At 40.5% G+C, this 72,089-nt stretch overlaps 3 protein-coding genes and 2 long non-coding RNA genes across 10 annotated transcripts in view; 4 read left to right on the top strand and 1 right to left on the bottom strand.

Moving 5' to 3' along the window:
- The window catches only part of abhd17b (abhydrolase domain containing 17B, depalmitoylase), a 14,903-nt gene extending 2,487 nt beyond the window's left edge, over window positions 1-12,416 (top strand). Inside the window, exons 2-4 of the mRNA XM_083526442.1 lie at window positions 1,274-1,741; window positions 10,022-10,201; window positions 10,306-12,416. Of these exons, the coding sequence (XP_083382568.1) occupies window positions 1,275-1,741; window positions 10,022-10,201; window positions 10,306-10,525 (867 nt within the window). The 5' untranslated portion in view covers window position 1,274 and the 3' untranslated portion in view covers window positions 10,526-12,416. The remainder of the gene's footprint in view (window positions 1-1,273; window positions 1,742-10,021; window positions 10,202-10,305) is intronic.
- On the top strand, window positions 2,209-7,233 carry LOC310718002. The gene is made up of 2 exons (XR_014531024.1): window positions 2,209-5,816; window positions 5,861-7,233. It is a non-coding gene; the product is annotated as an uncharacterized lncRNA (long non-coding RNA).
- Window positions 12,417-18,553: 6,137 nt separating the features above from the next.
- On the top strand, window positions 18,554-44,629 carry cemip2 (cell migration inducing hyaluronidase 2). Its single transcript, XM_083526348.1, has 24 exons — window positions 18,554-18,820; window positions 21,043-21,370; window positions 22,661-22,801; window positions 22,945-23,515; window positions 28,701-28,870; window positions 30,232-30,420; window positions 32,474-32,643; window positions 32,731-32,928; window positions 33,024-33,229; window positions 33,611-33,680; window positions 34,431-34,559; window positions 35,312-35,400; window positions 36,108-36,239; window positions 36,329-36,364; window positions 36,610-36,765; window positions 37,010-37,187; window positions 38,190-38,405; window positions 38,705-38,916; window positions 39,009-39,191; window positions 40,186-40,402; window positions 40,541-40,642; window positions 40,742-40,887; window positions 41,391-41,497; window positions 41,939-44,629. The coding sequence occupies exons 2-24, from the start codon at window positions 21,064-21,066 to the stop codon at window positions 42,124-42,126; spliced, it is 4,113 nt and encodes a 1,370-aa protein (XP_083382474.1). The 5' UTR covers window positions 18,554-18,820; window positions 21,043-21,063; the 3' UTR covers window positions 42,127-44,629.
- LOC310718006 lies at window positions 36,200-51,146 on the bottom strand. 2 transcript variants are annotated; one of them, XR_014531029.1, is made up of 3 exons: window positions 51,105-51,146; window positions 50,368-50,490; window positions 36,200-36,284 (listed from the first exon to the last, which is right to left on the bottom strand). It is a non-coding gene; the product is annotated as an uncharacterized lncRNA (long non-coding RNA). The 2 variants fall into 2 exon arrangements; XR_014531030.1 differs by lacking the exon at window positions 36,200-36,284 and adding an exon at window positions 45,537-45,643.
- Window positions 51,147-59,119: 7,973 nt separating this feature from the next.
- trpm3 (transient receptor potential cation channel, subfamily M, member 3) overlaps window positions 59,120-72,089 on the top strand; it is a gene marked incomplete at its 3' end in the record, with an annotated part of 163,926 nt that continues 150,956 nt past the window's right edge. For all 5 annotated transcript variants that reach the window (XM_083526344.1, XM_083526341.1, XM_083526339.1 and 2 more), the window contains exon 1: window positions 59,120-59,798. In XM_083526344.1, coding sequence (XP_083382470.1) covers window positions 59,622-59,798 — 177 coding nt within the window. In that variant the 5' untranslated portion in view covers window positions 59,120-59,621. The remainder of the gene's footprint in view (window positions 59,799-72,089) is intronic.

Genomic DNA, 72,089 nt, shown 5'->3' with positions numbered 1-72,089 from the left:
CGTCGTTTGTGTCACACGGCGTGGCAGGAAAAACACATTTCTAATCCGTAGTTTCGAATAATGACATCTTTTATAGCATTTGCACGTCTTTGGTGTTTGGAATGCGACTACAGCTAGTTTGACGACTACAGCGTCTTGTGACTTATTTTACTTTAAAATGCATGACGCCGTCGTCGCATGTTTGTTTGACAGAAGACGTTAACGTTAGGGGACAAACCTTTAGCTTCGGCGCTTCAAGATTTTCCATTACTTGTGGTAGAGAGTGAATAGGAAGCCTTCTTAGATTCGAAAGGCACTTTGCAAATCCCAGCTTGTTAGGACGGCAGAAGTGTCCTGTGCACAAAGCCAGGTCCATGATGATACCATGGGGGAAATAATCATTTGAACCCCTGCTGAGTTTACCTCTTACACGTTTTTATGGTAGGGTTATTTTAACTGAGAGACAGAAAGGTTAGAAATTGAATTGCATTTGAAATACTAAATTAGTAAGAATTCTGCCTCCCACACACCCAAATTAGTCCTGTCCCTTTAAGAAAACTCCTAATATCAACTTGTGTGAATAAAAGTCACCCGTCACAGAATCAACCTCTCCACCACCATGGGCGAGACCAAAGAGCTGTCAAAGGACATCAGGGGCAAGTTTGTAGACCTGCACAAGGCTGGAATGGGTTAGAAGACCATCAGCAAGAAGCTTGGTGAGAAAGAGACCAGTGTTGGCGCAATAATTCGAAAACCTACCATAAAAATCCTAGACTTTATTCTTTGTAAGCGGGTAAATTTACAAAAGCAGCATGGAATCAAATAATTATTTCCCCCACTGTGTGAGTTAAACCTCTGACCTCAACATTTGACTGCACCCCAGGCCTCCTCACCTCACCTCACCTACATCAGTACCTGACTTTATGAGCACATATTTTCATAAGCCAAACACTCCAAAATCTAGTGGAACATCTTCCCAGATGAATGGAAGTTAATAAACAGCCAGGTTTGTGTTCGCCTGTAACATGAGCAAAAGCAGATGTTAAGCAGAACAGAACATGTAAGCTAACGAACTGACTGGGATCCTGCCTCAGGTGATGAGACAGTTGCAGTGTAGATGATTCACAGAATCAACATGAGAACTCGTTCGATTGTCGCGGTGTGGGCGTGATTTCTTTTCTACTCCCAATAAGTTTCCCAGTAAGCCGTGAAAGAATCACAAACGCATATCCTGGAAACAAGTGTGTTTAGTAATTAGCGAATCTTTGGTATGTTTATTTCTTCCTTTTATCAGAATGAATCACTTGTCGCTGAGTGAGCTGTGCTGCCTGTTCTGCTGCCCGCCGTGCCCGAGCAGGATCGCGTCTAAGCTGGCATTCCTGCCCCCAGAGCCGACGTACACGCTGCTGAGCGACGAGAGCGGCACGCGCTGGACGCTGCACCTGTCCGAGCGCGCCGACTGGCAATACTCCGCACGGGAGAAGGACTCGATCGAGTGCTTCATGACGCGTACAGTGCGCGGCAACCGCATTGCCTGCATGTTCGTGCGCTGCTCGCCGAGCGCCCGCTACACGCTGCTGTTCTCGCACGGCAACGCTGTCGACCTCGGCCAGATGAGCAGCTTCTATGTGGGCCTCGGCTCGCGCATCAACTGCAACGTCTTCTCCTACGACTACTCCGGCTATGGAGCCAGCTCGGGGAAACCGTCCGAGAAGAACCTGTACGCCGACGTCGAAGCAGCGTGGCACGCCCTCCGGACCAGGTGAGCTATTACACCCGCCCACATTCACCAAGCCCCGCCCCAGGATCTGCCCTGGCTCACAGCATCACGTATCTGAACACAGTATTCCAAATTGGAAGTTTGTATTCCAACAAGACCCTTAGAAAAAAAAAAAAGAGAGATGGTGTGTGTGTGTGTGTGTGTAATGTCAGTAAGCATAGCTGCGCCTCTCAGACCGTGTGTGTCCTTATTTCACAAAACATGTCCCAGAGGACCTGCGGACAAACACACAAACACGCACAAGCAATAAACAGTGAAACTGCTGATGGGTGTTGTGTACAGTTTCAGTTCATCCTGAATGAGGAAGTAAGAGTTTAAAACTCTACTTCTTTAAATGTGCTTAAAATCTATTTAATTAAATGTAGGTCCAGTAGGCGGAGCTTACTGGAAATGTAGGTCCAGTAGGCGGAGCTTAATGAACAATGCGTGGGCAATGACCATAAGACACCTGACCATAAGATCTGTATGTGTGCTTTTTGGAAATCCCGCATTTTATAAGATCTTTAACTGTTCTAGGAAGATGTTCCACTAGATTTTGTAGAGAGTTGGGCTCATTCGGCCACAAGAGTGTAAATAAAGTCAGGTACTGATGTGGGAGGAGGTGAAGAGGTCTGGGGGCAATCAGCGTTCACATTCATCTTCAGTATGACTGAGCTCTAGAGCCATTCAAGATCTTCTAACCCATGTAATGCATATTGTCATGGAGATGTATTCGGACACAGGGACAGTGTCCTGCTGGAACAAGTTTAGATCTCCTAGTTCAAGTAAAGAGAAAACTTCATGCTCCCACCTCCAAAGACGTCCTATACAATTGTGGGCTTCCAGCTTTGTGGTAATGGATTGTGGAAAATCCACACATGGCTGGAAAAGTCAGCTGTCCTAATAGTTTTCTCCAAAAAGTCCATTGTCCATTGCTGTATGACAAAGTAATAAAACACGTGTGGACATGTTGTTCCATAGAAATAATCAACAGCCCGAAAGCAAAGCGGAGAAACGATTCCTTCACGATTTCTATTCATCTTTAGTTACAGTTAACATTCTAGAAAGTCTGTGGGGGAAAAAAGACAAACATTTCTGTGGAGCATCTGTCATAGGAGGGAGAGAGAGCGAGGGATAATTTATCTGACAGCTGGAGGAACGGCATAAGCGTTCAACATAATGCCTGTGATGTAACGTCCCTCAAAAATCATCTCGTCACTGTCAGGAGAAAGAGAGAAGCAGAGAAGATGAACGTGCAGTGTATTCCGTGCTCCACATGAAAATATATAAAGCCAAGGCTTTCATCTGCCAGTTCTTCCAGATTATTGGAGTGATAGAGTGATCTCTAAAGCTCAATCAGGTTCTCAGACATCTCTCGCATCTCACTATCTATCTGTTTTGAGGGGCGGGGGGAGTCCTGGTTCCTCCAACGTCTGCTATTTAGGAATTATAGAGGCCATCATGCTCTTGGGAGCCTTCCGTGCGGCAGAATAATTATTTTGTAGCCTCTGTGCCTCGGAGACACAATCCTGTCTCCGAGCCCTGTACTCGGTTCCTTTACTGTGAGCAGCATTTGCACCCAATACAGACTGGTGCCTGCCTTTTCAAAAACCTGTCCAATTAATGAAGTAGCATGGAAAAGATAAGATAAATGAAGGTGTATCAAAAAGTATCAAGACTAGTAGTTCTAACTGGCCTTCTGACCACGTCTGCAATTTCATCATGATCAGGACGAGATCTTCAACGAGATCAGTCGCCGGGAAAACGTCAAAACCATTCAGCAACTTGTGCACGATGATTCATTTGGCGACTTCGCCCTCTTCCTGTAGAGGAAGATCCCGTTTAATGGTCACCATTTTGACACCATTGTGGAGATCCAGTGCCAATTGCAGAAGCTGCTGGACACGGCCCGAAAGCTTCCAGGACACATTCCGCTCTGTAAAGACACAAGACCATGAACTTTTATAATGGGTCATAAAATTACTTAATTCAAAAATCCAATTAAACAAACTGAAACTTGTAGCAAAACGCTGCAATAGAGACAATTGGTCGGTAAACAATTAATAGAAATGTATTACTTTTTGGGAAATAAGTCACTGCAAGGGCAGGGATTTTTAATTGCATGTTCAATTGGCATTAAACAGACTAAGTTGACAAAACTCAAAGAAAGTGGCAGGAATGCTGGGGGTGCTGTATTTCTGTGTGAGGGGACCCTTTTGAAGGTGAAGTGTAAATGTAGCTAAATAGAGTACTTTCTTGTAAACGGGGCTTGTCTCCAAAACATTTTTGATACCAACTCGTAAGATGCACATGAGCAAGGTTTAAAATTTTTTTTTTTTTTACTGGGTTTATCCACCAATTTTTTTCTTTTCCACAGTATTAATCCATCACCCTGACACCACAGGCCATAATCCGTATGAGAAAAGCTCCGGTACAAAAACGGGAGGCTTTAGGGAGAGCAGTTACGTCTGCAAATTGCCACCGGGTGACGACGTAATACGAATTGCACCGCGCTCAGCAAAACCCAAATGGTTACCTGTGAAGTTGCTCTATATAGAAATGACGACCCAGAACTGTTACGTTGTGAAATATGAAACGTCGCCGAGTCTTCTTTCAGCCGCGGCCCTTTATAATGTGCGCTGTAAAAACGTCTACTGCACGACTTTATTTTTGTGCCCTGGTGTTAAAAAAGCAGGAAACCCGCAAGCGACGTTCTCTAGATTGGCTTGCGGTGCGTTACATGCGATATACAAATAATCGAATGTAATGTAGCTGCCGAGAATTTAAACACATTTACACAGTGACAATGATGACTTCTGGAGAGAACAGCCGATAAACAACCCAGTGTTAAGACAGAAAGAAATTCTTTAGGGTTTACTGACGTTCATTAAACGTTTTCATAGAAAGTACACCTTTGAATATAACACTTTGGTAACGGGGTGTGCGGCTAACTCTGTTCCATCACATTCATTCGAGCTGCCCATCCTGAATCTTTCTTTTTTTTATTTTATGCTATTCCTATGCCAAAATTCTTGTCTTGTCCTTCTTGTAAGTGGTGTCTTTGCTTCCTCTGGGGCCTCCTCCACGAGGGCTGGGAGTTTAATGGGCGCAGCGCAGTGTTTTGCCGTTCCGAGGAATGTGCTGCTCTGAACCAAGATCAGTCGTTGTCATTCCTGGCGGCTGGCGGAGCCGCTGTTCCAGTTTAGGGGTTGCAGCCTCACTGGGACGTGTTTGGCTTTAACCTAGTTGTGCTTTGAATCCCTTATATTTCTCCCGCTTCTCATATTACTTCCTCTGGGATGGTTTCTGTGTCTGATCATCCTTTATCTAATGTAAAGTTCCCACTGGATCATAGCTTTGTACATGTGCTGCTCCCTGTGGTTTTGCGCTTTTGGCCCCGGGAGTGGTCAACAATCCATACACAATGCCTGCTATACAGGTCCTGGCCACATCTTTCAGTGTATAGCGTAATTGTCTCCACCCAGGTACACTATTTAATGGTCTCTCTGTCTGTTTCTTCTCTGATCCAGTCTGGTAGTGAACAGTGGAGACATCTGAGTCTAGCTGAGCAGTAGATTTGAGCTAGTGGACTGGAGGTTGTGGATAGGGACATGTTAATGTGAAGACTGTTAAGAATGCAAGGGATACCGAATGGTGGGGTTGGTGGATCTTGAGGGTGTAAAGCGGTTGGTGGTGGGTTGGATGGTGGGGTTGGTCGATCGTAAAGATATGAAGGGGTGGATGGTGGAGTTGATTGATCTTAATGGTATGGAGGAGTGGATGTTAGGAATAGTGGATTCTAAGGGTTTAAATGGGTAGATGGTAGATATGGTGTATATTGAGGGTGGGAAGAGGTGATGTGAATGCGTGGATGGTAGGGATAGTGGATCTTGAGCATTTGGGGTTGGTGGAGCTTCAGTGTGTTGATGGTAGGAATGGTGGATTGTGAACTGTGAAGGGGTAGATGGTAGGGTTGGTGGATCATAAAGTTGTGAAGGGATAAATGGAGGGGTTGGTGAAGCTTGAGGGTGTGGTTGGTGGGGTTGATGGATCTTGAGGATGTAACGGGATGGACGGTGTAGTTGGTTGATTTTGAGGGTGTGAAGGGGTGGTTGGTGGGAGTGATTAATCTTTATCTTGGATATTGTACTGATTGGGGGGCGGTGGTGTGTCTGGTTGATTCAGGGGTTGGTAGATGGGTACGATGTGGATGTGGATTAAATGATGCGGAAGGTGACAGTGCTGTGGACAGTAGATTTGGTATGGGGACATTGTGGATGGCTGAGGCACCGTGACTGGTTGAGTTAGTAGATGACTGAGTTGGGATGGATGTTGGATGTGATCTACATTAGACAGTTGTTGATTGAAGTTGTGATTATTAGACATTTCTTAATTGCCCCACAATTAAACAACGTGGAATCATATGTTTAAAGAGAAGACGTGTTAATAGGAATTCGATACTTCGCCCCGGGGCATTTTTGCGACTTCATCAAGTTTCGGCTCTCAAACTTCTAGTGATGCGTGATGTTTACGATACAAAGTGTCTCGTTTGTTTTCTGTCGTCTTTTTGTGCATGGTGTGCGTGGATGAGACTCGGACATCTGTGTGTGTGTGTGTGTGTGTGTGTGTGTGTGTGTGTGTGTTCATGTAGTCAGGGGCGTTGCCTCAGTGTACACAGGATGTTCATTGAGCGAGATAGATCCACCCTGCTGCCTGTCTGTACAGGTGAGTCAGCCATGAGTAAGCAGGCGTCAGTATAGACTGAGCATACACACACACACACAATTATAACATGCAGACACATTGTTGTGTGTATCTGGAGAACAGGTTCCTGTAAATGCAAGATGGTAGAGTTTAACCAGCAGATACGCTGGAGTAAGTCTCATCTTGGAGGAAGTGAGAGAGAGAGACGCAGAGAAAGGAAACAGCTGAGAGCGACAAAGTGAACAGAGAAAATGGGTAAAAAGTGAGTGAGAGATGGGGGGAAAAAAATAGAGAACAAACAAAAAGGATAATGATAGATTTTAGCATGGAGAAAAAAAGAGATACGGAAAAGGAGGTTTTTGTTCGAGATCGAATCAAATAAAAATGGGAAAAGAGAAGGGGTGGGCCAGGAATAAAGGTAAGCAAATAAAAAAAAACTGTATAAAAGTAGGACATAAAAGGGCAATAATGAATAAAAAAAAAGGGAAGAAGGAAATGACAAAGAAAAACGGAAATAAACAGAATTTGAATGGGGCAAAAATAAACAAAAAAGCATAAAGAGATTCTGAGACAGAAAACGAAGGAAAGAAAAAATGGAAGATTGAAGAACGACATAGGGATAGGGGAAGAAATAAAGTGACACACATGCATAGAAAATGACAAATAGATAGACAGAAGACATAGTTGGGGGATGGAGGGAACATCGAAGATAGAGGAATAGAGAGAGAATAGATAGGGCATGTTGAGTCAAATATTGATTGGTTGCCTGTCAACCGATTTCCCAATGAGAAAGTTTTAATGGGGGAGCAGGGGGGGGGGAATGGAGTGGAGGGGTCCTTTTCCAGGAAGTAGAGGGAGGAAAAAAAATCTTAATTGTACTGTTTCCCACAGCACACAGGGGGCAATTAAGTGTTCCTTTATATCTGAGACAGACATTCTGAATACATCAATTAGGAATTTGATGTTTCCTGGTGCTTCAAGCGAGTCTGTTCACTCAGGAACATTATGTAATCACTTGCAGATAAGAACTCACGCACACACTTGAGCGTAAAAAAATATATCCGAATGAGATGTTCAAAATATTAAAAAGTTCTGCCATAATTTTGGTCAAAATCTCCAACCAGGATGTCGAATCAGCCCCTGACCCACTGTATCTGCTGAGCAGTTTTCATATTATATACAGCATGAGCACTTGAGAAATTATCAACAGATCTGAATTTCTGATAAGCCCCAGTGATGCAATATAAATTGTAACATTTATTGGCTAATGACTGGATATTAACACATGACTCATTCCTGCTAACTGGCACATGGAAACTATTTTATCTAAAGATCTGTAAAGATCCTGCATCAGGATTACTTCCTTGTGTTCTCTTACAAGAAAGTGTAACTGATGATGATGATAATTATAAAGTAATAATAAAGAATAGCGAGCACTGGGGATGTTTGTAGATTTGATTGATACATGGTGGCCATGGTGTTTACGTTGTCAACAAGGCTTTGATCATTACTGACGTTTCAACCTCTTGCTTTGATTGGGTTTGGCTGGACTAATCATTTCCCCACACCCTACATGTAAATAAAATTATTTTCGATTGGAGTCCACTGGCTGCAGCTGAGGACGGTTCCACATGAACAGTCTAAAGACCCTCGAGCTACTACTCATACAAGTTTTCCAACAGTGAACACTTAATAACCTCAACACTGATGAAACCACAATAAATAGACATTCAATGTCAATCCATTTTGAGTCTGGTTCCTCTCAAGGTTTCTCCCTTGCCACTCTCTCCACTGGCTCATTAATAGGTATCTATCTATCTATCTATCTGTCTGTCTGTCTGTCTGTCTATCGTTCTGTCTGTCTGTCTATCTTAGTTCTGTCTATATAGTCAAGTCAAGTCAAGTTTATTTGTATAGCGCTTTTCACAACAGACATTGTCTCAAAGCAGCTTTACAGAAATCAACAGTCAAGGTGAATGGTGTGTATTTATCCATGATGAGCAGCCATTGCGACTGTGGCAAGGAAAAACTCCCTTAGATGTAATGAGGAAGAAACCTTGAGAGGAACCAGACTCGAAAGGGGAACCCATCCTCATATTGTATGTCTGTCTGTCTATATTCCGTCCGTCCATCCATCCATCCATCCATCCATTCATCCATCCATCTCTTAGCTCTGTCTGTCTGCCTATCTGTCTGTCTATATATTGTCTGTATGTCTGCCTATCTGTCTGTCTATATATTGTCTGTCTGTCTGTCTATCTTAGTTCTGTCTGTCTGTCTCTTGGCTCTGTCTGTCTGTCTCTTGGCTCTGTCTGTCTGTCTCTTGGCTCTGTCTGTCTGTCTCTTGGCTCTGTCTGTCTGTCTCTTGGCTCTGTCTGTCTGTCTCTTAGCTCTGTCTGTCTGTCTGTCTCTTAGCTCTGTCTGTCTGTCTGTCTATCTTAGCTCCGTCTGTCTGTCTCTTAGCTCTATCTATCTATCTATCTATCTATCTATCTATCTATCTATCTATCTATCTATCTATCTATCTATCTATCTATCTATCTATCTGTGCATACATGGAGACTTGGGCTAAAGAATTAACAAGAAAAACCATTTACTCACTAATTTATAGACCCTGTCATGCCAAATATCGACACATCTGGAAGGAAAAAAAAGTCAGTCTCTAAATTGCTCTGTAGAAAAATCCCAGCATGCGCAGTAGCAGGTCTAAGGAACTTCCTGTATTTCCTTGGAAGTGGCTGTTTAGACAAATCACTGAGATGTTCATTTTTTCCCATTGAATGCACATCATCAGGTCCTCGTTTATAAAACGCAAGGCCGCGTTTCTTGGTTCAGATTTGTTCGTGTCATAGCTGTTGGCATGGAAAAGTATGAAGCAGTAAGACTGGAATATAAATCTTTCTAAACACCACATTTGTCCTCATTTGCTGTTATTAGTAACGGCCACTCTTCTGGGAAGATGTTCCACCAGAGTTTGGATTGTATTTGTAGAGATTAGTTGAGGTTTTTATAAGACACAAGGCTGTTGGTAAAGTCTCAGGTACTGAGGTAGGTGAGGTGATGAGGCCTGGAGTCCAGTCAGGTTTTAGGCCAGAGCTCTATAACAGCAGATCTTCCACTCTAACCCATTTAAAGTAAAGGGAAATTTTGATGATGCTGCATCTAATACTACCTTAGTTCGAAAAAGAACCACATATGGCTAGAAAATCGGGTGGCTCGATACAATTGTCCATATTTTGGCTGATACTCAAGGGCGATCTTTCTGATTTAGCGCATACTTTCTGTAATGTCATCTCCTGATCGTTGTACATTAGCAGCTAATACGACTGGCTTTAAAACCGGACATGTGAGACGGAGTCTTTTTGCGTGACGTTTGGTCTGAAGGTTTACTTTTTATTTGCATGTCAAGGACAGTAACGTTTGCCTACTAGGCGTCAACCCATGCTCGTGATCAGTCAGTAATCCTCTGGCATTCAAGGGCTTATTCGCATTCAGGCATGCGATTGAGATGAACGTGGAAAACAATTTTTTTTTTTACTGGAATAAAAAATGTCTTATTGGGTGTGTTTTATTTCTCAGGTACGGTGTAAGGCCCGAGAACGTGATCGTGTACGGGCAGAGTATTGGGACGGTGCCGTCCGTGGATCTGGCGGCCCGGTACGAGAGCGCCGCCGTCATCCTTCACTCGCCGCTCACCTCGGGTATGCGGGTCGCCTTCCCGGATACCAAGAAGACCTACTGCTTCGACGCCTTCCCCAAGTACGTCCTTTATTTCTATTCCAAAAAGGGCAAGGAAACTAATAATTAGATTATTTTTATTTTTTAAAGTATTTATTTATTTATTTATTTTATCCGTTCCGTAGCATCGACAAGATTTCGAAGGTGACGTCACCGGTGCTGGTGATCCACGGCACCGAGGACGAGGTGATCGACTTCTCACATGGCCTGGCCCTGTACGAACGCTGTCAAAAGCCTGTGGAGCCGCTGTGGGTGGACGGTGCAGGACACAACGACGTCGAGCTCTACGGCCAGTACCTCGAGAGACTTAAGCGGTTCGTCAGCCACGAGCTCGTCAACTTGTAGGACCGAAACGGACAGAAAAACACACACACACACACACACACACACACACACACACACACACACACAGACACATACAGCTCCCGACTGCACCAACACTGACAACTCCACAGCAGCCTTTTTTTTTTTTTTTTTCTGTTCCTCCTCTCCATTATAGACATATAGAGGAGTGACCCAGACTGCCTATTCAAGTGTGTGAGAGACAAAGAGACAGGGGACGGGTGTAATAGTCGCCCATCCCAGTGAGGGTAACCATCTGTGTAAGAGCTCCGTGTGTGTGTGTGTGTGTGTGTGTGTGTGTGTGTGTGTGTGTGTGTGTGTGTGTGTGTGTGTGTGTGTGTGTGTGTGTGTGTGTGTGTGTGTGTGATATCATATTTCCAGTGATGTCTAACACAAAATCGCTACAGCAAACAGAACATGATTTCTACCTCTGTGGTTCAGTTGGGATGGGAAACAGCTTCAGGGGCTTCTTCTTTTTTGTTCCTGATGGGGGGAAAAATAACCCATAATTTCATTCTGCACACAATTTGGAGGAAACAGGTTGATAAAACAGTGACACTGATACAAGCTACTTTTTCTTTTTTTTTCTTTTTTGTTTTAAATGCAATATCATGTCAGTGTCATATACTGTGATGAAACTTGGTCCTGGTGCTGGCCTACACACTGTCCTGCACAAGATAATGTTCCTAACATGCTTCAGCTGATTAATAGCGTTTCCTGATTTGTGTGTAAGTGTATGTGAGAGCAGGGAGTGTGTGTGTGTGTGTGTGTGTGTGTGTGTGTGTGTGTGTGTATTTAAATATGTGTGTATATGAAGCAATTTGCATCAAAAATCCCCCATGTTTTAATACTGTATTTCCATTTGTGTGTAAAACTTGCTGTGTACTATAGCTTGTGTGTGTGTGTGTGTGTGTGTGTCTGTAGAAGTATTGCGAAAAAACTGAATGCACTCTCAGGTCGACTTTTTGAACCATAAAAAAGCTGCATGATTTGGTCGACGTTTCGAAATTTGAGCCGCACTGACTTGCAAAACAGCGACGTTTCAAAACTGTGGACTTCGCACGCCGAACACTACTCTGTTTTAACGTTTTAGTTTAGTAAACGCTGCTCGTTCAGTGAAATGTTTCGGATCAGTGAACACTGCACATTTAGGGTGAGATCAGTGTAACGTTTTGGACCGGCAAACGCTGCACGGTGTAACGTTTTGGATCGGCGAACCCTGCACGGTGTAACGTTTTGGACCAGCGAACCGTGCACATTCTCTGTAGGGTTTCGGATCGGTGAACCGTGCACATTCAGTGTAATGTTCTGAATCAGTAAACGCTACACATATCTAACATTTCAGATCAAAACTCTCATTAACGTGAGCAGACAAACGAGGCGTAGAAAGAGCAAGCCGAAGACTCTTTCACCTGCATTAACCTGATAATGATGGCTTCATTATGATCCCATTTTTTGGTGCATTTCATCAGTTTAAATGTGGTTCAAGAGTATTAGAGGCTTTATTTTTTAGAGACGCACCACACTGTCCGATTAAAACTCCTCGCCATTCGCAGCGAGGGTGCTGGAACTCTGAACACGTTCTTATGTAGCTACACCACTCTGGCTGATCCCATTTTGAGACGAAATACTGAAATACTGAACACGCTGATGACTGTTTGTACATAGCTTTGGTTTGTATGCTTTTCTTTTTTAAGTCTTAAAAAAAATTGTAACAATAAATTGACTAATATTAATAGAACTTGAAATGATTCGTGTTAATAATAATTACAGTGCAGTGATTTTGTTCCAGGTGGACTCGATTATTATTTTTGAATTCGAAGATACCTTTTAGTTTTGGACGCAACGTGTCCCGTAGGTGCTGACGCTCTTTACGATAGTTCTAATAAAAGATTTTTAAAAAATGGATGAAGGATGAAATTAAACCTTTTGTTCGCTCTCCTCTTTTGTTCAAGTCAAGTCAAGTCAAGTCAAGTTTATTTGTATAGCGCTTTTCACAACAGACATTGTCTCAAAGCAGCTTTACAGAAAACAACAGTGAAGGTGAATGGTGTGCGTTTGTCCCTGATGAGCAGCCGTGGCGACAGTGGCAAGGAAAAACTCCCTTAGATGATATGAGGAAGAAACCTTGAGAGGAACCAGACTCAAAGGGGAACCCATCCTCATATGGGTGACATCAAAAGTTTGGTCATAAATCTTTCAACAATACAGAACAATTTGTGATCATCATAGATCCAGCATCAGCTTCTCCATGCCAGGGCCTTTAAACACTCGGCATCTACTTCTCCATGATCATCCATAGGTCCATAATCTTCACGAGGTGGGACGTGACTGGAGCTGGCCAAACCTCAGGAAGCCTCGGGATGGGGAGAGAAAGAGAAGCAGTGGAGAGGAATTAGCGTAGCTGCTGTTCATGATATTAACAGCACAAGTTGATAATGTGCATGTGATCAGATGTTCTGGAGCACAAGGTTATGATGTGATGTGTGTGATGTGTGTTATGTGTAGGCTTTGCTAAAAAGATATGTTTTTAATCTACACTTAAACTGGGAGAGTGTATCTGAACCCCGAACACTGTCAGGAAGACTATTCCAGAGTTTAGGAGCTAAATGTGAAAATGCTCTACCGCCTTTAGTGGACTTTGCTATTCTAGGAACTACTAGAAGCCCAGAGTTTTGAGATCTCAGGGAGCGTGACGGATTGTAGCGTGTTAAGAGACTGGATAGATACATGGGAGCCAAACCATTTAGTGCTTTATAAGTGAGTAGCAGTAGTTTGTAGTCTATTCGAAACTTAATAGGAAGCCAATGTAGGGACGATAAGATTGGGGTTATATGATCGTATTTTCTTGACCTAGTAAGAACTCTTGCTGCGGCATTCTGAACTAACTGAAGCTTGTTTATTAATGATGCAGGACATCCACCTAGTAATGCATTACAGTAGTCTATTCTAGAGGTCATAAACGCATGGACGAGCTTCTCTGCATCAGATATAGATAACATATTTCTTAGCTTAGAAATATTTCTAAGGTGAAAGAAGGCTGTTTTTGTAACTTGATTGATGTGATTTTTAAAAGATAAGTTGCTGTCTAAAATAACTCCCAGGTCTTTTACCGTTGAACTAGTAGTTACAGAACAACCGTCTAAATGCAGGCTGAGATGCTGGAGCTTCTGTGTACTATTTTTTGGGCCGATGAGCAAAATCTCCGTTTTATCAGGATTTAATAGCAGAAAGTTATGGGTCATCCAATCTCTTATTTCTTCAACACACTCAGTTATGCGAGCTAATTGAGCTGTATCGCCTGGTTTGGATGAAATATATAGCTGGGTATCATCAGCATAACAATGGAAGCTAATTCCATGCCTTCTAATAATATTTCCTAATGGAAGCATGTATATTGTAAAAAGCAGGGGTCCCAGAACTGACCCTTGTGGCACGCCATAATTTACTAGCATTATCCTGGATAGCTCTCCATTTAAATCTACGAAATGGTAACGATTGGACAGGTAGGATTTAAACCAGCTTAATGCCTGTCCCTGAATACCGATGTAATTCTGTAAGCGATCGAGGAGAAGATCATGATCTATAGTGTCGAACGCAGCACTAAGATCTAGTAAAACTAATAGGGAGATGTAGCCTTGGTCTGAAGCTAAAAGCAGGTCATTAGTGATTTTAACTAGAGCAGTTTCTGTGCTATGATGGGGCCTAAAACCTGACTGAAACTCTTCAAAGATATTGTTCTCCTGCAAGTGGTTACATAACTGGGCAGCGACAATCTTTTCTAAAATCTTAGACATAAATGGGAGATTTGAAATTGGTCTGTAATTCGATAGCGTGTTTGGATCCAGATTAGGTTTTTTAATGAGGGGCTTAATAACTGCTAACTTGAGGGATTTAGGGACATGACCTAACGATAGTGAGGAGTTAATAATATTGAGAAGAGGCTCACCAGCTGTATATAACACTTCCTTCAGTAGTTTAGTGGGAATTGGATCTAACTGACATGTTGTTGATTTAGCTTTCATAATAGCATCATACAGCTCTTCCTGTCCTATACATGTAAAACAGTGTAGTTGTGGGGTTGTAAGTACGATTGTGTGTTGTTCATTCGCATCTGTGTTTCTAAGTGGCCCATTTATGTCATTATTGTGGGTGTCTTGAAATTACCCCCCACCCCCCAACACACATTTTATAATCAACACACAATCATCCATAACCTAATAACAACCTTCCCAATATTATATAGTTCCTTGTTGTGCCACCAGAACAGAGTCTTGACTTATCAGCTTGGCCTACACAAGATCTCTGAGGGTGTGCTGTGGGATCTGGGATCAAGACGACAGCAGCAGAGCTTTTAAGTCCTGTAAGTTTTCCTCCAGCAAAATGGAGATCTGTGGAATTGGAAGGGCAAGTCATCACCTTGACTCCCCTAAGAATTTGGGTGAGGCTGAAGCATTATCCTGCTGATAGAGGAGACATTGGTTAACATCATTGCTATGAAGCATCTGCCCAATCTCTGAACTGTTATTTTTTGTTTGTCTGGAATTCAATTGTATTTCGAAACGCTATTTTACATTCAGAAAATATTGACTGAAATTGCATCCTTTCATTAGTGCAGGTTTATATGGTGGGGGTACAAAATGTTTTGAGGCAAACTCTGTTTACAAGAAAGCACTTTATTTATAGACGTTTATACACAATCACCTTCAAAATAGTCCCCTTGAACACCAATCCAACTTTTGAAGAAGCGTGTCAAGCACATTCTGCGATTGGTGCTTGATGGTGTCTGAAAGACGACCTTCGAACTGGATCTTTATCTTCGGAGAGAGGGTGAAGTCCGCAGGAGCCGAATCTGGGGGTGAGATCAAGTGGATTGTTCTCCGACAGTCTAAGTCCACATTTGAACATTTTTGTGGGTTGAGCGTGTTGAAGGTCTTCCTGAACTCATCGTCTTCCAGTGATGTTTTGTTTAAAACAACTCAAATCGCCGCAAAGTATGTCAAAAGTATGTCATTTCAAGCATGTCTTTTCATGATGTAATCCCAGACGTGGTCAGAACAGCACCAGTTAGCGCCATTAGTCTCAAAACTTTTTAAAACCACCTCATATGCTGTACACAAGGGCTAAAAACGAAACCCCTACTTTAGTCTGTGTTAAAAACAGCAAAAGATTGTGCTCTTTGAATCCCATTTGCTGTTATAAAAACCTCCCCCATTTTCTGGGAAGATGCTCCAATAGATTTTCTGGAGATTTGTGCTCATTCAGCTACAATGGTGTAAGTAAAGTACTGATGTAGGTGAACTGAGGAGGCCTGGGGTGCATCCCAAAGGTGTATCAATAGGGTTGAAGTCAGAGATCTATAGCAGGAGATTTCCACTCTAACCAACATAAAGAATAGCTTCCTGAAGCTGGCTTTGTGCACAGGGTCATTGTCATGCTGGAACAGATTTTGTGTGTATAGTTGTATGTATATTTAATCTTAATGGCAAAAACAAAAAAAAAACCCGATGTGAATTAGTAGTGGAACATCTCCCCCTTGTGGAGAAGCTTCAATCAACTTAAATGTGACAATTCCTTTATATAGTAATTAAACAAAGCAAAAAAATCTTTAGACATGCAGAAAACAAATCCAACTAGTTTCTCGTTTATTTTACAACCCCGAGGTTGAAAAGGTCACTACTTCATCAGCCTAAAAGTGCTGGCCTTTAAACTCTGGAGCCTGGATGATGAATAGAGATGAAGATAAAACCAGTTCTTAAGCTCTTTTTTTTTTTTGTGGATTACATCTGGAGTTGCTGACTCGTGTGTCTCCTGAGGGTTAAGACTACCAGCAGGGTTCAGTAAAACAGAAAAGCAATGAGCTTATAGCAGTTTTTTTAAGGGCACGTTAGAGAGATGATGACAAAATCAATACTAACGTATTCCTAGCATGTATAGAGTTACATTTTAAATGCACAATCTCTACAAAATAATTGGGACTTCTGACTGTTTCCCCCCAAACTGTTGTGGCTGAATGAACACAAATCTCCACAAGCACAGTCCAATATCTAGTGGAACATCTTAGAATATCTAGTTTACCATCTTGGGTGTCCACAAACTTGTATCTGTAGACGTAGACGTGTAGTAGACGTGCTGCTTAATTCGCACACCTATTATGTTTCTCATCGTTTTGTAGGTCATTAAATCGACCATCTTATAGATCTACAAATCCTGGCTGTACATATCTGATTGGTCAGAAGGTGTTGGTTAGTTTTCTATAGCAGCGGCCCTAACAATGATAGAATTTCAAGGCAAATCACAGGTTCCTTTGGTAACACAAACATACCTTTTTAATGTATATTATAAATATGATGACAATATATGTAAAAAGTCATTGATAAGTAGGTAGATCACTATCAGTAGGTACTTGATCCTAGTCAGGGTCATGGTGGATCTCAGGTACAATGGGTTTGAAGCAGGAATATATGTTTAGGGACGTATGTTTACCTCAGCTCTATATGCACACAAGATTTTCGGCAGAGGGTGATTAATTTTAACTGAGTCAGGTATTAGTTGGGAGTTGGGGGGCTGAGAATAAGGAGGAAACAAACATGGACAAGGGAGAAACCTGCACAGAAACTCCTTACAGACAGTAACCTGAGCTCGGAATTAAAACGGAGCTGTGAGACTCCAACATTCTCAGCACTCCCCACTGGCAGAGGTAGAGCTGTAACTAACATTTAATGGGAAAGTCTACAGGACCATTGTGGGGGGTTGTATGGGGGGGAAAGGGGGGGTCACTGCGGTTTCTCAGTAACACTATCGGGTCGTTTTTTTGTGTAAACACAGAAGCATGGTGAGGGGACGAGTAAATTATAGCTGCTATGAGGTAAGTGATAGTTTGCTTCACAGACATTGCGCAATGTAACCGCAAACAGATAAAAATATTTAGATGGAAATATTTAACACTGGTAATTTGCTCCTGGGGATGTGTTATTGGAAGGGTTTCATCACATCAACACATTTATGATTATCTTCTTATAACAGCAGAAGATTGGCATGTGCTGTTTGAACATCCGGTTTTCCAATCCCTATTTTGCTGTTAGAATAACCTTCACTCTTCTAGGAAAAAGTTCCACTAGATTTCGTGAAGACGTATGCTCATTTAGCCACAAGTAAAATTAGGTACTGATGTAGGTATGGTGAGGAGGCCTGGGGTGCAGTTTAAATTTAGTTCAAGTGAAGGAAAAATTTCATGCTGGCACATCCAAAGACATTTTATACGTCTGTTCGCACTCCAAGTTTGGAGGAACAGTTTGGAGGAAGAAACACATATTGGGGGACGCCAACGTGAAAAAAAGCTTACCTTGGCTTAATAAAATGCTAATGTTTAATAAATGATATACAACTAAAATAACAGACAGAAATTAATTTCTTCTTTCGGCTGCTCCCATTAGGGGTCGCCACAGCGGATCAACCCAGTTACCTGCATGTCCATAAATCTCCTTCTTTGTGGCGCCATCCTCAGCATTCTCTTCCTGATATACCCCATGTCCCTCCTCTGCACATGTCCAAACCATCTCAATCACACCTCCCTCACCTTGTCTCCCAAACGTCCTACATGCGCTGTTCCTCTAATAAACTCATTTCTAATCCTTTCCATCGTCGTCACTCCCAACAAAAACCTCAACATCTTCAGCTTTGCTACCTTCAGCTCCACCTCCTGTCTTTTACTCAGTGCCACTGTCTCTAAACCATACAACATCTCATGTCTCACCACAGTCCAATAAACTTTCCCTTTCACTCTCACAGATACTCTTCTATCAAAATCACTCCTGCTATCACTCTTCTTCACCCACTCCACCCTGCCTGCACCCTTTTCTTCACTTCTCTAACACGATCTCATTTCATTCTTCTTTTGGCTGCTGCCATTAGGGGTCGCCAAATATTTTCAATATCAATAACAATAATAAGAAAGATCCCGCCTTCGAGCTACGTTTAAGCACGTGTTGCTTTACGTGTGCGTTACAAGCTATGCCCCCTGCTCGAGACCGCTCCGCCCTCTGCTCGAGACGCTGCTCGGGGCTTCGTTCCGCTCATTTCCGCTCTCTGTAACGCTGTTCGCCGCGGAGACACCGCTGCTCCGGGATTCAACAATAACCTACTCCAATAACACGCAACAACAACATGGAACCGAAATGAACAAATAGACACATAGAAACCGCATCGGAAATCCTTTTTATTTGTTTTTTTTCCCCCTTTATATTGGGTTTCCAGGAGGCCCGCGGATGGTGAGAGCGGAGTGAGAGGTCGCGAAAGGTAAGAGGAGAAAGCGTGGGGTCCAGTCAGAGCGTCTCTGTAGGACACGGGGAAGTTTTACACTGAGGTCTAGGGGTAAAAAAAAAAAAAACACTTCCTGGGGTTATAACTTGGGTTTTGAGTTTGAGTTTGAATGAAATGTTTCGAGATGGAATCACTGCAGCTGAGCAAAAACCCAAAAACTGAAACAAAATCATCCAAAACTGAGTGCTGACTTTAATATATGTTTATATGTTTTTATATATATATATATATATATACACACACACACACACACACACACACACATACATATATGCATACACTTTATTTTTGTTAGATTTTCAGTGCTTCTAAATTCTCCATCTCATTCTCTAGTGCGCATTTAATGATATTGTATCCAAAATATTGCGCAATTGTTTCCGAAAAACACATGAAAATTTCTCTCATTTATGCAAAAACAAACAAACAAATTTCAACGACTCATCCTGCACCTGTGTTGTTTTTGTCCAATGAAACACTCTTTAAACCATGAAGCCCCGCCCATGTGGGCGTATCTCGCCCCACGTTAGTAGCTTGTAAACAGCCAGTACGGTTTGTGTGTTTTGAACAAATTTTTTTTTCCCTCCAACTACGCCACAAGTATTTTTTCAGTCAGTTTAGAGAAGAAACGTTCGTTCCGATATGCTCTTTGTTTTTCTACGGCCGACTTCGGACGGGCAATCCCAGGATCCGTCAATGAGAAATCATCAATAAGCTCTCGTGATCTCTTTACTGTGCTCAGTAAGCTTTCGGCACTCTGTCGTGTAGCTCTGACTTCCTGTATCAAAAGGAAATGTGTCGGCATACAGGCTCAAAATAATGTGTGCTGAGTTTAGGAGCACAGTATAGGGATGAGCTAAAACCATTTACATTTATTGCCATTTGGCAGACGCCCTTATCAGAAGCGACGCACAACTAAGCGGTTGAGTTTTTTTGCCTTGTTCAAAGGCCCATCAGTGGCAGCTTGATGGTGCTGGTATCTGAACTCGTGAACTGTCGATGCCTAAACCAGTGAACTACCCTTTTTTACAAACCAGGTATCCAGTTTTGATTTCAGATATCAGAGATAGAAACCATACAAATCCTCTGATTCTGATGGGCCTGTTTGTGTTGGTGAATCACCACAGCGACACGTCCTGACAGATATGAATCATATTTCCGAATAATCCCAAATAGCACTCGGGGACGGTTGGTGAACGTGTTTGCGTTCTCAGCGTTGGACAAAACCGTTTCCTGAGCTCCAATCGACTCCTTTTCGGATAGGATCTAATTGAATCCAGATGATCGGATTGGATAATTATCTGCATGTGACCTGTCTGATCAATCATCTCACGTAAAGCGCGGTTCATCTTCCATTTCCCCCCAACTAACTGGTATTAAAGCATCGGCCTGCACTGACGTGTTCGGTAAGCGTTTTCCCACAGAATCTATGAGGTTAAGGTTCAAGATAATTAGATTGTAGTGACATTGGGCGTCTGTATACATGTAGGGGCTTGAAAATTCCCAGCGAGAGAAGGATACGATTTTTTTTTCTTTCATTGTCTAAAACTCCGTTCCAAGTTGTTCAAACATGCCTCTTAAATATCACATGCAGACGTGTGCCTTATAGTACCAAAGTAAAAAAAAACAACAATGAAACTACAATAGCTGCAAAAAGGGAGACCTTTTGTGAATCCTTGATGAAAAAGTCCAAGACTTGGAGAGAAAAATCAATGCAGAAGGTTTGTGACGGCAGCTTGTTCGTTTACCTCAAATATGACGTTTATGTTATTCTAACTACGTGCACATGCTACGTGAACAAGATGCTTTTTCGTTTGGAAAAGGCAGGACGTTTGAGGGCAGAGATCTGTTCACAAAGCAGGAATGTTGAGTTTGAACAATCTTGAGAAAATCTGAACTGAGCAATAATGTGACCGTAGCCTTGGAGTGTGTTCGTCTAGGACTGAGGGAGTGTACTGTTTCTCTCTCTCTCTCTTTCTTTGACTTAATGGGTGCCATGTGTTTGTGTAAATACTATAAAAATGTAAAAAATCCCCAATGCCATAAAAAAACTAAAAGGGTGCCAAACAGCAGCCTGAAAACTGAGAGCCATTTAGCCACAGTAACGTTTCATAACCATCTGGACTGAATGTTCAAACTTGAAAACAAAAAAGAAAAACAATAGAAAATTTAAAATGCATTGTTTCCTTTTAATCCTGTAGAAAGTGCCAGCCCGCTTCACCATGCAGGGGAACAGAGGCCCTGGGCGTCTTCCCCAGTTAGTGACTCCGTCCAACGGGTCGACACCATACAACATGACCCGGGTCGTTCCTTTGAGATCTCCTCCCCCTGTCAAGGCCTTGCCTCCGCCACCAGCACGTCCGAAACCGTTAACTGTGGCACCAGCGCAACCACCTGCCGTTCAACCCCCGGATTTCCAGAATCGGCAGAAGAGGAAAAACACGTACATCTGCACCGGAGTCTTCTTCGCCATGTTCTTCTTCGTGCTCATTCTTTATCTCTGCCTGAGCCCTGGCCAAGTCCTCGATGGTGAGTCACCACTGCTGTCCTGCAAGTACTTGAATATCAAAATAGTCGTATGTTGTTTTTTTTTTTTCCATGAGACTCTTCTGCATATTACAGTGATTCCACCAGCACCATGCTTCACCATAGGGATGGTAATAGCCAGGTGTTTAGCAAAAGCTCAGTTTTTTCATTCAGTGCAGTTTTTGTCTCATCAGTGTCTCTCTGGGTCCACCATGACCACAATAAATTTAATTGTACAATAATTTCCAGACTATTAAACGCACCCAAATATAAGCCGCACCCACAAAATTTTACAAATATTTTTATTTTGAACATAAATACGCCGCACCTGTCTATAAGCCGCAGGTGCCTACATTTAAACTAATAACCTTTACACAGGCTTTAATGAAAGACAGTGTCTGTTACACGGCTTGTATCTAAACAGTAGCCTACCAAGAAAGTCATTGTTCACTGTCTTCCTCCTTCCTTTCACAACAATTTCTCTCGAGAGTTTTTCTTTCGGCATCGTCGTGCGTTTAAAAATCACCATCGGTGAAGCTTTTCTCCCGATGCCGTGCAGCTCAGAACACAGGTGAAGTTTTTTGAACACAGGTCATGCGTTTTTTCATGCCCGGTTGTTTTCCGCATGACCGTCTTTCCTGTTGACAGTCCAAGTGAGCGGCAGGTCAAACATCAGAGGAACCTCATCCATATTTATGATGTGGTGCGGCTCGATTCAGTGGGAGCGCATCTGATTTAATATAAAGAATTTTATTGTTTCACCTTAACCCATTTGGCAATTTCATTTGTCTAATGTTATGGGGCTCAGTTTTTTGGCTTGAAGCTTGTGAAACCAGGAAAAACCGAGGAAAAATCCATAAATTACCCGCTTCATTGTTTAAGCAGTGGGGTTCAAAGCGTGGGAAAAAAGTAGCGGCTTATAGTCCGGAAAATACGGTATTTATTTTTGTTTATTCAGTAATTCTTCCATAAAGTTCTGATTTATGGGTATTTCTGAGATGGTTGGTACCAGGAAGTTTAATTAAGCTTTATTCATTCTCGCGTACACCTTCTTGGGAAGCAAAAGTCAAGAATTTGTCCCCAAATAGAAGCATATGCTCCCCACCCCCGCATTTTAGTACAAAGAGTTATTGCAGGTTTTCATTAGCTCCATAAACACTCGGTAATCTGGCACTGGTCTAGCGATGATGGTGATGGATGTCTAGTTTCTGACCAAAAAAAAGTTTTAGTTAAAGTCTTCTGTAACTATAAGCTGTTGTGATAAACATGAAGAGTTGTTTCGGTGTGTTACAGAGAACTGTCCTGACCACAACCTGAAACTGATAAAATGGAACCCGGGACTCATCCCAAAAAAGGATATGGTGATAAACAAGGGACAACTGTACAAATTGACAGCGTCGGCCACCTTCCACTCCCTGACCATCAAATCGGGAGGTAAGGCGTGAACATGTGACTTTGGACTCTGAAGCCTGAGTGATGTCTAATACAATGCAGCTGTGAATGAATGAGTTTTCACTCGTCTTTTATTTTGCAGCCGTGTTCACTTCATACTCTAAATCATTTCGGTGCCTTTACAGGGTTGGTGGTGTTTGCTGATAATCAAGACGGTTCAAACAACATTACTCTACGTACCCACTATGTGTTAATCGAAGAAGGGGGTGCGCTTCACATCGGTGCCCCGAAGTGTCGATATCGATCCCACGCCACCATCACGCTGGTGGGCCGTTCGGACGACGCCTCTGTTCCGGTTGTGCCCCATTTCGGACGCAAATTTGTAGGCGTGCTTCCGGGGGGCACTCTGGAGCTCCATGGAGTGCAGCGGCCATCCTGGACTCTACTCACACGCACTGTACCTGCCACGGGCCTAGAAGCAGGCAGCTACGTTTTCCAGAAGAACTTCAGTCGAGGGATCAACATTCGTGTAGTGGACCAGGACACCGGTGCTTTGTTAAAGTTTCCCGACCGATTCGACACACACGACTCGCTGAACGACAGCAAAAGTCTGAACCAGATGCTGCAGTTGCTGCCAAAGGGTCGCATAGTTGCTCTCGCTGTTGGGGACTCGGCTGCCAAGAACCTCGAGACGGATACCAGGGAGACCATCCAGAAGCTTCTGGGCAGCCACTACGTTGGGCAGCTCAAATACAGGTAATGTTTTATATTGTGCCAGACAAATTATAGTGAAAATAAAAGAAGCGTGAGCAAGAGAAATGGAAGTATGGACACCCACAAGGTCCTGGCAGGGGTGTTCAATCTTTTTTACAAAGGGCCAGTGTTAGTGCAGGTTTTCATTTCAGGTCTGACCCTTGATTAGTTGAAATGAAAACCTGCACCCACATTGGCCCTTTGGGAGAAGTGTGGACCCCCTGGTTTAAGGGGTTTAAATACACTATATGTACAAAAGCACTGGGACTCCCATTGTTTCCAGCCAGATGTAGTTATTCCCCAAACTGTCACCACAAAATTGGAGACACAATTGTATAGGATGTCTTCGGATGCAGTAGCATGATGTTTCCCTTTAGATTAACTAACCTGTTCCAGCAGAACAATGCCCCGGTACATAAACTCTGTGAAGATATGGTTGGAGGTGTTTGGAAGAGTTTGAGTGGCCTAAAATAATGTCTTTATTTGTAGTCTATTTGTAATCTGCTGAGAAAAGTAGCGGAGGAAATGAAACCAGCAAGTTTGCTTTGATATCTGCGGGTGAGGCTGAACGTGGAAATTTTCTTATTTGATCCATCCGGTTTGCTTCATTCAGTCCTACACACTTTTATGAATTATTGTCTAATTGTTCTTTTCTTTTTTTCTTTTCTTGTTTTAGACATTAGACATTTCATTTGCAGACTTGATAAGCATTACACTTTTCACATACAGCTCTGCATTACTGCTCAGAAATGCGTTAGAAGAGAATGACCAACATTCACGTATAATTGTATATAGTATAATTATAACACGCAGCTTCCTGACACCTTTTATCACCGGCGTGTCGGTGATAAAATTGGCAATATGGCAAAATTGGCAAAATGGCAAATATCACGCACGCACACACACACACACACACACACACACACTCAATGTCCTCCAATGTGTAACCAATTGTGATATTTGCCATATCCGTGCTCTAATGTGTCGCTAATGGGCCTTAGATTCTCTGCAGCACAAAACCTAACCCAATCCTGGCATATTACCTTAAAAGGGGGGGGTGAACAAAAAATGGATTGGCAGCCTTTTCCATCTTTCCTCTCGGCATATTTGTACAGGAAAAGCACTGGAGGGTTTGGCCGGCGTGTTTCCAGGATGTGCGCTGAAAAATGAGCTGACGTGTGTGAATTTCGGAACAAAACACACGGTCTCTTCTGACCTGGCAGTGTAAGGACAAGCTAAAAAGGACACACACACACACACACACACACACAGAGTGCGGAGTGACATTAAGGGTCTTGACGCAAACCTTTTGTACCCATTGAGCTCTAAAATGCTTACGCACACCCGGCCTTCATGCTCACACACTTTCCTTTCTCAGAAACTCTTTTTGTCTCTTTCTCTCACTCTTCTTCTTTTCTTCCACCCATCTTAGTAGTCCCAGTGTCTTTGAAGGCTTGGCATTAACCCTCTCCTGTGAACCCCCACCCCCTGCACAAACAGAAACATCTGGCTCAAACTTGTGTAACTCACAGGCCAAGTTCCCTCCTCTCTTTTCAGTTTTTGCCACACACACATACGGATACCTCACTACACACCAGGGGGTAGTGTGTGTGTGTGTGTGTGTGTGTGTGTGTGTGTGTGTGTGTGTGTGTGTGTGTGTGTGCGCTTCATGAGCTTTCTGGTCAAAGAACTTGGATTTGAGTTTTACTGTGGAATAAGAAAAAAGTCCACTACAATTGTTATTATTAGAAGTTTTTCAACAGCTCTCTGGAAAACCGATGTAGAAAAGCCCCCAATGTCCAGAAGGCAACACAAAATGTTGGGGTTGTCTGCAGTTTCTTCATTATGATGCACAGATTATATTTCATCTGCATTGTAAACATTGTAACCGCAAGTCTAATCAAGTTAAATCCGGCTCTGCTCGCCACACGATGCAGTATTTAGATTAAAGCAACAATTTGATGTTTGATGATACCCCAGAACATGAGATGGGACCAGATGAATGTGTGTGTGTGTGTGTGTGTGTGTATATATATCCTGTTACATTATAGAAGCTATAAATGTCGGTCCTTCACTGGCTTCTCGTTTGTTTGTTTTTTCCCCTCATTTTTTTGAGACAAAATAATTCCCTTTGTCCTGAGGACTTTCCTTCAGCATTAAACATAAAGTTACAGCTTTACCTCTGGTTGGTGCAAATCATGACACTGGAGACTCCTCCTGTAAATTGCCGTGAACGTTTCTCTGGTTTTTGTGAAGCCTCAATCACAGAAATCAACTTATTACTAACTGGATTAAAGTCTGTAAAAGAGAAAAGATATATAAAATGCCAGGCAGTTATTGTGGTAAGAAACTGTAATGTTCACCTATTTCATTTTACATCTTTTTTTGTTTTTATTATATATATATATATATATATATATATATAATCTGTTTAGAGAAACACTACACCTTTAAAAAAAAATAAGAATAAAAAATTCCTGGCTCGCTGCCAGAACTATACCCAGGTGGCTCTACTTTTCATTAAACAGGAAATGGTTGTCATTGCGTTTTGTTGGACTTTGATGGGAAAATTTACCCCTTTTTTTTTTTTATTTATTTTTTTGTTTTTCCTCTTTTCTCTTTCCTCATGATGTTTTCCTGGATAACCCCAAAAAAATGTTGTGATCGTCAGAGGAAGGGCGTTTGCTTTTATTCTTTTGGAAGATCCACTATATGGCCAAAAAATGTTCCTGTGTGCTTTTTGAACACCCTGTTCAATATTTAGTCCCCATTTGCATTTATAATATCCTCCTCTCTTCTAGGAAGATGTTCTAGATCTTGGAATGTGCTTATGGAGCTTTGTGTGAGATTCATTCAGACAGTAAAGTGGGGTACTGATGTAGGTGAGGAGGCCTGGGGTGCCAATTCATCGTACTCAATAGGCTTGAGGTCAGAGCTCTGGACTGGGCCACTGAAGATCTTCCAACCCATGTAAAGCATACTGGAGCAAACCAAGTCATTTGTGCACAGGGGTGTTGTCATGCGGGAACAGGTTTTGAGTCTCCTATTTGGTGTGAAGGTAAAATCTCATGCTACCACAATTGGGAAGAGAAAAACCCCCGTGCTTACAAATGCTAGTCTTTGTCTTGTTGGACACTTTCTACTCTTTGGTACTAGTGTTTCTGAGGATTGTAGATGTTTTTAGGCACCCACAGAAGCAAAAATAAAGCATGACTAAGAATCAAACGTGTGAATGTTTAAAATAAGCAGTAGCGTTAATAGGAAAAGCTAAATTAAGCCTAACCAGCTTTTAAAACTCACTCCAGTGGCACTGAATGTAATCATGTTGCTCTGTGTGTGTGCGCATGAGAGATGATATTCTGAAGACGACTGTGTAGCGAGTCTGGATTTCCACCCATGAAGTCAAGAATGAATATAATTTGCAGTTCAGTCGGCATTAAAACTATACGTTACACCGCGCTTATTTAAGCTGTCGCAGCGTTCGTGTCAGCTTTAGAGGAAGGAAGAGACTAATTTGTGTGCTTCATCTGTCATGAATTGTGGTGCTTGTGGTCACCCAGGGCCGTTTCCTCTTTCTCGTCGCGGACCGATCGATGCCAACACTTCGTAGCGCAGGGATCTGTGCGTGGCTCGGCTTCGTTATAACAATAAAGAATGGCCAGTTTCTGTCGTCGGAGAAGCAGCAGGTTCACGTTTACATATTCATGATGAGAAGGAACAGAAATCATGCAGAACTGTGGAAAGTGAAATGCTTAGATTTATAGGAGGAGTCTTGTGCCCAAGTGTTCCACCACAGGAAGGAGTTCTAGTGCGTTGTAGTTGATTTGGGGTGGGGGAAAAAAAAAAAAAAAAGAATGAGGCTGGTGGCGTGAATGGAGTTCTGTTAAGAGTCACATGATTTCAATAGTAACAAATCTGTTCCTGAAGGTTTTTAGAGAACATAAATAAACACCAAACGTTATGACCGAAAGAGTGGGATGAAGTTTAGGATTTACAACTCAGGGTTTGATAAAAAAAAAATGCCCCACTGTTAAACATGCTGTGGAGCGCCATTAAATTCCGTTATTAAAATTTTTTTTAAAGAATACGCAACCAAGCAGGCCAAGTGTAACTCTGGGACTAAAGAGATTCAGGACCCATAACCCAGACACTCAGGCATTGATTTATTCAATAGTGGAGAAAAGGACGTCACTATTTACGCAAACTATATGAAATCTCTTTTGGGAAACAATTCGGTTTTATTTGTATAGCATTTTTAACAATGAACAGTTTAGCAGAAACCCATATAATGATCGAGCCGGAAAAATTCCTTAAGATTAAATGAGGAAAAATCTTTGAGAGGAACCACACTCAAAAGGGAACCCTTTCTCCTCTGGGTGACCCCAAATGTCCATTCATTATAGTTCTCTTATTCTTGAGGTTGACACATCAGTTCAAAAGTGTTAGACAACTGCAGCCTTAATCCAGTGTAGCGAACTGTTTATTAATTACAGTCCAAATCCATCTTCATGGTTCTTCGTAGTAACCTCATGAATTTTCAGGCTGTGTGTGTGCAGCCAGTCTCAGCAGCTTCGACTGATTTCCAATGTATAAGGACCAGAATTGGGGCATCAGGAAGGAACAGGCAGGTATTTTGGCTGTATTTTGGCAGTGAAGCATGGCACTGCTTATTACCATTCCCATAGTGAAGCATGGTGGTGGTAGTGCACTGGTGCTTTTTATCAGAACAAACCGGTAAATTAGGCGGAATAAGGGGTGAGAAGGAAGGAAGGATGGATAGATTGTGCCAGGAGAAGCCATGTTCCAGTCTGCAAAAGACTTGAAACTATGGTGGAGGGTCGCCTTCTAACAGGAAAATGGCGCAAAACACTTTGTTGATTCTACACTTGAGTTGCTGCAGCTGTGCTCTCCATTCAGTTGACAGCGGTTTAGGCGAGAAGAATCGAAGACAATTATATTACATTAATCATGTTATATCAAGATTACAGGCAGAAACAGCGCTGCATGATATGTACACAAATAGCATCGTCATTGTTTTGCTATACAACGTGATTGTGATGGTCTTGTGATGAAGTAAACTAGAAGATAAATACCAATACGAGATGCACTCATGATCAGACTGTAGTAGTTTGATAAAAGTGAGGGGAAACACTGATAGTTGGGGTTAAATCATTTTTTTCTTCCGCAGGCAGGCGTGGGCGCTGGTGTCGGTGGTCGGTGAAGGAAACGGCTCGTGCTCGGAGGATGTACGGGAGCACGAGAACCACGACACCGGGGGAAAGGCGCTGGCCCATCGCGATTTCATCACCGTGGATGGCGGGCGCTTTTTTGTGTCGGCCTACAGCGAGTGGTGGAACGGCAAGTTACAAAATGCCATCGAATTGCACCATTTTTACTAAATCTAAATGGGTTTCAGCTGTAAATGACGACGTCGGTTGAAAGCATCATCACGATTCAGGGGAGCACAAAGTTACCTGTTACTACTTGTTTACTACTTGCTTATGTTCCATTGATCATTAGTGCTTCCAGAAGAAAGCACTAATGATCACTGTGGCTTGACCTCAAGGTCACATACACACTCGCATGCTCGTTAAACACTTTTTTTTTAAAGGAGACTTTTTTTTTTTCAAGTTGCACTGCTGCTTCGTTCCAGCTGTGTGCATGTTATACTACCTATATTTGGCTTTCCTGTATTTCCAGTAACACTCCGGAGTTAGCGTGCACTAATATTTAGTGAACCAACCGGCTTTTTAGCATCTTATAATATAATTTGGGGCCGTAAAATTTTCCATTAACACCATGGCCTGATGTGTTTTATTCCTCTAATTGTCCTTGGGTTTTTTTCCTCATTGATGTTAAAACCAAAGAAATTTCAACCTATATGAATAAAATGTTCCTATAGAAAAGAAAACGAATGAAAAGAAACGCATAATACGCACCTAATTTTCGCAAACCAACGCCAAAATCGTGACCAAAATTCTGAATTGATCAATTGTTCAGACCCAGAGCCAGCGTTTCTCTTAAATAACGACATAGTGTCTGTTTTATACGGACCCGTTGTTAAATAAACCCGTTGTTGAAAATCCTGATGTCATATAAGTGATTACTGGAAGTGTCCTACCAAGACACAAAGGGCGCTCTGTGCATCAAGCTGTTTCTCCTCTACACTGAATTCATCCACCTCCAGCTATTAATGCTGAATTAGGTCTAAGCAGCATCGCTCTGAGCACTGCTGTTAGAAACGACGATGAAGCAGGCTGACCCGCTCGGAACGACGGCTCTTTGGTCTGGAAATGTTGCTCGCGGCGACAATTATGTCCAATTATATAGAGTCAGACGCAGCGTTAAAACAGTTGTGGTGATCTGTGGCTTCTCGAAAAGTACTCTTTGAGCAACACGTTTCGTATGCGTCGTGCAAGTTCCGCTTTTCATTGCTCAAAACTTTCCGCTAATACCGATACGACTTGAGTATCGAGTCAGAAGGCCACAAAAATGGTGATTTCATTGACACTGATGCTTCATGAGAGCTTTTGAACCCCATTCATAAAAGACAGAATGTAATTCTGCCATAACCCTCATGTTTGACAAAAAAATCCCAGGAGCACTAAATGAGTAGAGTACATGCAGATCTGATACAAATTTCTCCTGAGGAACATCATGCATTACGCCAGAGTCCTTTGTCAGCTGGCGTATTGTTTCAAAACCCGTTTGTCTCCCAGGCTTTGCCACATCGGGATTCCAGGTGGACGTGGTGGACCAGATGGTGCTGAACGTGCAGGACAATGTTAGCAGCTGGAAACCAGGAGACAGGATCGTGGTCGCCAGCACGGACTATTCCATGCACCAGGCTGAAGAGTTTACACTGCTGCCCTGCCCCCACTGCACTACAACACAGCTCCGCATACAAGGTGAGAAAGGAGGAGGGGGTGTGTGTGTGTTTCTTTGTGTCTGTTTCTCTCAGTGTGTCTCTCTCATTGTATCTGAGTGTGGGTTTCTCTCCATGCTTTCCTCATTGTCTTTGTATCTGTCTCCCTGCCTGTTGTGTGTGAAAATAGTTTATTTCGAGTCTCTTCTTAACGATGCACACGTTTCACTTCGAGTGTCTGGAGACTGTTCATTGGGGTGTTCACTGGGTGGTTTTCTTTTTTTTTTTTTTCATGAACAGCCTTTCTGTTCATTTAGTTCTTTACTTGCCTTCTGGGAGAGCTAATATATTTTTGGTTCGTCCACCTGTTATGTGTGTGAGAGCGTGTTGGCTTTACTGCAGGACGGGGATGTTGACAAATCGACTTGTTGGAAATTATCCACTTTTTTGGCAGATAATCAGCTTTTATTGCTGTGTTTTGGACGTAGGACGGCAGCTTTATGTCTCGATTGAAATGATTAAACGCTGGGAGATAAGAAAGTTTCCCAGGGCAGGAGAGACATGCATCGACTACTGACTTAAACACTGTCTTCCTCAGAAACAGGAAAAGGGTGTGAGGACCATAAGGACCAATGGCCCGAGATTGTGAAGAGGCCACAATCTCTCCAGAGATACGCTTTGATGTTTTGGATGTCGCTGTGTGTGTTAGTGTGTGCATACACACGTGCAGTATGGTTCCTGTAGTATTTGAGTAATCGCAACTAGACATCGACATCGTATTTGCACGTGTGGTGAAGGAAGCTATGGGTGGAAACTAGACCCACAGTTTCAACATGATAGCTCTATGTTTGCTTCGAGGCTGCAGCTAACAGCGCTAGCGGCCATTACACATCATCTCCACATAACGATGAGCCACCTGGACTGCAAAAATGTTTTATAGCAGACTTGGTTGGTATGACCGCTAAAGATCAACGGGACCCCAGTGGAGAGAATAGTACGTTTCTGGTACCTAGGTGTTCATATAAAGCAGGATCTGTCTTGGTCCTGTCACATCAACACCTTGGTGAAGAAGGCCTGGTAGCATCTGTACCATCTGTGAGTCTTAACTGACTTTAAACTACTCTCTCAGGTGCTAAGGACCTTCTACACCTGCACCATTGAGAGCGTCCTGAGACATCTACACCAAACGGGGCCAGACCAGGAAGATAGTGAAAAACCTCAGCCATTCCAACATTGCCTCACTTTTTCCTTACTTACACAATTATCTTGCACAAATTTATACAACTGTCACTTTAACGCTGGGCTGGCAAAGCACCGTTTCAAGTCGAGTTTATTTCTATTGCACTTTTCACAATGGACATTGTCTCAGAGCAGCTTTACAGAATTTAACAGTGAAGGTGAATGATGTATATTTATCCCTGATGAGCAGCCATGGTGACTGTGGCAAAAACTCCCTTAGATGTTATGAGGAAGAAACCTTGAGAGGAACCAGATTAAAAAGGCATCCTCATTTAGGTGATATCAAGAGTGTGATGAAGAGTGAGACTAACATGAGCACTGGAATGTAAGATTTTGTGACCATCATAGAGCCAACACCAGCTTCTCCATGCCAGAGCCTTTAAACACTCAAAAAAGGTCCAATATCCAAACTCCACATAAAGTGAAATCTAAATGGCGCTGGTACGTCTCTGGATGGTGAAGGTGTCAGTGTAACTTTAACATTAGCACATGGACACTTTTAATCTGTACTTCTGTCAATAATATACATATAAATATCCACCCCTTCTGTCTAATTAGTTTGTTTATATTATTTTATTTTTACCCCTATTGGTTTTATTTTTAACCTTATTCTGCTTTTACTTTTTAAATACTTTATATATTATATGTGAACATGTAACGGGAGGACAAGAAGACTTTACACTTTTTTTTTTGTCAAGACAACTTTACATCTGGTTTAGCAGCACACTGCCTGATTCCGCATTAGCACTTTTACTTACAGTGCTCTGTGTGTGTGTGTGTGTGTGTGTGTGTGTGTGTGTGTGTGTGTGTGTGTGTGTGTGTGTGTGTGTGTGTGTGTGTGTGTGTGTGGTGTTTAGGCAAGCCTCAGTTCACTCATATGGGCGAAATCGTGGATGGTGTGGACATGCGCGCTGAGGTGGCTCTGCTCTCCAGGAACATCCTGATCCACGGCGAGATGGAGAGCTCCTGCTACGGCAACAACTGGTGTCAATTTTACAGCTATGACACCTTCGGAGGACACATCAAGGTCAGAGAATCGAACATGAATAACACAAAATGCATGTATTGCAGGATATTAGTTATCTAGTTAATTGTATATAATTCTCTTGTGTAGATCCTGGGGAATGTCTCCTCAGTGCACATCTCTCAGGTGGAGCTGAAGCACATGGGTCAGCAGGCGGAGAGGGACAGCCACCCAGTCCACTTCCACATGTGTGGAGAGGTGGACGAGAGCCACGCCTACCTCGACTCGCTCTCCATCCACCACTCGTTCTCCCGCTGCGTCTCCATTCACGCCACCAACGGCCTGCTGGTGCGTCACTAACTTTTAGGGGTCGTGCTGAACTTCGGAGACGTTCGCAGAAACACACACGGTAGTGAAGTGCTGCTGTTCTTGTGTTGTCTCAGGTGAGGGACACGGTGGGATACGACATGCTGGGACACTGTTTCTTCCTGGCAGACGGCATCGAGCAGAGGAACACATTTTATCATAACCTTGGATTAGTGACGAGGCCGGGGACCATCCTGCCCACCGAGCGAAACGACACCATGTGCACCAAAATCCGAGACCGGGTGCACGGTGGATACACACCATCACCTGCCACTGAGTGCAAGTACGAACACACACACATTTATATCCACACTTGCTTTTTATATATTGTCTCTCCCACATAATGTATCACAATAGGAGTAATGAATGTTTTAGAGCCAGTAGAAACATTATGTATAATAAACCAACCCCAGGAGTAAAACTATTCATCCTAGAGCATTACTTTAATATGCAATAAAGCATCAGTGTATTAAAAATGTATATGGTGGGGGAGGGTTATCCCAGAGGTTAAGATGTTGGACTTCTGATCGAAAGGTTGTAAGTTCAAATCCCAGCAATTGAGCGAGGCGAGTAGTAGACTGTTGATATTATTCACATTCCAAATCCTTCCTTAAAGTTCTTGAGTTGCTCAGTAGCTCACTGTGTGTGTGTTTTGTGTTTCTAGGGCCGTGTCCACGTTCTGGATCGCCAACCCAAACAACAATCTGATCAACAACGCAGCCGCTGGCTCACAGGTAAAATAGTCACCTCTGTTATCGCTGCTACCTGAATGACCTGCGAGTCTATTGTATAGAACAGAGATACAGGAAGTCTGACTGACCCTTCTGTTTTATTATTCGAGGCATAGCTGGAGGTTGTGGAAATGTGAATGAGGTGCCTTCAGGAAAAAAAAAACTTTTACATTTATATTTTTAATGCGTTGTGATAGTTTACTGATTTAATATGCTGCAAGACAGCGAGTTCTTTTACATGTGCCAGACCACTTATAACTAAAGGAAAACAAGAATATAAAGGTTCTTCACTATCTGGGGTTTAAGAAGATACGCATGTATGTTGCAAAATATTTATAGTAATAAAGAGGGTTACAGTAGGGTTTAAGGTCCTACGACTGTAATATTGCATGGTATTAATGGAGATTATGAGGACGCTGCATATATATTTTACTCTCTTATTAAAATTTTATTTGGCAGTAAACATCGTGTTGCATTCCCGTGTCGGTTACTCTGTGCTTTATGAGCGAAAGCTAATGTAAACTTGGGCATGTGGCATCAGTTCATCCTACGGTTATTAGACTGTAGGCGATGAAAAAATGAGTAAAGAGCCATATGATTATGATTACAATAAACGATGAGGTTGGTGGTGTGTGTTCCAGTTTCTCCTACACCCCATGTGTTTGGCTGTTGTGCTTGGTGATGTCATCTTAGAATATTTAGTGTTGTAGTGAAAAAGTGAAAACATGACTTGTATTCTTCGCCTCTCTCTAGGATGCAGGAATCTGGTACATCTTTCACAATTCTTCCACTGGAGACTCTCACGGGCTCGTACCAGAGACCAAAGCGGAACTCACTCCGCTGGGGATTTTCTACAACAACCGGGTTCATTCCAACTTTAAGGTAAACAGGCGCTCGAGAAACAAAGCAGCTCCGAGTGCGTTAGTGTATAAACTGGAATGCTGAAGCGATCAATTTTCTTATTTTTTGGTGTTGCGCAGAAAGCCGGTCTTGCTCGCTTTCTGGAAACGCGCCATTGTTTCCGATCGAACCGGGTGGCAGTTCCCCAGAGTGTAAACAAACACACTCACTTTATAATAGTCCTCTGTTTCAGCATGCATTAATAGGTCAGGAAATGGAAATGCGGTGTAACTAAGTCGCCTTTCTTCATATGCATATTACTTTGAATAAAATTACATTTAAAACGAATTCCTAATGACCTCTGCAACATGAAAATCGACTTTTTACAAATCTCCACGTGACCTTGAGGTACTTGTCCTGCTGTGCAATCCGTTCCCAAGTTAAAAACCGCTCCAATCACTCGACTGGGCGTGTCACGGTTAGTCATGGTGTACGATCAGATGATTACCTCACTGCTCACTTTTTTCAGAACACAGATTAAAACACTTTTCCATCCATTACCATACTTTTATTTCCCTTAATCGCTTTTGGGTCCAGCTGCAAATTCCCTGCGGGCTCGGCCAAATAGCTCAACTCGGAGCGGAGGAAAACTCCAGCGCTGAAAATCTTTGGCTGTTGTTCAGCCTGCTACTGTTGTAAACACGCTGTAAACGCTGATCACGAGTCGTAACCGTGTGAACACATAGTAGAATAGTAGATTTAAAAAGATCTAAATTTGCTGTCTTTTCCTCCAGGCGGGTCTTTTTATCGACAAGGGAGTGAAGACGAGCAACGCCAGCGCTGCAGATCCTCGCGAGTATCTCTGCCTCGACAACAACGCCAGGTCTGAACCTGATCATGCTTCAAAACAAAACACGCCCTGTGAAAAATGCTTCTGTAAATACTTAACTTGGGGGGAAAAAAGCTGCAAAACTTTAACAAATATTCAATTCCAGATCATTCTCAGCACTTTATTATTTATAACTAGAAACATACAGTACCTGCTGTAGTAAAATACACACACATGTAATCCGATTCACACATGTAATCCGATTCTTCGTAACACTGTGCCAGTACGAGGAAAACCATTTATTTCAGCAGACGATCAAGAAGGAAGGAAACGGATGAAGGAACGTAAATTTCACAGCAGCTGAGTGAGAAGTGCTGCTGTTAGACGTGACTAAAACCGAGGTGTGATTTTTGGCAGCGTGATAAATGCGCACAAAATAATCACGTTTTTGAAATAAAACCACAGTGAATCTAAGCAGTATTTTTAGACGTATTTATAGATTGTACCTTGTAAACTCGTATTCGCAACCCCTTGGGCTATTATTGATTTCTATACCTGAGAAACTTCGACAGTGTTCGCTGTAAAAACAAGTCGATGTAGAAGGAGTTTCCTCTGCGCCCACTCACTGTGAAGTGTGTGTAAGTAAACAGAAAACCCCCCAAAGCCTCATGTTACACTGGTTTTGCTCTGTGGGTGTGTGTTTGTGTGTCTGTGTGAAATGGGTTCTGGTTTAACCAATTTATAATGTGCCTTTGCCTCAGGTTTCGTCCCCATGAGAACTCTGACCCGACCAGGCCCCGTGTGGCGGCTATGATTGACACGCTGATCACCTTTAAGAACAACGATCTTGGCGCCTGGATCCGTGGCGGTGACATCATCATTAGGAACTCAGGGTTGGTGACATCAGCAAATTAACAGCGGCGTGATGTGTGTATGGTCTATAAAACATAAAACATTGCCCTTTTTTTTTCCTCTGCCACAGATTTGCAGACAACGGTGTTGGACTGTCATTTGCAAGGTAACGTGTGTGTGTGTGTGTGTGTGTGTGTGTGTGTGTGTGTAAAGCATTTATCAAAGTGAAATATTTTTATGAAACTTCATAAAACGTCCCCAAATTATACGGAAAAAAATGGTCATGGGGGTCTGGCCTAATATTCTAATAAGCACACTTGATTGACAGTCCAAGGCTCCTCCTGTCATTAAACCTGTGATTTGTTATGTAATGAATGCATAAACAAGTGTGTGTCTGTATGTGTGTGTTAGTGATGGCAGCTACCCTAAAGACGTGGGCTCCAGTCAAGAGGTGTCCGAATCTCTGTTTGTGGGCGAGAGCCGCAACCGCGGCACCAACGGAGGACAGAATAAGTACTGGGGTGTTGGAGGAGTGGACGGCATCCTCAGGACTCTGCCCCGAAACAAGTGAGTGTAAGAGAGAGAGAGAGAGAGAGAGCGCGCGAGTCTGTTGGTAGATTTTCATCACAGACAACTGAAAGTAACAGAGTGATGCCAAGCCATGACAGGTGATGAATTGCAGCTTGTTGTAGTTGCAGGAAAACCACAAAGTGGGTGGTTAGGTTTTTTGCTTCTTTTGTGGAAAAAAGAAAACCTGCTTTATAACATTTTAGAATTTTTTTTTCAAATGGGTGTGTTTTGTCGTGAACAGGACATTCCCCATCCGGGGGTTTCAGATCTTTGATGGACCCTTGCGGCTGATGAAGAGCACGTTCAGGTCCTACACGTCGACACTGGATCGTTTCAGCAGCGCCGTGGGCTTCAGCCTCAAAAACGCCTGGCAGCTCACGCCGAGAAACAACCTGTCTTCGCTGTCCTTTCTGCCCAGTGTAAGTCTCTCTCACACACAGAGTCATTAAAAACAACATGTAAAAGTTATTAATATACAGTTTGTGTCTCAAATGTCGCACTGCTGGATTGGATGGCTTGGGAAAAAATGTACCAGAATGCAATGTTCTGCTGAGAAGCCTTGAGTTCTGGCATTTATGTGGATGTTAGTTTGACACGTACCACCTGCTTAAACACCTGTCAAAGACCAAGTTACACCCCGTCATGGTAACGGTATACCCTAGCAAACTCTTTCGGCAGGATGATACTGCTTGATGCACTTAAAGTTCAGGAATTATTTGAGAAACATGGGTACAGGGTGGCCAGTAATTTCTTTGGATCTTTATCTAATTAAACATCACAATCCAATCTATGGAGGTTCTACCTCTCAATGTAAGGATCTGAAGCGAATGCCTTATCAGATACCACAGCACACCTTCAGAGGTCTTGTGGATACCATACTAAATAAGTCAGAGCTGCTTTATTTGGCACAAAGTGGAACTGCACAGTATGAAGCAGGTGGTTTTAAATGTATTGGTGTATAGTGTTCTAACGATTTCACTCAATGCCTTGCACAAAAAAATAAATAAATAAATAAATAAAAATTAATCCACACCGCCATCTAGAGGATTTGACTATTCAGTGGTGTTTGCACATCATCCATGCTTTAGTAGTGAAACCTAGATTTTGTAAGTGTAATTTTGTAAAAATAAAAATATTTTACATATATTTTTGGTGCTAAACTGAATGAGATTTCAAAACTTTGCTTATATTGGATCAAAAAACTAAAATTGACCAATGTAATTTGCATATAAGTACATTTGAATTTAATAATCTAAGAAATATCACATATAATAAATATCCCTGTGAAAGGAACACTGGAAGATTTATGAATATGGTTTGAATTAAATCCAAATGTCAGGACCCAAAGAAACCCAAAAGTCGGTTGGCTGTTAACCTTTAAAGATTTTAGTGACCCATTTCAACACCTCCTGCGTACCCAGGTGAGCCTCAGGGCGTTTTTTGGCCGTCCTGGTCAGTGGTTTGAGGATAATGACTTGGACGGAGATAAAAACTCGATCTTTCACGACCTGGACGGCTCAGTGACCGGCTACCCCGACACGTATGTGGTGAGAGCAGACAACTTCCTGCTCCAACACCGTGACTGTGTTAAAGTGCCGGAGTGGAACGGGTGTGTGTGCAGCGGCCGCTACGCTCAGGTGAGGACGAACAAAAAAATAGATCAAGACACCATGGCATAGACTTAATGTACTGTTGTACCACTACAGTAGTTTTCATTTTACAATTTTGACTTATAATAATGATACAAACTATAGCATAGAGGTATAATCTTTGTATAAGCCTGTACAAACTATATACTGTTGATGTGCTTGTATTAGGGACTGATAAAGTCAGTTCTTTCTGTAATACCCAATGCAACTTAACATGAGCTAAAAATCTAAAGTGCAGAAATGTTATAAATACCCTTCCTTTATGCTCCATTTAATTTTTGTACTAGGTGTACATAAAGACACAGGGCGTGCCCAACCTGAGCCTGTCGATCATTAGGGACGAGTATCCTGATAAGCCCTTGGTGCTAAGGGGCATTAACAGCCAGATGGCCCCCTCGCAGCAGTACCAGCCCGTTTTGATGCTGAGCAAGAGTTACACGCTGCACTGGAAAAGCACAGCGCCGAAAGAAATCGTCCTCTTACTCGCCAACTTTGACCCGTAAGCACTGGAGAACCGGTACATGTGTAGCGTGATACAGGGCGTTCCGAGCAGATGGTGTGATATTTAAAAACCGTGTTGTGTTCTTGTAGAGGAGAGTGGGCGCTCTTTGGTCTCTGCTACCCCTCAGACACGGTTTTCCAGGTGATGTCCGACATTTACGACCGTCAGAACAACGTGTTCGATGGCATGGAGGACTACGGCACCGTCTCCTCTCTGGCTGAACTGGAAAAGCGGCAGCAGGACAGGAAGTACTTTTTCGACCGGGAAACTGGGTAAGTGTGTCAAAATTTTTTTTAGAAGAAGAGCCTTTATTTGTCACATATACATTACAGCAGAGTGAAATTCATTTCTTCCCATATCACATCGATTTTTAGGAAGCTGGGGTCCAGAGTGCAAAGTCAGCCACGATACAGCACCCCTAGATCACAAAGGGGTTAAGGGCCCCAAAAGTGGCAGTTTGGTACCAGGGCTCGTACCCCCCGACCTTCCCATTAGTAACTTTAGACTCTACAAGTGCTGAGGCATTAGTGAAAAGCTAAATAAAGTTGTATTTAAAGTAATGCAATTAGAACATTCCTATCTGTATAATTCAATTAAACAGGATTATCTGATTAATAAGGATGATATTCACTAAACTCTAGAGGAATCAGTGCGGGAGGTTTAACCTGCCCTGCCACTGTGCTACATCAGTGGTTCAGGCTCTGGGTTACTGTTTGAAAGGTTGGGGGTTCGAGCCTCTGTATCGCAAAGCTGCCACTCTTGGGGCCCTTGAGCTAGGCCCTCAATCCTCTGTATGCTCTGGGGGGCTGTAACATCGCTGACCCTGACTCATCTTTCTGTGCTGTAAAGTACATTCGAAAAGTATAAAGCATCAAATATAAGAAAAAGCAGACATACCTTTAAATACTGATCACATTAACATTTAAAGGAAACTCCTGAGGAAACCTACACACACATCCAGCTTTCATTTGCCTTCGTGATTATGCTTCATGATCCGGGCGGTTGGTAGATCACTCTGATCCGATCACAAAGTCCAGCTGAAAATACCGTCGTCTTTTGTTCTTATTTAAATGTTGCTGGATGTTCAATATAACAGTATTAAAATGACTGAACTACACAACAGTCAAGATTTCCTTTAATAGAAACACCAATTTTCCCACCTCTTTTAAATGTAGGCCTTCTATCATCGCACATCGCTAAACATATATACACGATGTAATAACCACCAGCCATGACACTTGAGATGATTTTTACTGTTCTCCCCAGTTTGCTGTGGCTGTACACTCGAGCACGGCATCCCCGTAACGGCCACAGTTACTGCTCTATTCGAGGCTGCGAGCGGGTGAAGATCACCGCCACCATGAGCAAACAAACGCACCAAAAGTGTAACTTCACTACTGCTGCCAACGCCAAGGAGCCCAGGGCGACAGTGCCCATGCCTGCAGCCGTCACAAAGCCCTGCGACAAGTGTGGCGCATCAAAGGTGAAGATGGTGCAATTAAAGTGGAGCAAAACACAGAAATAATTCACTTTTTACATTTCTCCGCTGTTGTTGATTATTTTTCTGTTGTTGACCACTGCTTATAGATGCATTTATAATCTGGTATTGGTCTTTGTGCAGCTGATCATCTCCAGTGACCCGTGGAACAACTACCTCCAAACACAGATCAAATCCCTCAGTGTCGCTGATGTGCAGAAAAACGACACGCAAGCCTTCATCACTGTGAGCTGCCACAATTTTCACCTGTAGTGTAGAAAGCAAAACTACATTATATAGCTAAAAATGCTTTATTTCTCTGTATGTCTATCTATCAATCTATAGGTAAACAGCAAACAATTTAACCTCAGTACAACGGGTTTCCTCGCCGTCACAGTAGACGCCTGCACTGGCAAAGTCATCAAGAATAATTTTTTTCTGAAGCAGGACTCCAGAATGGCGCAATATTTGGCAGCAGGAATTCCAGCACGGTAAGCTTTATTGTAGTACATTCATCTTTTAAAATTGATCAGGACACTGACAAGAGTTCTACTTCCATACAACCCCATCTTTCCACCAATCTATAAACGTACTAGAGGTCGACCGATAGTGGACTGTAGCCATCTGATTAGCTCAAACGAGTCTTTCTGCTTTTCTGCCTCGATTCTCGATTTGACTTTCGTTTTCAAGTCCTAGAGCTTTTGAGAAATCGGTAAGTAGGTGAGTTGTGAGGCAGGACAAACGAGTTTGTAGAGGGGGTTTAAAAGTGCTTGAATTACTCGGGTTGGCAGAACATCTGTTGGAGCCACATATGAAGCACTTCACTTTCTCAGCTGAAAATAACTGTGCCTCTCATCTTCCTCTGACCCAAATCAGCTTCCTGCAACCCAGTTCAATTTGTTCAGCTCTGCCCATTTTCCTTGAATCTGTGGATACCTGTTTCGTTAACTTAATTTAAATGAACAATATAAAAAATGTCTAATTCCTCTCCCAGGTCGATTGTCCTGCTGGCCTCAAGAGGACAACCTGATGGATTTGCTGGTGTTGCTCAGTATCTCATCCCCCTGGGAGCAGCCAAAGTGGCAGATCTGCAAGGGAAAGGTTTGTTGTGGATGATTGTATGTGTGAAGCTGATCCTGTTCTCTATCTGGGCACTGGTTACTGGTGTTCAGGTTGCACAAAGTTGTCTTGTGTATAATTTTCCTTTTAGAATCGGTACCTTTATGAAGTTTGGAGAGATGTTAAGAAAGGTTTTAAACTTCACAAAAATACATCCCAGGAGAATAAACGCATAAAATTGAGAGCACAGAATAAAACTTCAAATGCCACAAATAAATAAATCATCAAGAGAAGTTGACAGGTTTGTTTTCTCTATAGTTTTATATTTCTCCCCTGAGGACACACGTTTTCATGCTACAGGGTCTGCTCACGAGGGCTCCAGTGTAAAGAAGGGGGAAAATAAAAAGCATTTCAGTGCCATTTGGAACACATTACTATGGATTGCCAACAGATCTGTGTTTTTCTTTCTTTCTTTTCCTTCAGGGAGTCTGTCATTTTTTGGCTTCAAAGGAGCATTGTCGTCTCCGGCGTGGGTCTCCCTCCTGATGAATCAGGGTCAAGAGGTTGTGGAAAAATATATCCCTCTCGCCCTAGACGAATATTCGTGCACTCCGGACAGGGAGGAATCACAGCGGAAAGATCTAGAACTGCTTAAGAAAGCTCTGAGTTAAAACCATACAATGTGAACAAGACAGGCGACACCCCCCAACCCAGAGAGAGAAAAAAAACGATTGAATGTGAACTTTATTTATTTATGGCAAACAAAACACCATGGGGGGTATTATTATTATTATTTTTTATAGCATACACTGTGCGTTTTGTCTCGCTGTTGTCTCAAGTCCTCGGCGCCGCGTGTTGCACTTTTACGAAATTCAAGCAAACTGTCAGCAGAAAAGATTCAGATAAACAAAGAGGACATGAACAGCTATTTCAAAGTACAGAAATGAACACTTCAAGGAGCCTAAACAAGTCGAAAGCGAACAGCTGCACAGTAGACACAAGCAGGAAAACAACCAAAACTAGTGAACAGCACTTAACCTGGAAAAAACTAGAAGAAACACTTCACCAGTTCAAACTCGTTAAAAACGAGAACATGAACCTCGGTAGTTACAGCAGGTTTCAGTTCTATTTTGCCTTAATCCTCATTTAATTCAATGCCAAACACTAGAGGGCATGGGGAAACCTAACCATACGCTCTGAAGGTGTTTCAGTCGTGTTGTGTCTGTGGCCGGACCGTGTCTCTGGCTAGTCCCATTCGGGAGTGCGGATTTGCCTTAGGTTCTCGTTCCTACTCTGAGAGATGGCGTGTGAATGTTTGATTGTTGTGATCGAGGAATGTATTGCAGGATAACGTTAGCAGTGAATCTGCCACATGCAGCTAGAGATTGTATTTATTTAGTGATGTAATTACCAAAGCTGTTCCTGCAGATCTACTTTCTTACAGAATTGCCTAATCCAGTGCAGCAAAGTACATCAGAGTTCTGCTGTCCATGCAAATTCAAGCGGATGTACGACAGACGAGCGAAGAGCTGTATCGAGCTGGCTCAGGTCCCCGGCTGTTAATAAATCCCCAACATGGGACAACTACATAACGCACACTTGTGAGAAAGTGACTTCGCAATGGATTGGAATAACTTTTCCTCGAACACTAGTGTTTCTCTACTGTCCACACAAACTGTTCATCTTCCTGAAAGTCGTTGCTGTATCTATACTTAACGGTGCGGGTTTTGTTTGATTCGATCATCTATTTTTTCTTTTTATTTATTACTCTGTATGTCATTTTTCTCCTCAGACAGTATAGTATAAAAGAAATGCTGCTCCAAAAAAAACTTTCACACCTAATGCATCATTTCATAGTAGGACAGAGGGTGGTATTACAGTTCGTATCCTAATCATTGCCAAAGATCTGCAGTTGAAAAAAAAAATTTCTCATTCAGTGTACAGTATTAGGAAATGCTGATGGGAAAAAATTATCTCCAAAATGAGGGTATTTGAAAGTGTCCACAATAAATATATACACTGGACTCTCTTCTCATTAAAGAACCCCTAGGTTGTCATGTTACAGAGAAACAACTTGGTTGCAGCTTTACCTCCGTGCTGGCACAGATGTCTTGTTGCAGGAAACATCCTAGCATACATATTATACTGTTAAATAAACAGTATTTTACCGTTTTCTGCCCAATTAAATGTGAGAATTCAGCAGCGATAGTGTATAATTTATATAGTATAACTGATAATTGGTGCATGCCTACTTTACAGTATTTAGAATATAATACAGTGTGCTGGAGCGTGAAATCTAGCACTTTATACAACCCAGATTTTCATGCCAGATCGGAAATAAAACCTTCTGATGTTTTCAGTGTTCCTTTGATCGTAAATGAAATGCAGAATTGTCCGTAGTGCTTTGCGGGAAATTGCCTGTTTGTTAACCACTGTATTGTTAAAAATAGGTGTTTTTTTTTTTCTTTAGTTTTTTTTTGTGATTGGTGTTCTTGTTAAAGGTATAAAGAAGCTTGACATTATATACGAGTGCCTTTTGCCCCCTTTTCAAGTATTACTTATACTTTTTAAATGTTTAAATGCTGAGTTTCTGTTTTCTATATAATTGCTTTTGTGCTGAAATTTTGATAAACATTTATACTTTTTCCATGTAATTTTTGTAAACGTGTTTTCTTTACAGTTTTTAGCACGGTGGGATATTTTAGGGTTTTGCCCCCCTAAGTATTTATTAGTAGAAATGTAATTACAGACACTTTTGTATTTTAGAAATGATGGTCTGCATCTTTTTATCTGATTTATGACCTTATTTAGAATATCCAACAGTTTAGAGCCATCCGAGGTATGACTAGGTGTTACTAATAAAAAGAATATCCTTGTAAGTGACGTGCAGAGGCCATTGAAATTAACAAGAGTTAGCATTTTTGGTATAATTTTACACAGACATTTATAATACTGTTTATTTGTAACAGAAATTAACTAAATATAGTACACCTGAAAAAAAGCCAAGGAGGATCACTCATCTGTGGTTGAAATGAGTTATAGAAAGCTCAGGTTGCTTATCATACAGGACTGCTTTCCTGTACTTGCAGGTCTGTTCTTATCCAAATGCAGCATATTTACATGTCAAGAAATGTCTCTGTCCACAGAAGGCGAGAATAAAGTTTTCTGAAATCTCTTCACACTGCTTCCCCTTTCTTTTTCCTGTTCTGTCTCCAGGAAGATGCAGCTCTACCTCTGCCATGTTAATCTGTATTCTATGTGACTCTCAGGACATGCCTCGGGCTCGAATAACAGCTTAGCGAGAGGAAATCGATCTACATATTAAACGTCGGTCACTATTTAATAATAATCGACTAATAATTATATATAAATAATTTAATAATTTTTGGTTTTAACTAATGTTACAAATGGCAACTTCTATCTGATGTACACTTTTTCAAAATCTATGCTTCACATCGTTATGCCGATGCGGCGATGGGAATCTTACCGTTCCTTATGTGACATAAATCCTTGTTACTTACTAATGCCCAGGACTGTTAAATGTTTTTTTTTTGCACTAGAGGGACATAACTGTTTTGGAAATGATTACCACTAAATGCCACTTGCATATACAATACTTAAAAAGAAATTCAATGGAAACATGCTCTAATATTAATAAATGTTACTTATCTTCAACGTAATGGATGTGACAAGTAGTGTAGCATTTTATATTGGTAAAATATTAAAACGACACTTGGTAGTGTTAAGGACATGTATGTATAGGCTGAGGGGTTTGCATGTGTTTTCTTTAGAAGGAAAAATAACTAGTATTTAGGATCACCACTGGGGGGCAGAGTGGTTTGTCTTTCTCAAAGGAATCTCTTCTCTCCCCCTTTCTCAGTCGCACAGGACACAACAGGTCTTCAATTCAGACCAAATTATCCTTCTGTATTACCTCCGAGGCGTGCGTAGCCTGCAGAGCGAGTTATTAATTTGATTTATTAATTCCTGAATGGATGTTGACAGGCGGTCCGCTTCGGCTCCATCAGACCTCGTTGCTTACATTTCGCCTGGTGATGGTGTTTTGCTTTGGCAGCTACATTCCCCCACATGCCGTCTGAATCCTATTTTTTTACATGTTTAACCTGGTAGGGCCCCAGACACTGACATCTGAGTTAGTGGGAGTTTCTAAGTCTGTTGACCTTCATCCTGTCATGAAACGTTAAAAAAAAAAAAAAAAAAAGAAAAGTGACATGAATAACATCTCTTTACAATGGCACCTATCAAAGGTGGGCTCTATTAGGGAGCAGTTGATCAGTCAGCGCTCAGTGTTGATGTGTTGGAAGCAGAAAAAAGAGCAAGAGTAAGGATCTTAGCAACTTCAACATGGATCTAATTTTTGATGACACGACGTCTGGGTCGAAGCATATCCCTAAAAAAAAAAAAGCTCTCGTTCCTGGTATGAAGGGATTAATACTTATGTGATGGGAGCAGAGGAGCACAATTTACAATGTGCTGCTATAATGTAAGCAATAACAGACACAATAAAAAAAAAACAATTTACAGACATTCCATACATAAAATTTAAATATAAACAGCTAAATAAATTTACAAATATAAATAGTGCTGGAACTGTCGACCAGTGGTGGTGTAAAAGAGCAGTAAAAGTAGCTCTGCTTCATGTTTTTTTTTTTTTTGTCCCCCATAATATGTTTCCCAAGTTAACTATTAGACTGGTGTAGTCTTTAATATTAATAGTATTGTATGTTAGTAAAATGGCTTTAATCAAAAATCACCCTGATGTATACTGAAAATAGAAAACTTTTCTTTCAGTTTTTTAGCTACAATAAACAAAACAGCGAACTCCATATTGCCAGCAATAATATGTTTCACCAACATTGAGAGTAATGCCACTAGCTAGTACCTGGCATGAGTGCCTTTGTGGTGCTTTGTGCCTTTGTGTCGAAGTGTTCTAATGCAGGCTAATAAAATAGTAAAAGTGTCAATCAGGCTTTAGTTTAGTAAAAACCCATACAGTCTGACAAACCAGCCTCCTGCAGGTTATAGATAAACCGGTGCTTTTGTTGAAACGACACTAAAATTCATTTGTATAGCTATAATGAAAAAGCTCCTTTTTAAAATAAAGAAATAAATAAAAAAGGAAGGAAAAGTCCGTTCTGATAGAACAAAACTAGTGTTTCACTTCCCAGCACACATTTCTTGACTGTAATTAAGGCTTAAATCAAAGCTCTCCAGGAACCAATATTAAAGCAAAAGGCACACCATGTCTTTCAGGGATTATGGCCAAATTAAGTTTGCTGTCAGGTGAAAGGTTTTAAATCGCATTTGATTACACTGCCCTAAAACCACGGACTACATGGTGTAGTTATGTAATATATTCCATGGTACATATTATTACTAAACACTTATTACTCTTAATAATGATAACATATTTCATACTAAATGAATGTTAATAAAAAAATTTTTTTTATATATATATATATATATATATATATATATATATATATATAAACAGGGGCATTGAAAGGGAAAAAAAATGAATTCATGGATTTGGTGTCATATTTGTGTTTTTTTTTTTATTAGATTTCATATTTCGAATGTTGAACTTGCTACCCAATATCATGCAAGATGAATGCACTGGAATTTAAAGTCCGAATTTTACTCACTTAGCAATGTGTGTAACTCTGGCTAATTCCATATAACAACACAGTCTGCAATTTGGAATACTGCAGTGCATATATGGACAATTTTACTATACATGCCTGACACAACTCGGTTTGCTAATAAAGCTGAATAATGTACTATAGATAGATTGTTATAGTTTTACCACTTAATTTTATTAGTACTTATAGATCTTTGCTTTGCCTTGTGAAAAGCAGAGGCAAACAAACAAGAAAAAAAACTAAATGGATAGACTATGGATCCTAAACTTGAACATTTAATATTCATGCAATGTTGCTTCAAGGTTGTAATATGGCCAATTGTCTCTCATGCAAACAATGTTCTACTGACTCGAAATGAGTATCCAGGGATTTCACCCCACATTTTTGCATACATACTAACATCAGGACATCGGGGTTATTAGGAAGCTTGTTTAGTCTGTTTGTTTTATTATGCTGGTGAATATAGCTGACTTTGTACTTTGTGTGTGTGTGTGTGTGTGTGTGTGTGTGTGTGTGTGTGTGTGTGTGTGTGGTGCAGCAGTCGAGGATGTTCCCGCTTAGCCCAGGCATGGGGTTGTGAATAATTAAGTGGCCCTGAAAGCAGGATAAGGGGGCGCTGCCATGACGACGACCTCCCATAGCCCTGGCACTTGGTGGGGTAATGTAAATGCCGCCACCTCTAATGTCAGCTAAGGATTTAATAAAACACACAAACTACTCCGTTAATCCTCCAAAAAATAAATCGGAATTATCCCGCTAAGAATCTCGGAGTTCATGTGTGCAGGAGATTCCTGGTCGGCTTTAAATGGCACAATCTACAGGGGTTTTTCCCTTTTCTGAAGTCGAAGATTTTCCATCGAATTACAATCATAATCATATACAAACTACAAAGTCCTGGCAGCAAGTCCACAAAAAGTTCAAAATATTTGCTGCCTCTCATTTCTGTCTCACTTTAGGAAAGAAGAGATATATATATATATATATATATATATATATATATATATATATATATATATATATATATAAAATAAAAAATTTTTTTCAATTCAGCTCATTAAGCTAATTTTACTATCACACACATAACCTGAGTAAATACTAAATGTTTTTTTTTCTCTAAATTATTTTATTCCTTTAGGGAACAAAAAAGTTGTCCAAACCTGCCTGGTCTTGTGTGAAAAAGTAATTGCCCCTAAACCTAATAACTGATTGTGCCACCCTTGGCAACAACAACTGCAATCAAGCTTTCGTGATAACTGCCAATGAGTCTTTCGCATCGCTGTGGAGGAATTTGGGGGCCATTACTTTTTCACATAGGAGCAGGTACGGTTGGACAGCATCCACCTTACAACACCTTACATTTTGCTTGTGCATGCATTCAGGAGTGTATAAATCTGTGTGTGAGTGAGACACGTCTCATGTGGTCAAACGACTGTGTTGTCATCATAACTAACAAGACCCTGGTCTTAGCAAAGCTTTCAGAATCATGTGTGTATGCGGGATATGAGTGTGTGTGTTATGCTAGCTATAGTTGGCAGTATCGACACTAACTGTTTTCTGAGCTGAGAATTTCAGCCCTACGTGAATCTATCAAGAACCTCTAGGAATCCTTTTCCTTCGCCCCGGAAAGCGCCTGTTCCAATTACGGTTGCGCCGTGAGTCAGTAGCACAATGCCAGCTGGAAATGTAGACACAGTTAACATGGGCCTGATGCCACGCTCCCATACCAGGCTTGACTCATCTTGTCTGCACCGAACTGTATCCACTACACGACCTGGTGATTCTCTAAATCACAAGTTGGGTTTTCAAAAGAATTATTGTTGATACACTGTTCAGTGATGGGGCTTATAGGTGATGGATTTTATTGCCTGTTGCCATGGAGCCGTTCCTCGTATGCGGGTTCGGCGTTGCTCCATTTGGGCCTCTGATGGGTTATAGATTTTTTTTTTTTTTTTTTGCTGTTTTTTTTTTTTTGTTTTTTTGAGGTGGTTAGAAAAACACTCAGTGTTGATTGGATTTTGGCATCGTTTAAGAGCTTCAGCTCACTCGCGTTCACTTTGCCTCTCTTGATTCATTTCATCTCGCTACGCTAATGTATCCGAGTCATCTAATTATGGAAATCACTAGGCACAATCGCCACCAGTTTCACTCTCGACGGCATCTTCGAAATGTTTCGGGAAAGGACCGAAATGATATCGCAGTAAGCGAGTTTTCCTTTCTGCTTTTATGTTGCCACTAACTACAATTATATGGACACTTCAGAACTGTTTGGAAGATTTTTTTTTTTTTTTATTCAGAGATTTAACGATTTCCGTCCTAAAAGAGACAAGAACTCTCTGCTGGATCACTATACAGCATTTATAATGCCAAATTATGCATTATTAAAGAGCACTTTTGAATTTGCATATTTTGATCAGCAGCTCGGACGGTAGTCCTGCATGTAAATCAACGTCGCAAAGGTTTATATTAACGCTCTCATCCTTATAACTTATATTAATGTGTTAACACGGACACACTGTATTCGATGTTCCACATCACTGAATAACCAATAAGAATCAACCGCATGTGGGAGAACATCCACTTTACTGGCAGGAATTTGATCTTGCCAGCGTACAAATGGTAGATTTTATCAGCAGGAGGGTGCGTGTGTGTTTCCTAAATCAATAAACAGTTATACAAATCTGCAAACTGCTCCCAAGCCAAACTCTGAGTGGACACAACACAGGCTCTATGAGGCAAAACAAAACAGTGCTAAACTCACTGGAACCCTTCTGAAGGGCTTATCGGGTCTGGTAACTAGCATGTAAACACGGCTGTGTACCGGAAAAAATCTGGAAAAAAACACAAAGTAAATCACGTGGCAATATGACAATTCTGTAACAGATATCGCTGGTTCCGGGTTGGAAGAAGGATACAGCAGGCGACGGTTTAACAGACAAGTGCTTTCGTTTACTTTTCATTCACTTTTGCCTGCCACTTTTTTTCCTCAACGACAAAACATAACCGGCGCACCGTCACCTGGCAACCTCCGGTTTCCCACACGCAATTTCCTCGATAACTAACCAAGTGGACTCCCGATTTCATTTACTATATCGCAATGATGATGCCCTACTCGGGAACCTGCATATGAGACAAAGTAGGACTCAGAAAGACCAGCAGGTTACATCAGTAAACCAAAACTGCCTGTTGGTACGGGTCATGGATTTTTGTGTGTGTGTGTGTGTGTGTGTGTGTGTGTGTGTGTATACATACCTAGCAATGATTGGTAAATGTCTTCAGTCATCAGTGGATCTTGGTCAACATCCCTAGTGAGTGTATGTCCCAAACCGACAAGTCTCAATACTGGTGATCAAGTCATGAAGCAGTTCTCTGAGGCTGTGTTGAAAAAATGAACAAATTAAATCCATATTAAAGCAAATATTTCTTTTATTACTAAACGGAATTACAATTTTCTTTTTAAATATATCATTTTTCACCAACTTTGATCAATTCCGCAATGCATCAATGGTTCCAGTGACAAATAAAGAATTCAATAGTTCAATTCAAGTATTTAATAACATTTAAAACCTAAATATTTCTTTAGAAACACTTTCTCCCAAGACACCCAGTCACTCCTTTAAAATCTCCACCAATGAAACAAAAATGGCGGCCGTTCTGAGAGAAAACTGAGAAAAAAGTAACTTAATATCTTTTTTGGAACTCAGTCTAGTCTCCCACCTTTTTTAATAAGTTTAAAACGATGTAAATCCACATTGTGTTGCAGAACATTTAAATACATTTTTAACTGGTTTTTATATTTTTTTTTAAACCCAAAACCCGGAGACGTTTCTAGAAGTTTCCCTCACTGTGGACCCTGACAGGACTGATTAGCAACCAGGGCTAACGGTTACACGGGGGAAAATGACAACTATACGATAGAATTGAAACAAAAAAAGACCTTTTATTATTAAAAACAACCTTAAAGCATTTTATATATTATTTTACAATACCTGTGACTCAGAGAAGAACACATTCCTCATGTCCAAGCAAACGTCGCGTTAATAAATGAGATGCGCATGCGCATAGCATCTAATTGAGCCACAGTGGGCGTAGAAGCGCCATCTATAGCCTAAATGGTGTAATTAAACATTGAACAAAAATATAAGGTTTAGAATGTGGTTTAAAATAAGAAAATTTTTTGTTTTTATCTTTTTTTCGCTACATGCACAAATGATCTCCTCCATTTTAAAAAGGATTATGCAGTTTGCATTTGCACAATCTTTGAAATCACAGTTGATCGGATGAAATAAAGGTTTTTATTTTGGTCCGTTCTTCTTCTTATATAAGGCCTCAGTGATAAAAGGGGCACATAGGTTTTTTTTTTTTTTTTGTACATCCAGAATTTTCTGGACACGACGGATTTAGAAGCGAAGTGAATCAAAGCCGAGGGCTGCACTACAGTCGACAGAGCATGGAAATGAACAGAAAAGCGAGAACGATTAAGAGAGAGAGAGAGAGAGAGAGAGAGAAAGAGAGTAAGGTGGAGAAATAGTAAAAGATATTTTAAAACTGAGAGAATGCAGTTAGCTAAGAACTAGTACATAAATAAAGGTAAATCGGACATATTTACAAATGCGGTCAAACTAATAGAAGCTTCCTGTGATCATAGTATGCTGTCAGTCAGCAATAGCCAATCATATCCATCTGTGAGCTCCTGTATGTAAAAGAGGGCAGATAGCAAGTACGCTGTTTCTTTCTTTTTTTCTTTTAGCCATATTCCTGCCTTTCTTCCCTTCTTCCTTCTTCCTCCTCTTTTTTTTTTGTCACAACCTCAACCTCACAAAACCTTTTTTTTAAGTTTTCTTGATTCCTTCACTTCTTTTATCACTCCATCCAAATGTATTCCTTATATTTTATTAATTTATTTACTCTATTCTTTCTTTCTTTCTTTCTTTCTTTCTTTCTTTCTTTCTTTCTTTCGAAGGAGACCCTTTTTTGGCTGTTATTATGTTAATAACGTCACACGACATCCCTGTCAAAAGTCGAGAAGTTATCGAATGTGTATTGGTTGATCGTTTCATTGGAATTTGAAAATATCCTGGTACTATTTTGTTGACCAACAAATTTATGCGAAAATGGGCATAAAAAACCCCCAACAACTCTAATTTTAAACAGCTTGTTGAAAATCGTTGTTGCGTATTGACTGCTGGTTGGACTTAAACACTGCATCAAGTCCCTGTTTTTAATAGATCATCTTTTTCTCCCTCTCTTACCCACTTATCCTCCTTCTCTCACAGGTCAGCAGGGAGCTCGTCATTTATTCATCACCCGATCCAAATTAGCACTCGTTAGCCTCCGACTGTTTGCTTTATTTTATTTGACATCATTAGCCCGTCCTCCTCCAAACAGGAGTGCTTATGGCTCCCTCGCCTAGCAACCTATACCGAGGTTGTGGCTTTTCCCCCCCTTGCCGGCTTTCCCCTGCACCCTCTCTGGGTGTTAAACGCCCATGTGCTGCCCAGGTGCCACCTCCCAATGACGCGTGACACACGTTCTCTCCGCTTCATCCCTCCTTTCCTGTCTCTCTTCTTCGTTTTCCATCTCCGGTGCAAGATTTTGCGGCCTTCTCAGCACGTTCACTGTACAGTAGAATGGGCCAACTCCAGTTAAAGTTGTGATGGAGATGAATAGAAGGAGTCGACACTTTTAAACTTGGTATTTTTCACGATCGGACGTGACGCCGAGTCGAAAGGACACCTGCCAGTGTCATGGGGTCGGCGTGAACCTTTTTTTTTTTTTTTTTTTTTTACAATTTTTTGCCAAGGCAAGGCCGTGACCTGTGGCCTTTGAACCAAACCTGCTGCCATTTTGCTCTTTTCTAGGACCTTGTGTGGGATTCACGAGAGAAGACTCGTGAATATTAAATAAAAAGAAGGACTTTGATACTGGTAGGTATTCTGAGTTTAAATATATTAAAAAAACAATTGGGCGTAAATCATCAAAATCATAATCTCTGCTATTTATTTTTTTTTAATATGAATGATTTTTGCTGTTTGCACTTGGCTACTCGAGTAACGCAATTCGCCCGGATGAGTCACGCGCTGTGTCGAATTCACAGTTGGGTCAAAAGAAAATCTGCTCCTGTTGATTAACCATCGTTGATTTACCCTGTTGTGTGCGGTAAATAAATGATAGCTGTTATTCATTCACCATCTGTGGCAATGTGCTGTGTGATTAGAATGAGGGTTTCTCTACCATATGCTTCGTCTTGAGGAGAAATCACTCCATCCTAAGACTTTCCCTTTTAGCTCCATGACTAAAGCAGAAAATTGGTTATGATGTGTATTTATGTTGTAAGTCAGCAGCCTGACTGGAAATGTCAACGAAGATACGAGCATCTCTTTATCTCTCTTTCTCTCTCTCTCTCTCTCTCTCTCTCTCTCTCTCTCTCTCTCTCTCTCTCTCTCTCTCTCTGTCTCTCTCTCTCTCTCTTTCTCTCCCTCTCCCTCTCCTCCACTCATACACACACAAACAAACACATATTTGTACACACGACTTCCAATGAGGAATGTCAAAATTCTTTTATTTTTTATTTTTATTCAAATCCGTATAATTCCACACCCTGCTGCTGATATCACATTCGAATAATTCCTGAGGCAAAATGTTTAAATTCTGAATATTTTTTTTTTCTTTACAATAACAAATGACTAATTGTTTTACACCAACACCAGCATTTCCATCATAGAAACAAACTATAAAACCAACGACTTATGGGTATAGTTTTGTTGCCATGACAACTCTCAAAAACCTATTTGTTATGATCTCCAAGCCAGAAAATACAAATTTGTAAAAAAAAATCTTTCAGGTTTTTTGTACTTTGGTATTCAGTGGTCCGGTTCTAAATGTGTTGGTTTTTGTCATTGCAAAATTAAGTAGTTATCTAATTATCTGAGACGATCACGAAGTGTTGGGAGGAGTGTTACCTCGTAAATATACGTCATTAATCGAGCACGACGTGAGCACTTTTTAAAAAAATGGAAGCCTGTCAAAAGTTTATTAGGCATTTATTTTTCAATGATTGTAACAAATCGCTGTAGAATTTTTCACGCTTTGAGCTACAGTGGTCTTTATGAGCAATTACTTTGTGCTTATATTGTAAATTGGGTACTATATCTCAAACTCAGAACTTCTAGTATTACACATTGAGTAGTAATATGTCATTTGTGAAAAATTCGGCTGTTTGGGAAACTTTGAGAGCCAAATCTTTGTACAGATCTAGTCATTGTTTAATATCAAAGATCTTACATTGTGGTGTGTCAATCAGATGCATGCAAGGATACTTTCCATAGATGCTTTCATAATTCCTTTATCGCCATAAGTTAAGTATTTTTTCGAATAGTAAAAAAAATTAAAAAATTAAAAAATTAAAATTTTCATTAAATGAAAATGATCCCATTAAGTGGAACAAAAGAAACTTAATGTAAAATAAATAAATAAATAAAGGTAACGTTGTGAAAAACTTACAAATAAATGATTCATTTAATGATTTGTATTAATTAATTAAAAAAGAGCCTGAATATAATTTTTTTAAGGTATAAAATATAGATATTTGATGACCTTGTTCAATGCTGATAAAGAAACTGAATGTGCATTGTTGACATATAATAGCAATTACTTACCAATAACTACTATTCATTGCTATATATTTCATTCTAATTCATGTCATTACTCTTTCATCATGGATGCAGACCTTTTGAACTCTGCATGCTTTATTTATAAAATAAATATTCTTGGGAACTTGAAGAAAAAAAAAAGGAAAAAAAATATATACTGTATATACATTTATATAATAATCTGAAAGACAATCAGAGCTAAACTTATTGAAAATCATCAAGTGAGAAAAACATCTGTGTCCAATTTCATTTGCAATCGGAATGGTTTCATTACAGGCTTGCGCGAACATGCCGCCTTGTCGGTGCGGCCCCTGAATTATTGATGGCTGTACACTGTTCAAAAATGCAGCCCCAACCTCTTTAATCGTTCATCAAAAGGATGTGCCAATTAGACTGGCTGTTAGAAAAAGATAAGGCAATCGTACTTAAAGCTTGTGGATTGTGTGCTCGTGGATGACACAAATTCCTTAACACCGAAACGGCCGCCGAATCTAAAACAGAGCGAGGAAAGCACAGTTTGTAATTAACGTCAGTGCAGAACGGTACTGTCTGAGTCCTCGACAGATAATTGAGCTCGGAGGGCTGATCACCTGACAACTGTGTATGTGTGTGTGTGTGTGTGTGTGTGTGTGTGTGTGTGTGTGTGTGTGTGTGTGTGTGTGTATTTGTGTGCTAGGTAAGAGAGGAAAAATGACAGAAAAAGGGGAGATACTGTATAATGAGGGATGAGCTGTAGAGGAATAAAGTGGCAATGGAGGTCGAGGGTCATGCACCCAACAGAGAGAGAAAGAGAGAATGTGCGTGATGAAAGAGATGAAGGGAAGTGCGAAAAAAAGGGTAAAATCGGACGAAAAAAAGACGAAGGGAAAGTGGATCGAGCACTCCCAGGTGTAACACCCACACTGTTCGCGCACTGAAACACAATTCTAGTAATGCCAGTGAATGTGGGTGGAAACTGACCACACACACAAACACACCTAAAACAAATTGTTGGAATATTAGAAAATGAATCCAAAAGGTGACATATACTTTTTATACACTGTGTATAGAAATCTTATATGATAGGATACATAAAAATCGCTAGAATTGATCAACTTGGGTAGACTATGCAATGATGACTCCTATTGTATTGTAAGCTACGACGCTAGCTATTTTGCAATTTTATTGGCTAGTCAGTAGACGTAAGTCTTAGAATGTCTGACACTGTCTGAAAATCCAAGATCGTGACATAAGAAGTATTGACACCCATCTTTTACTGCCTCAGAAACTGCCTCTTGAAAATCGGGAAGCTGGTGTTGACTGTAAACGTCTTTCTGCAACAAAAAAGAAAGAAAATCTAAGAGCAGCAATAACAATGTCAGGTTTAATGTTATAGTAGAAAACATTAGTTATACTACCGAAGTAACGTTATTTTAGTAAACCACAGTCATATTTGTGTTTGTGAATGTCATAATGCAGTAGATATTGCAATATGTGAAGGAATCCTCAATACAAAAACAGCAATACACATATTTTATTGCCAGGTTATTCATTAAATATAACGCTTTTGACATTTTGAACCAGGATTGCCAGGATTTCTGTTTCAAACCTCTTCTTTACTCCTACATATTGCAATATCATCGAAGGTTCTGCTATGTAAATAACTTTGGCCTTTTGAAGCAAAACAAAATAATTTGCCATTTTCCTCTCTCAATCCACCAGAGAACGAGATCCGATGAAAAGAAAACCCCAAAGCCGAAGAATACTGCAGTCTCACGGCACCGACATGAAGGTAGGAAAAATGTCCAAAGCTTCCTGTTGGCATTGTCGATCCTGAGTGCCTTTTATTCAGCAGATAATATATTTCTTATGCTGGAAGATCAACAGGTTTTCGAAAATTGCTTTCTGACTAAACACTTCCATTGCCAAACGTCAGGTTTTTTTTTTTCTTATGGCAGCTGACCAACATCACCGAAGGAAGCTTAGCTGTTGTTTTGGTCTTGTATTCTTGGCTCTGACAACCACAGTTTTTTGTTTTCTTGAAGTAAAATGACTTCCAAGTGAGATGAATTAGACCGTCATCGAGGGATTAGCAGCAGGTTACTCGCACAGGTTAGAAAACAAAACTTTCCAAAGCTTCAAACACACACAGACACCTCCTGTAGCTAAGGCAAGATGATGTGTGAGTCAGTCCTTTATTGCCAATGCCTTATGAGTCTTATTGAATCTCATAAATGCAGCGCTGAAAGAAATGCTTTTATGACCCGATATATGAAATCTCATCACATCAACATTGTAGCCTGGAAATATCTTAATATTCAAGCTGACATTTGAGAAGGCTCTCTGGGAGATTATTCCCATCTTATTTGTAACGTGTATGTTGAAGTGTTGAAGGGTTTATTGGTTAAATGGTTGATCTTTAACATAATCAGTTCAGAAAAAAAATACTTTTCCCCCAGTGGTCATCTGTCCAGTTGCGGTCAACGTTGTTGCATGAGATTCCTGTTCCTCAGCTGCTACAGCCTAAAGATTCAAAGTGTGCATTTTTAAATATTTTTCTGCTCACCACAGATGTAAAAAGTGTTTATTTGATTTACTTTAGTCTTCCTGTCACTAATTCCAATATGAATTTTAAGTATTTGACTCATATTAAATGTAGGCTCCAACATGCACTACTCCTCAACCCAAAGTCACATGTTTATAAAAACAGTGGATTTGTAAGGTTTTATTTCCTAAAATATAGATTAAATCATGCACCTCAGCACTGCATTAACCAACACAACAGCCTCTTTAACATGCCAGAATGAAACAGATATAAAAAAAAATTCAAAGCAGCAAAGCAATCATTAAAAAATGTATGTTTAATTAACAAATGCAATTACAGAATCATGTTACATAGTAAAAGAACCATTAGTATTTAATGGACAAATAAAATTAAAGTGAATCGTTTCAAATAAAGTAAAAACAAATATTCCGAGCTGACTGGGATTCGATGCAGCTCTCAGTCTTCAACAAATTCAACAAATGCGGGTTCTCAAAGTTTTTGAAATTTATTCTAGCACTTATTGGTTTGAAAATAAGGCCAGCAGAGATAAAATGTCACTCACAGGGCAGCAGATTCAGGTAGGAGAGTGTTGACCCTTGATGACATCTTCAACAGAGGTGCAAAATGTAATTGGTTTTGGTCATTGCCAGTTAAAATATAGTGAACCATCTATTAAACCAAAAATGTAGTGGACTGAAGAGTGAATATCTTTCAGACTCATTAAAAAAGTACTAAAAATTAAATTCACTACAGTAACGAAAACCATTTACTCAAATACTTTACCCCATTGGATTATATGCATTGTGCTGCTTCCAGACAATTGGCTATTTGGATTCGGAACAGACTTTATTCATCTGGTAAGGTTAGATTTTATGGCTATGAAATACAGTATACATATTATATCTGTTGAAAAAGCAGGGGTACATTTATTTCTGTTAATAGTAAGTGTACCGTTACAGTAACAAAGGTTTAAACATCTTTGCATGATGTATCAAAATAAGACCATCCAGTTCCAGTGGTGTTTCATTCTTTCCAACTTCAATGTTAAAGTCTCTTTAAAATTTTTTGTTCTCATTATGATAAATATACAATACAAACTGCAAACAGTTGCTTTGCTCCCTTCTCTGTTTATATCTCTGCTAATCTGTATATAATAATATAAGTATCAACTATAATGTTACAGAGATGAGGAAAAACCCCTCAGCTCACCCCTCCCTCCCTGCCTTGTTGCTATCTGAGACCACAGCACCAATCCCAATGGAGGGAGTCGTTTCTGTTTTCAGAAGGTAATGCCAGGAGGTCTTGAGAGACCCGTTCGGTAATAATAGCAACCGGCAGGCGAGTTTTAGGAGTTTTTGAGAACGTCTTACACGGCGATGAATTGTGACGGCAGAAGAAGTGTTCATCGATAAATACTACGAGAGATGTCTTGGCTGGAAGGGCCTCTGTTTTAGGCAACTCCCAATCGAGGGTCTTAACTTTGGTGCTTAAGATTTGTTTTACGCAATCGGTATCCAGTGGGTTTTTTAATACAGGTAAAGTCTTGCTAGTTTTGCAAATGGTTGGATTGCATTCTTGTGACGATTAGAATGCAACAGAGACACAGGAGGAAGCAAAGGAGACTGGTCGGGAAAACAACAAAGCAGAAACCTTATGGAACTGGAAACATTAAGCTTCCAAGCATCTGTTGTGAAGAACCCCTTGGATCCGAGTAAGGGATGGCAAAGCAATATGCGGGTTAAAAACTACCCTGAGGAACCGATGGAGTGGCAGGGAGGGGAGTAAGGGAAAGGGAAAGAGAGAGAGCATAAATGAGGGTGGAGAAAAAGAGTGGGGGATGCTGCACTTGGATCACGAGTGACTTGCTCAAACGTAGAGATCGTCTTTGCCCGCTCAATTTGAAGCCATCGGGAGGCTGAGGCGAGAGGAAATTTACCTACCTGGCAAGCCTGCAAACACACATACACTCACTTTCCAGGACTCTCTCTTTCTCTCTCTCTCTCTCTCTCTCTCTCTCTCTCTCTCTCTCACACACACACACACACACTCTCAACCACATGCTCCCTTCTCTCTCTTTCTCTCCCTCTGACTGAAACGATAACCGAGGCAGCAGTGGCACATGCAACAGGGTGCGGAAAGCAAACTCATCTCATCTTTTCCCCCTCTTTCCAAGAAGAGGAGGGGAATGAGGAGAGACAGAAGAAGCAAGAGTGGGATGCTGTAACACACCTAAGCCAGCTTCAGGGAAGAATTAACAAGATAAAAGTGTTAGACTGCTTTTCGAAACGATTCCAGATTCCGGTTCCAACGGCGCCTCGCCGTTCAAGGCCATGACCAAGCGCAAGTGGGAAGGAAGAAGAGAAGGTTTCAGGGTGAACACCACCCGTGAGGAGGCTCAAGGGCCGGGCCGCCCCACCAGCAGGGGGCGTTTTTCCGAGTCCTGGAAAAGGCTGAGCTCCAGACAGGGGTCCACCAAGAGGTCAGGACTGGCAGCGCAGCAAGCAGCGGTAAGAACCGGAATGGCATCTGTCTGTGGCTTGACAGGTGGCTGGCATGGGTATGGCAAGGCAATAGCAAGCCAATGTGTTAGGAAATGAGAGAAGGCGGAGGGCAAGTGGTGTGGTTGCCACATGGCGTAAAGGTCTGCGAGGGGGGCAGGAAAGAATCTGACTTAGGCAGTCTCTCCTAAGGGTCCCTGATCATGCCTGATCAGTTTACAGGGCTGTGTTTGGAGTACTGTCAATTTTAATTTCTAGAATGCACATCTATCTGCATTAAGACCAACAGGGAAACTGTTTAAAAAAAGCCAAATTCTTGGTCAATTTGTACACAATTTGTACATAACGCATCAGAACCGAAGTTTTGAAGCTGTGCATGTCGATTGAGGAAGAATAATAGAAATTTGAGCGAATGAATGAATGAATGTATGTACGCTATATTGGTAAAAGTATTGGGACACCTGACTTTTTACAGGCAATTGTCGTTACCACAATGTTGAAGATGGACATTTGGATGCGGTAGCATAAAACATTCCCTTCAATGGAGTCCCAAACCTGTGCCAGCATAACAATGGATTGGAAGTGTGTGGACGTTTTTAATAAACCTTCTATAGAACTCCAGACTGCATGTTTCCTCACCTCACCTACATTAATACCTGGCGGTTTACTACTAAATGGGCACAAATCTCCCCCAGAAGAGTGGAGATTATTATAACAGCAAATGGGGATCACATAGGAATATTATGGTCATGTGTCCACAAACTTGTGTCCATATAGTGTATGTGAACTAGTTTTTTTTTTTTTTTATATATATATCAGAAACAAATGATTCTTATTTCTTCAGCAGAAAAGCTACATACCTGCAGATTTGCTTTGCACTTAAAGCAAACCAAATGACAGTCACATTCTTGTGTTGAGTTATATAAAGACACAGACTATCTTTTCTTGGAGTTGGTGGTTGTGCAGTGCTTCTTTGCTGGAATCCATCCTCTGTGAATTCGTTTGAAGTGTGTTCAGTCAGACCAGTGCAGCACGGGCCCTCTGAGTATCACCAAACTACAAACTCAAAGTTTTCCCTCCAGTAGCATACGATGCACTTCTCAGGGTGTTTATTGTGTTAGATATCATGTGTTTGTGTGTGGATCAAAAATGTCCCTCTGGAAGATTTTGAGAGTCGACTGTTTACCCATATGTACCTGGAAGTTAGAGAGGGCGCCGTCTCTCTTTAACTCCTTCTCTCTTCATCTTTTTTTGATTTAAGATCATGGCTAATTATGAAAAAATAGGTGTTCTCTCTCTCTCTCTCTCTCTCTCTCTCTCTCTCTCTCTCTTTCTCTATCTCTCTCTCGCTCTCTCTCTCTCTGTGTGGTCATACCCTGCAGCAGTCCATGCACCCTGGACCATCTGTCTCGCATCATGCCCTTCGGCTTTTCTTTTCCCTCTGTTCCTATTCACGCTGTTTCACTTCCAGCACTTTGCATTAAAACTTCATAGTAAAAATTTCATAGTATGTTGTTATTTAGGATTTTGACTTCATGGATTAGTATTTCTGTGTAAAAAAAAGGTTAAATTGACAACTATTTTCTTGCCATTTTAACTTAACACCTCACAATCTATCATTAACACTAAATTATGTATCGTTAGCTGGCAGTTTTATTCCACATGCTGCTTCTCGCATTGGCTTTGACTGTTAATGTTGTACATTATGTCTGTAGGGATCATTTGGACCATTTCACATACTTATAATACAATAACAAAAAAATGCAACAACTGATGATATTTTTGCCACACTGCTCAACCAAAATTGTACAGAATAAAGGGGAATCAAATATGGGGGTGGTGTACTAAATGACACCACCCAACATTGTCATTTGGAGACATTGTAAAGAAAAATGCAGAAACATTCTTAAGAATCTTCACCGAAATGGTTGTGCCTCCAGATGCCATGCGAGAACTTTACAAGCTAGAGGAAAACCATTAGGTTGGAAGAGTCTTACTAAGTTGTCTTATGTTCTTTAATGGGCAGACTTATTTTATTACACTGTTCATCATCTTATTATAATAAAATAATATGTCTAGAATATGCCCACAAGCAAAAGAGTAAGCATCAAGAGACTTCCATGCCTTCAATTTGTCTTTATTAAAAATCTAGCTGATATTTATCTATGGCATCATTGCAATTTAGGTGTAAACCATTAAGATATTCAGAAGTTACGCCACTTGAAGGTGTACATGTAGAGAAATAACACTGCCTGCATTTTACTGCTTATTAATAATAAACAACAACATTTTAGTTAACTGGTTGGTAGCTTTTCAAAAATAGTGAACTGACTAGTGGATAGAAAATGGCCAAATTTTGTCAGCACTTGGTATCGAAGATGATGTAATTGGAATTGATGTGACAGTGAAGGGATATAAACATACATGAAGTCAGGGGGCACCTCGTTTCAGTGACCTTTAGTGCAGGAAGTGTGATTTTATGCTCAGCAGACTGAAACAAAGTCATGAGCACTAAAGTCAACAGTCAAAAAAAAAAAAAAAAAGAAAAAAAAATGCAGCATGCCAACACAGCTATGCTCAAACAGCACAAGCTCTTTAAAGCTGGGAGGAATGTGTGTATGAGTGTGTGTCCATGTGTACATACGTGTGCTAATAACGACCTTAGCAACTGTAACTTGGAAACTAGAGTTTTCCATGTACCAATTGTTCCTTCATATTAGCTAAGCAGCACATCATGTTGCATCGTGGGATGGTGTTATAGTGATCAGTAAATAGGAGAACATTCTGTTTTAAAGGCAGCCACCTTTTTATGTACCAAAAATATCACACTGAGACAAATATTAGCGTGTCAGAGAAATGCAGAATGTGCAGCTAAGCTTTAGACCCAACAGGTTTTCTTTTGTTTTATAGACCTTTCTCATCTCTGCTTTATCATATGATTCTAGCATTGGCAATTGACTGGATGTTTTTAGCTGTTTAAAGTAGTAAAGAGGTGCCACACTGACTGACATGATACAAGTACAGGAGTGGACAAATCCAAGATTTATGATTTTTGCTAGCTCACACAAGTAAAAATCTCATGTGTACTGCCCAGCTTCATGTTTGTGTGGTTAGTGTATTGTTAGCTAGTTGGCTAGTTAAGTTCATTAATTTGACATAAGCTGTTAGTCTCTCTCTCCTTGCATCGAATCCAAAGGTCTGGCAAGAAATGACAAATAAATAGGAAAATGTTCAGATAATATGTCCTGAATATGGTTTTGTTAAAATAAGATTGTCGTCTACATACAAACACACTAAACGTTAAATAAAAGGGAGGTGGGAGCTCAGTGGTTAAGACTCTGGTTTACTGAAGGTTGGGGGTTCAAGGCCCAGTATTACCAAGCTGCCACTCTTGGGCCCTTGAGCAAGGCCCTTAACCCTCTTTGCTCTGGCTGTATTATGGCTGACCCCAGCTACCTAACATAGCTATAATGTAAATGTGACAAATAAAAGGCACCCTTTAAAACCGCAGTTCAATAAAGATAAAGGACCCAAGGGCCCAATCAAATTCCAGAGGGTCTAATAAAACCGTAACCTACTCTAACCTGTGTTACCCCTCTTTATTTACCCTCCCACACTTTTGCTCCCTCTCTTGTTTGTTAATCCCTCTCGGTTTGATCGCAGCGAGGGGTAAATGGATCAGTTGGGAATTAGCTGCAAGTGCCCCCTGGAAGATTTGGAGTTGGGCTGCTACAGGGCATTAAGCTGGTTTGGATGTAGGCTACTTCTTGGTTGTCATGGAGACCATCTGGGATATAGCCCAACACAACACGACATTTTAATAGTTAGTCGAGCAGACGATCTTTATAATGTCTTAATAATAACGTTCTAATGATTTCTTCCGAGCCGTAATGCTTTATGCGCTATTCACTCTCATTCTCTTCTGTGGTTAAAAATTCTCTGATTTATTCATCCGCCTTAAATAATTAATTTCACTCGACAAACAAATTCACATTGCTATATTTTCCTCACACAGAGCTCGGATGAATGATTGAGTATCTTACAAGACGCAACAGTTTTTAAATAAATCAACATTTGGATTTTTTTTTTTGCAAAAATTTCCCTTTCAAACTATGCAAAGCAATAAATAGGTTTAACATTTCTGCATCATTTTTTTGTGTGTTGTTCAGATGGACCTCATTCTAATGTACTGCAGTTAGCATCTTCAATTTTATTTAGGCACTGGACTTAATATTAACAGGAGGCATCTGACTATATAATGTGAATATAAAGTTACTACTTGCTTGTTGATGTAACACTAGACCACTGTACTTTTCTATAACAACAGATTGAACTAGCAGCCATCTTCGCTATTTGTTGGGGTTGTTGGATTGTATGCTGATTAGCATTTACGCTGGAGTGAAGACTACCTCCATTGTAAAAGATATATAAATAAATCCAATGTGAACTTGCTGGGACTTACCCAAATACTGTTAATGCCTCAATAACTTTCTAGGATTGTTACTTGTTTCTTGCCAGTGTGTTATCTAGTACATTGCTTTTCATGTTATCAAAAGGTCTGGCTAGCTAATCTAGCTCTCTCAGATAGATAATGGCCTACATGGATAGAACATTACAGGTGGGTCACTTGGGCCAGAAATGCTCATGTGTCTACATTGTTTCAGACATCAAATATAGATTTTCTGCTTTATTTAGAATAGGTTTTTAAAATAAAAAAAATAAACAATTCTTGGGTTTGGTCCATACTTTTTTTTTTCGTGACTACTACCTTGAAATGCATTATTCTCTTTTTACTTTGTAAGAGTAATCACAAAAAAATTATAAAAACAAAACAAAACAATGAAATGAACCATGTTATTAAGTACAGCACCAGAAGTACTTTTTAACTTTCTACTATGACACTGATGATGTCGTTTAAATTCACTTGAATTTCTTTATAAGCCCTTTGATTTAACAGTGGATAACTAATCCGATGTAGGTATTACCAGCTCCTTTTGGGTGTCAGCTCAGCTTTCACAATGCTTGTGTTTTTTTTTTATAACAGGCGTGAATTGGAGAGTTACCCTGTGCTGCAAGAGGCTCCTGGTATCTAGAGACATAGAATCTGGCTTCTAAGCTGGTCCATTGGGATGCCATTGGTGCTCGTGGCATTCTAATGAGCTTACAGTCCTGCCAACACACTGTTGATGTAAGCCTCATTTGGAAGTCCAGGATCAACCACCAGTGACAGAAATGACTCTAGGCTTGGACACTTAGATAATTGGTTGTGGGCATATAACCTGCACAAAGCATAAAAGCCTGCAGTCAAGAGCTTCAGCCAGAAATATATTTACATTTATGGCGTTTGCCAGACACCCTTATCCAGAATGACTTACAATTATCTTAAGTCGTTGAGGGTTAGGGGCCTTGCTCATAGGTCCAACAGCTTGATATTGTTTTGAGTTGAGCCAGTGCGCTTCCAATTAGAACCTTGCGACCAGAAGTCCCACATCTTAACCACTGAGCTACTGAACTAGACAGCCTATGATTACTTTTCTTGGCTGACGGGATGTACACCTGATGCAATTGACAAGTCTGTGGTAACTCAGATAACCAGAAATGAATCTCAGAACTTACAACAGGTGAAATACAACAATCATGCCTTAGTCATATTCTGTGAATCTTAAACAAAGCTCTTGACTTAAATCTATATGATTTTATGTGAAGCTACCACGTGATTGACTGATAGTATAAATGACTAGAGATATGGGGGTGTTGTTAAACTGGTCTATTAACAGTGGCCAGTGAGTGTATTGTTAAAACAGACTAGTTTTCAGCTGTTTTATATGAATTTTCTATCAACAGTGGAACGGCTATGGGGTTCGTACCCTGCATATCAATCTTGTGCCAGAGACATTGCCACAGCTAATTATCCAGTGTCATTTACTGGTATGTGAGGCTGCTTTAGTCTGAACCGAATCAGGTCAAGTTCATATTACCATCCCTGCTAAATTCTATGAATATCTAAAAGTTAGTTTGCATATTCTTTCCTCATACTAATTACACACATTGCAAGACATCATGAAGTGAATTTGCATTGATTAAGCAAGGTCAAGGCTTATTTCCACATGGACCGTTTCGATTTTGATTGTGCCAATTAAGCCAAAGAAATGGCTAATGATTTCTGTCTTGACAACGAAGTACACATTAAATAGATTCTACTCAAAGAACAACCGGTCCAGCAATGACAGTATAATTAGTTTTTTTAGAGCCTGATTTAAATAAAAATAACCAAAAAAAAAAGTTTCAAATGTAAAGATAAAAAATCAGGCTGATGCCTAAATTATTATTCAATTATAGACAAAAATAGTCAAATTTGGCTCGCCAATCCAATTCCTGGAAGATAATTAGCAATTTCGGCAAAAGAAAATTGGCTGCTGTGCCATCACATCTGCCTCCTGATTACTGGAAAAATGAAAAATCTGAGGAAGCCCCTTAAGGAAAGGGGCAAACTTTGGTCCTGGATGAACTACAATGATGCAGATTTTAGTTATGGAATTAAATCACTGATTAATAAAAGTGAATAGTGACTATATATTGATTATACACAGGTCAAATGTTATACTTTACAGGATCAAATGGCGGAGTATAATTAAATTTCAAACTGCATAGCCGCAGACGTGGGAAAAGTTCATTCTTTCCAATTAGTTATTTAGAGTAAAGGGGTTTAAGCCACTGTCGATTTAAATGTTGTAATACTCATAACTGCAGGTCTGCTGCAAGTTTAGTTAGCTTGTTTTGCTAGCCTAAGTTTAGGTTAACATGAAATACAGTTTTATACCAAAATTACTACAATTTATATACAAAAAATGGGTACATTATGAAAATTAGTCCCAATCAACATTAGCTTAAGCCAGTAAAAATAAAGGCTTAGTGATGATCTCTGAGAGTCAAATTGGTTTTCATTACATTTTAAATTATATTTGATTCACACCATAATCACCTTATGGATCAATGATGTTGAAAAGGTGCTAATGTACTTAAATGTACTTTATACCAGGGCTAATCCTAAACCTTAATTGCTGGTGCTAGAAGCAATCCTAAAGACCTGTAATGTACATCATATGAACAAAGGTTTGTAGACACCTGACCATAAGAATCAGTGCTTTTTTAACATGGGAGGTTGTTTCACTGGGTTGTAAAGTGTAGAGATATTCTGGTTTTGCTAGAAAATAATTAGTAAAGTCATGTACTGATGTCGGTGATGTGAGGAGACCTGGGGTGCAGTCAGTGTTCCAATTCATCCCAAAAGTATTCAATGGGGACGAGCTCAGAGTTTTGTAGCAGGCCACTCAAGATCTTGCACTCCAAACCAGAGGTCACCAATCTTTTGAAACTGATGGCTACTTCTTGGCTACCGATTAATTTGAAGGGCTACCAGTTTGATACACACAAGTCAAAATAACACACAAGTTCTAAAATAACAAATTTGCTCAATGTACCTTTAATTATATGTTATCATTAATAATGAATAATATTCATCTATATCCAGTCATCTATATTTTAATATTGTCATTTTCAAATTCACACCAATGCGAGTGTGATTTTATAGAAGGGTAGCAACAAAAACAATTTGATGCAGCTCACTGGTAAGTGGCGCTATGGTGAGCTATTTTTTAGAAAAGACCATGTTGGTGACCCCTGCTCTAAACTATCATAGAGCTGGCTTTTTGCACAAGGGCATTACCATGCTGGAATGTGTTTGAGTGGTAACAGTTTGGGGAAGGGCTACAAATGGCTTGGAAAAGTCATGTGTCCCAATATTTTGTCCAAATAGTGTATATAACTTTGAAACTTTTTTACACTTGGTCTAAACACTTCCGTTTAGCACCCAGGACCAGGGGCATATAATGCCAGGATTTCTTTTATCAAAGAATCCTGTCTAAACTATAGATCAATTGTGCAATTAATAATGACTACAGCGTAGATGCGCTTTTTGAGCCTACAGGTTTCCTAAATGGTAGCGACTAGTTTCATCCATTTTCTCTTATTTAGTATTTTCCTTCATAACACACTGAACAACCCGGGAACAGTGATTTTGGATTTATGGATCTACATATTAAAAATCAGTTTATGAATCATTCCAATTCTTCAACCAACCCTATTCCTCAGATTAAGATACATAAAACAGGAAGTAACCTGCCAGGATAAGCGAAACCTGTCAACATGCAATGCAGCTTACACTTACCTAATGAGTATCACACCATGCTTTGGTTGAAGCAGAGCCTAGACCCTAGCCTGGATGTACATTCGGTACCACCCAGATGAGGACAGGTTCCCTTTTGAGTCTGGTTTCTCTCAAGTTTTTTTTCTCATACCATCTCAGGGAATTTTTCTTGCCACCGTCACCCCTGGCTCTCTTATAAGGGATCAATTAATTTGAATTGGGAAAAAAATCAATTTGAATTGAATAGACTCTTGTTTTCGAAAGGACCAGTGATTAATTCTGCCCCAAACCTTGAAACTGCTTTCACACTTCAAAGATTGTAAAAAACACTTTGGGGAGATGGTCTCAAATCCAGATAAAAGTGTGAAAAATGAGAAATGTGCCCTGTCACTATAAGGATTACCATTGGATAAATCTGGGGCGGTACTTCTGGGTCTTCTGGTGACTGATGACCTCGTAACTCAAAACAGAGATATTGAACTTATGGACTCACTGGTTGCAAGATGTAGGGTAAGATGTTGATGTGATGGACAGTTTTTGCCAGACCATTTCAGACAATTCTGAAATGATTTCTCCCGGTGTATTCGAGTTTACACCACCGCTGATGACATTCACTTTAAAGCCTGAACAACCCAAATACTGATGACATCAGTGTGCTTTTGCCAGCAGCATGACTGGAATGGCCATAAACACCATTACATCCACCACATAGGTGCTGCAAGGGCTGATTTATTGTCCCTTGCCCCCATTATGGCTAATTGCATGGTTGCTTTGGTAACATGTCCGATGCAGGGAATGTGATGTAAAACTGATGCTAGGTGAACATGGTATTTCCATGCAAGCCAGTGTGCCACAGGGTGGATAATTCCATATCTGAGGGTGACAGACACAACACTATTTGGATGTTTCCCTGCTCTTAGAGCTCAGCAGAAGTTAAACTGTTAGAGCATAGTGAGAATCGGAGCACTGCACCACAGATGCACTCTGGGAAAAAACATCTGCGGTTCACTGGCTGCAATATGGTGGAGATTGATCAATTATGTCATTTTCTTTGGGACATACAATACATAATAGACACTTCAGATCTTTTTAGTCCAGTAGCACTGCTTTTCAACAAAATATCATATATAGGAGAGCACATAGTTTCCTTTTTTTTTTTTTTTCCCCCTAACATTCTTGTTCCATCCTCTTTTCCCTCATTTGTTTACTTATTTTCTTTCAATCCATGCTATTTGTTTTACTTCTTCTGTGCTTCCTCCCTTTTTAGACTTTCCTGCATTCCTTCACTTTTTTATCACTCCAAAAATTTTCTTTACTTCATAATTTTTTTTCATTTCTTAACTCAATCTATCCTACCATAACTTTCTTTCTTTCTTTCTTTCTTTCTTTCTTTCTTTCTTTCTTTCTTTCTTTCTTTCTTTCTTTCTTTCTTTCTTTCCATATTTCATATTTCCATATCCTTCCTTTCATCCTTCCTTCACCCTCCTCTTTTTTTTTGTTCACAACCTTTTTTGTTCACAACACAATTTCTTTTGCTTTCCTTCATACCTTCACTTCATTTTTTCTTCTTCATTATCATTTCTTAACTCCATCCATCCTTTTAAAATGTTCTTTCTTTCTTTCTTTCTTTCTTTCTTTTTTTCTTTCTTTCTTTCTTTCTTTCTTTCTGTTCAACCATATTTACATTCCTTCCTTCCTTCCTTCCTTCCTTCCTTCCTTCCTTCATCCTCCTTTTTTTGTCACAATCTCATTCCTTCACTGTTTATTATACTTTGTTTCTTTCTGTATCTTCTTTTTACTTTTCTTCCTTCTTTCCCTTTAAATGATATAGTGTGCCTTATATAGCATTAACTAGCACTGACTGAGCATCGCACATTGTTATAGAATTAATTAGTAAATGTACTGTTTTGTCGTATTATACAGAATGACATGCTGATCAGCTTTCCATCCCTTTCCATGCTGCATTAAAGTAAATGAGCCCTAACCTGATTAACTGAAAGTTACGCGGTTCATAATCTTCACATAATGTCACAAGCTAAATATATTTGCATAGTATTAAGGAGCTGATTGCTCTTAATAGAGGAGAAGGAGCGCTGGAGAAGAATAGGGCAACAAAAACGGCTTCAAAGTCCTTAGTGCACTTAGGGCTCGAAAAAGTCAATTGATTTACACGGTAAACATGATCATTTTGTATTTCCCTCGAATGCATAAAACTCATGTCAGTTTAAATTAGTTTGCACAGCTCATAGCGACAAAGCAGAAGAGCAGCCGTAATTAAACATTTAACACCAGAACTGAACTGATGTCCACTCGAACGTGACCGAGTTTGCATAATGAGCTCAGTTGGCACTTCCGATTTATAATCAGATCTGTGATTAATTTGGAAACATTCTGTGAATTTGGTTCTGGTGGGCCAAAGTCAAGAAGATGCATTTTTTTCCTCCTTACATATCAATCAAATCAGATCAATACGTTTCAAGGAAAACATTTCAAAACAAAAATATATGTAGCCTGTGCCATTTTTCTGCCACGATTAACCCAAACTAATTTGACTCTCAGAGATCATCACTGATCTTTTGTTTTAACGGCTTCACCTAATGTTGATGGACACCGTTTTCAGAATGTCACCAATTTTAATATTTAATATTCGAGTTTTAGTCTAAAACTGTATTTCATGCAGGGCACTAGCACTACTGCATTAATAGGTATTATAGCATTTGTTGTCTTTTACAGTGAAATAAAGCTGACATATTTTATATATTTATGTAGCAGGTTTTAATTTTGCCTAGCAAGATTATTACAATTAGACTGATTAGACTATCAGTGATCATCACCAAGCTTCTGTTTTACTGGCTTTAGCTAATGTTGATGGTTATAATTTTCAACATTACATGCTAACCTCACTGCCAAAACACAACGTAGCCTAAAACACGACGTTACTAGCACTAATTAAACTTGCAGCAGACCTGCATTAATTAGTATTACAGCATTTGTTGTGTTTTTCAGTGAAATAAAGATGATATATAATATCTGTAGCATTTTTGCCTAGCAAGATTAGCCCAAACAAATTTGACTCTCAGAGATCATCACTAAGCCTTTTTTTTTTTTACTGGCTTTAGCTAATGTTGATTAGCACTAATTTTCATAATATCCCCAATTTTTTTATATTAACTGTAGTAATTTTGGTAAAACTGTATTTCATGTTAACCTGAGCTTAGGCTAGCAAAACAAACTAACTAAACTTATGCAGTTATGAGTATTACAACATTTAAATAAAATTAAACTGACATATAATTCTGTTTATATGGAGTTTTGTGCAAAATAGGGGATTTTGAGCTGCGAGTTGCAATCACACTCGGCTAGTTCGTGTAATGCTAGCTAACAAAGGATGAGCTAAAATCATTTTGGATGCTGCTTAGGCTGCAGTTGAACTTAGTACAAAATCTTGCTGTATATATCAGTTCCTTGATCTAGAATGGATGGCTGGATCCTGAGTTACAGTATACAGGCTCAATTGATGGACATGAGCTTTATAGATAGGTGGCTAATCTAAGATATTCAGATTATATATAGATATGAGGATTATAATAATTGATATATCCTTAACAATTGCCTACATTTCATTACTTTTCACAATTATTTCACTAGAAACCAACAACTTTATTTGAAACTTACTAGTCGACTAGTGGTGCAAATTTTGGTTATATGAATATATAAGTGGCAATCCAAGATTTCGGTGCAGTGGTGTCACACAAAATGGTGATGTTAGTTTTGCGTCGTCTAGTGTAATTATGTAGCACCTTGATCCTGGAGAATCGTCGTTACATTTCACCGTGCCCTGTACCAACTGTTAAGACAACTATAGCCACTGGACTTCATATAAAATCATTAGCATGCATTAAGTGATCATTTGTGAGGAACTTTTAAGCGCCCTTTATATGAATAAAATAAATAGTACTATATTTGACCAAATTTTCTGATTCTTTAAAACCATAGGCTTTTGCTGGTTTGATTACCTTATGAAGAGCATGTTCATATTTAGTCAAATAAAATAAGATATCAAATAGGATTTCTGGGTGTCTGTCATTTATAAC

This window comes from Silurus aristotelis (genome assembly GCF_946808225.1).
Source record: "Silurus aristotelis genome assembly, chromosome: 23".
NCBI lineage: Eukaryota > Metazoa > Chordata > Actinopteri > Siluriformes > Siluridae > Silurus > Silurus aristotelis.
Note: the sequence above shows the minus strand (reverse complement) of the source record. Positions and strands in the feature narration are given on the sequence as shown.

What these genes read in the sequence shown, in the direction of transcription:
- cemip2 (XM_083526348.1), top strand. Translation starts at nt 21,064, where the DNA reads ATGCAGGGGAACAGAGGCCCTGGGCGTCTTCCCCAGTTAGTGACTCCG. An exon ending in GGGTTCATTCCAACTTTAAG is followed by an intron (nt 34,560 to 35,311) that starts GTAAACAGGCGC and finishes CTTTTCCTCCAG; the next exon opens with GCGGGTCTTTTTATCGACAA. An exon ending in TTACTCGCCAACTTTGACCC is followed by an intron (nt 38,917 to 39,008) that starts GTAAGCACTGGA and finishes GTGTTCTTGTAG; the next exon opens with AGGAGAGTGGGCGCTCTTTG.